The following is a 72,089-nucleotide window of genomic DNA, read 5'->3' as shown; positions in this document are numbered from 1 at the left end:
GTTTATCTGGGCCATTTGGCAGGCCATTTGTAATCCAGGCAGGCGGTTTGGCACGCCGTTTGGCTTGCCTGGCTCCTTGGATCGTAACTTGATTTCTTGTCTTTCACCCATTTCGCTCTAGAATCTTCGTTTTAGCTCCGATTTTCTTGATTCTTCTTGCATCGTCTTCGTAATTACTTTATCTACAAATCTAATCGGAAAAGCGATTATTTTGCTGACAAAGTTTTGAAATTTATGCTTTTGAGACTCAATATGGGGGTAAAAACATGACTTTTCAGCCGATATCAAAGTACTAAGCGCAAGTATGGGGCTTAGGGTTAGTGCACAGTAAAGAAATATTTTTTGAGACTGAAAATAATTTGAAAAAAAAGGATAAGTAAGGGGTGCCTCCCAAGAGCGCTTTGTTTATCAAGTAGTTAGAGCTCGACTTTTCCTGGTGTGTTTTCAGAATGGATTAAAGGAGAAGAGGTGCTTGTCGTGGTCTTCTAGATAAGCTTTTAATCGGTGGCCATTAACTTTGAAGTTGCCAGTGGGTCCTTCTAATTCTACGGCTCCGTGCGGAAAAGCATGTATTACATTGTATGGCCCAGTCCATCTTGATCTGAATTTACCAGTAAACTTCTTGAATCGAGAATTAAAGAGTAGAACTTTATCTCCAGGAGCGAACTTTGTAGGTATCAGTTTTGCTTCGTGTGTCAGCTTCATTCGTTCCTTGTAGATATATGACGTCTCGTAAGCTTGGTCTCTTAATTCAACGAGTACATTCATCTACATCTTCCGATGCCTAGCGGTTACTGAAGGATCAAGGTTACAGGTTATCAGTGCCCAGAGAGCCTTATATTCTAGTTCTAATGGAAGGTGACAGGCTTTTCCATAGATCATGCGATAGGTGTAGTTCCTAGAGGATTTTTTTAAGCAGTCCGGAATGCCCACGGAGCATCGTCTAGTTTCTCGGCCCATTTATTCCCATGTTGGCCGACGGTGCGTTCTAGAATTCTCTTAAGTGCTCTGTTAGTGACTTCTGCATGTCCGTTAGTTTGAGAATGATAGGCAGTGGACATTTTGTGGGTAACTCCGTATTGTTGCATCACCTTCGTAAATTAGGTATTACAGAAGTGTGTGCCTCTATCACTTATTATAGCACGGGGAGTTCCAAATCAGCAGAAGAGTCTCTTCAAGAAGTTGGTGACGACCTTGGCATCATTGGTTGGAAATGCTTGGGCTTCGACCCATCTGGAGATGTAATCTACTGCTACGAGGAAATATTCTTTCCCATTAGACTTCGAGAATGGCCCCATAAAGTCTAATCCCTATATATCAAAGATCTCGCAAGCTTGGATATTAGTCTGAGGCGTCTCATTCTTCATAGAGATAATACCTTGTCTTTGGCATGCGTTGCAACGCTTTACAAGCTCTTGCGCATCTTGAAATACAGACGACCAATAAAATCCTGATTCGTAGACTTTTTAGCGGTTAAGTTTTCTCCATGATGACCTCCAGTTGGTCCGTGGTGACACTGGAGAAGAATCCCTGCTGCTTGTTTCTCGTCTATGCACCTCTTGATTATCTGATCAGGGCAAATTCTGAACAGGTATGGATCTTCCCAGTAGTAGTATTTAGCGTCCCTGAAGAACTTCCTTCTTCGGGATGTGCTCATTCCTTTTTGTACTACTCCAGCAACTAGGTAGTTGGCTATGTCAGCGTACCAAGGAGTATCAGTAAATTATGATTCTATGTTAGCTTGTCCTAAGCGCATAAGCTGTTCTTTCGGAAATTTGTCTCTGATATCTTGTTCAGCAAGTTGTTCCATCGCTGGGTTCTCCAAATGACTAAGAAGATCTGCTGCAACATTCTCTGCTCCTTTCTTATCTCTGATCTCATTATCGAATTCTTGAAGGAGTAAGATCCATCGTAGGAGTCTCGGTTTAGCATCTTGCTTAGTGAATAAATATTTTAGAACTGAATGATCTGTGTAAACCATAGTTTTGGATAGGATGAGATAGGAACGGAATTTGTCAAAGGCGAAAACTGCTGCTAGTAGCTCCTTTTCCGTAGTTGTGTAATTCTCCTGAGCTCCGGTCAACGTTTTGCTGGCGTAATAGATTGGATGAAAGTGTCTATCTTTCTGTTGTCCGAGTACAGCTCCAACTGCGAAGTCACTCACATCACACATGATTTCGAATGGTAAACTTCAATCAGGAGCTATCATGATGGGTGCATGTGTGAGCTATTTCTTCAGATAGTTGAATGCTTGCACACATTCTTCATTAAAGACAAACGGAACTTCCTTTCTGAGGAGATGAGTAATAGGTCGTGACCTTTGAAAAATCTTTGATAAAACATCGATAGAAACCGGCGTGTCCAAGGAAACTCCTTACCGCTTTTACTGTGGTAGTTTCTGGAATTTTAGCTATGGATTAACATTATTTGTGAACAAGTTTAGAATTAACTAAACTATGTTCTAGTAATTACAAGTTATAATCTTCGAATAAGATAGTTATATATATAGGAATCGAACAAGGTTATGAACACGGTGTTCATAACCTTGTTCGATTCCTATATATATATAACTATCTTATTCGAAGATTATAACTTGTAATCACTAGAACATAGTTTAGTTAATTCTAAACTTATTCACAAACAAAGTTAGTCCTTCTAACTTAACTTTTAAAATCAACCAAACACATGTTTTTAAAGTAAACAAGGTGCGTTCTAGAATTCTAACAAAAGTGTTAAGCAATCGTTTTTAAAGTAAACACGGTCGAAATCCAGACCCACTAATGCATCCTAACAAACTCGGTTAGACACACTAATGCAAATTTCTGGTTCTCTAAGACCAACGCTCGGATATCAACTGAAATGTCCCGTTCATATCGATTATAAACGTTTCAAATTAATTGGTTTCGTTGTGAGGTTTTGACCTCTATATGAGACATTTTTCAAAGACTGCATTCGATTTTTAAAACAACCATAACCTTTATTTAATCGATAAAGGTTTAAAAACATACATAGATTATCAAGTAATGATAATCTAAAATATAACGTTTACACACGACCATTACATAATGGTTTACAATAATATTATACAACGATATAAGTTTTCGAATGCAGTTTTTAAACAATATCATACAAACATAGACTCCAAATCTTGTCCTTAATTTAGTATGCAACAGCGGAAGCTCTTAAAAATCACCTGAGAATAAACATGCTTAAAACGTCAACAAAAATGTTGGTGAGTTATAAGTTTAACCTATATATTAAATTATAATAATAGACCACAAGATTTCATTTTTCATAAATATCGATCTGTATAAAAATCATTCATATGAATTGAACACCTGGTAACCGACATTAACAAAAATGCATCTAGCATATCCACATACAGGCACCTCATCTGTATATAATATAAACCTCAAAGTACTAAAGCAGTTCAAATTCTTTGACTGGGGCTTGTCAAGGCCCATAGATCTATCTTTAGGATTCGCGTCAATTAGTGGCGTTTACTAATTCTTAGGTTACCAGACTAAATAAAAAGGGATACGCGGTATAATAATTCAATCATAGAATGTAGTTCAAGTACTTGTGTCTATTTTGTAAAATACTTTCAAAACTGCATGTATTCTCATCCCAAAATATTAGATAGTAAAAATGGGACTATAACTCACTTTCACAGATTCTTAATTCGTCGAGAATTAGACTTGGCCACGGGTTGATTCACAAACCTATAATACATATATACATACATATCAAAGTATGATCGAAATATATTCACAACATTTTTAATACGTGTTGACGATTTAAGTTGTTAAGTTAGCAGTCCTACGTTAGTAGTCCACAATTAGTAGTCCACAGTTAGTAGTACATAAATAAATCAATATATGCATATTATCTCGAATCAATCCACGACCCAGTGTATACATGTCTCAGACTCGATCACAACTCAAGGTATATATATTATTTTAGAATCAACCTCGACCCATTATATGCTAACTCGAGCATTACCGCATATAATGTCTTACGGTTATCCCAAAATAATATATATATATGATGTCAATATGATATGTCAAAACATTGTATACGTGTCTATGGTCTATCAAGGTATATTATATATATATATATATATATATATATATATATATATATATATATATATATATATATATATATATATATATATATATATATATATATATATATAATATAGGATAAGTTAGTTAGGATATGGTTAGTATAGATTTGTTATAAAATTTTCGTAGTTAATCTAGTAATTCTATCCAATTTTGTTTTACCCATAATTTCTTCGTTTCAAATCCGTTTTGAGTGAATCAAAAGTATATGGTTTCGTATCGAACCATAATTTATTAATCTAAACAAAAAAAGTATAGGTTTATAGTCGGAAATATAGGTTACAAGTCGTTTTTGAAAGAGATAGTCATTTTCATCGAAAGAACGACATCTTGATGACCATTTTGAAAAACATACTTCCACTTTGAGTTTAACCATGATTTTTGGATATAGTTTCATGTTCCTAAGAAATATCATTTTCCCAGAAGAACAACTTTTAAATCAAAGGTTATCATAGTTTTTAATTATCCAACCCAAAACAGCCCCCGGTTTAACTATGACGGCGTATGTCCGGTTTTATGGTGTTCTTCGTGTTTCCAAGTTTTAAATCATTAGGTTAGCATATCATATAGAAATATAACATATGTTTAGTTTATTTTAAAAGTTAAGTTAGAAGGATTAACTTTATTTGCGAACAATTTTAGAATTAACTAAACTATGTTCTAGTGATTACAAGTTATAATCTTCGAATAAGATAGTTATATATATATATATATATATATATATATATATATATATATATATATATATATATATATATATATATATATATATATATATATATATATATATATATATATATATATATATATATATATATATATATAGGAATTGAACAAGATTATGAACACCATTACTACCTCAAGTATAGTAGGTAAACCTACTGGAAATGATGAAAAAATAACTTGAGCTTCAAAGGATCTTTGATGGCTTGGAAGTTCTTGAAGTAGAATCATGACACGAAAACAAGTTCAAGTAAGATTACTACTTGAATTAAGATATTTATAGTTATAGAAATCGAATCAAAGTTTAAATATAAATATTACCTTATATTAGAAAGATAACCTACTGTAAATAACAAAGGTAATTTCTTGTTCTTATATGATTGCTTGGAATGGATTAGAAAGCTTGGAAGTAGACTTGCAAACTTGAAAGTATTCTTGATTTTATGAAACTAGAACTTATAGAATTTATGAAGAACACTTAGAACTTGAAGATAGAACTTAAGAGAGATCAATTAGATGAAGAAAATTGAAGAATGAATGTGTTTGTGAATGTGTTTGTATGTGTTTTGGGTCATGGTATATGGATTAGATATAAAGGATGTGTAAGTTTGTTTTCTTGTAACTAATTCATGAATGATTTATAATATTTTTGTAATCTTGCTAAATAATTCATACTAGATTACAAAGACTGGTTCCTACATATTTGATGACTTATTAAGGCTGCTAAGGAGCTGATCATTGAGTGTATATATGTGATGACCCGTCTAAATCCATTTGGACGAATACATCATTCATTGATTTCATAGTGAGGTTTTGACCTCTATATGATACGTTTTGTAAACATTGCATTCTTTTAAAAAGGCACAACATAAATGAATATATAAATCCAAGGTCATCGACATCTGATGATTTCTACGTATAGACAATCACCGTATATAATAGTTTTTAACAATACATCTGTTGACAATACAGTCAAATAAGATACATGGTGATGATTTTGTGAATGCAAAGTTTTCTTGAATAAAGCATGTATGACTCCATGCACATAGCTTGTATAACGTATAAGCAAACAGCGGAAGACTTCTAGGAACCTGAGAATAAACACGCTTACAAGTGTCAACACAAAGGTTGGTGAGTTCATAGTTTTAATGTTGCGCATAATCTGTATATAAAGGTGGATCACAAGATTTCAGTTATTTCATCCAGAAACGTTTATTAAAATATTCTAGAAGATTGAGCACCCTGGTAACAAAACTTTAACGTATATATAATAAGTACCCCTGTTTTAACATACATGCAACCAACATTTACAATACACGCCAACCAACGTGTACTAAACTCAAATAGCATACGTCTGTTTTATAGTTCAGGCTAGGGTTTCTATACCTTGAACAGACGGGGATGACAAGCCCTATGGATCCATATATAACTACTCGCGCCCACCAGTTCTTATAACCGGCAGTTACTAGTTACTAAAGATAAGGGATTTTCGGTTCAAACTCAGTGTAGAATTAAGTATGTACTTGTGTCCATTGTTTTTAAAATAAAGTGCATGTATTCTCAGCCAAAAATATAGATTGCAAAAGCAATTAAAAAGGGAGTAAATGACACTCACCTTAGCAGCACATAAGGTCATTCACCGAAATGTGATCGAAACTCGGAATGCAAAATAACCGTAGATCTCAACCTAGAGAACATATGTTGGTCAATACATGTCTAACAAACTAGGTCGGGTCATAGTATATCACAATCCTAATGCTCGAGACCGACATACAAAAGTTAACAAAAGTCATCTCAAAAGTTAACCTGACCCAATATGATCATTAAATCTATACATGTTTATTATATTAACATAGTATAAGTCTTGATAATTGAACGAATTTATAGTTTATCAAACTCAAAATATTATTTATTTCAGGAGCTATATTATATTTGAATTATCATGGCAATCGAAAATATTTTATTATTTCACATAGTTTTCCAATACTTATAAAATCAGATTATAGTGTTTACAAAGCTTTAAAACATGATAAGACGGTCAACTTTGACAATTGTTCAACAAAACAAGACATGCCTTATAAAGAAATTCATTTATTCGATTAGTAATATCTAAAAATCAAATTTATCAATCTCATAGACAAGTTGTTTAAATATTAAGTTACGGTTTCAAACACAATTTTGATTAACGTCAAACATAATTCAGTGGACCATATCTTTTAATCCGTTTCTCGAAAACACACGATTTCTAAATGAAAAGTTATTAATTTTTCGACAGTTTTTCAACGACATGCATATCATATACCTTATATCAATAACATATGTATCAAATTCTTGATTCATCATAAACTATCTAACGACAAAATTTAAGCATACAAGTATGCATAAACATATATACTCGAGCACTAGTCATGGAATACACTATTAAATCTATAAAAGATAAAATATGAATGCTCACGTATCAATATTGTGATTCAATATTGCAGGAAAGTATGTAGACGCAACGGAGATGATAAACACTAGGTTTGACTTGCGAACAATACCCACGAACATTACCCATAACCTCCATAGCTATAACCCATAGTTTCCTTAACTCTATCCCGCTCGAAAAGCTTGTTTTGATATCGTTTGGACATAACCTCATCGTAGTATTTTATGTATAATACTAATAATAATACAAATACTACTAATAATAATAAGATTAATACTAATATTAATCTTTAATAATAATAATAATAATAATATAAATAATTATATATATACAGAGGGAGATAGATAGATGAGATATGTGTGAGACAAAACCAAAAATGATCGAGCTTTTATAGATGTGGCCTATCCCTTGTGGCCATACAATCGCATGGCTTTCCAGGCCATTTCCCATGCGATCGCATGGGATGGTCTGCCAGCTCACACATGTTTTGTTATTTACCTCGTCGACATATTATTATAATTATATTAATATTATATATAATTTATTTTAATTATATATATATATATATATATATATATATATATATATATATAATTTTATATTCTCGTGTATAGGTGAATTGTAATTTTTGTTCCGATGACTCGTACGTTGTCACTCAACTTATGTCCTGGTTCCGATTTTTCGAACGTTACTTCGTACGCTTTAATAACTTGTACTTTACGTTTCGCGACGTGTACCTTTGTCAACATATAGACTTACATTACCAATAACTATATTACCCGAAGTGTATCTTGTACGTTCGAGTGTTTTGGTCATTTGCGTCTATAAATTAACGTCTTAATATATAATAATATTATTTTAAATCAAAACGTTTTATATCTAAGTTAATATTATATTTTATAACATTTGTAAAATATACAAACATTTTCATTTTGAAATAGTGTTTTACTGTAGCAAAATGATTTTTACTGTAGAAAATAGTGGTTTTCGAAAATACTGTAGCTTTTCGGGTACTGTAACAATTCGAAAATACTGTAGCAAATTAGTGTTTTACTTGTTCATCTTAAACGTTTTGGTTAACTTATCTAAATATCAATCGAATCAATAAACGAATGTTACTATCGTTTACTAAATAACTTGAAATTACATATATGTATATATCTTTATTTAATATACATAAATCAGTTATTAAATACACATTGCAAGTTATTTATAATTAATTTTAATAATTAATTTTCCAACTTATTGTGTATATATATATATATATATATATATATATATATATATATATAGATATATATATATATATATATATATATATATATATATATCTATAAATAGATGTTCGTGAATCGTCGGTCAACAGTCAAAGGTTAACTGACTATATATCATTAGTTCAAAAATTTTGAGAATCCATATTACAGACTTTGCTTATCTTGTCGAAATCATATAAAGATTAAGTTTAAATTTGGTCAAAAATTTCCGGGTCGTCACAATATACCAATAGTATATACAACTAGGATCTGGGTATTGTACGAGTACGAGTACCGAACGAATACGAGTATAATTCTTGATGAAAATGTATGAGAATGCAATTGTAACCAATTTTGTTAAGTACAAGTATTTTGATATGTGTCTTGAAGTCTTCCAAAAGTGTATTAATACATCTTAATACACTACATGTATATACATTTTAACTGAGTCGTTAAGTCATCGTTAGTCGTTACATGTAAGTGTTGTTTCGAAACCTTTAAGTTAACGATCTTGTTAAATGTAATTAATCCATTGTTATTATACTTAATGAGAAATGAGATGTTAAATTGTTATGTTAACATGATAACATAGTGTATTAATATATCTTAATATCATATATATATATATATATATATATATATATATATATATATATATATATATATATATATATATATATATATATATATATATATATATATATATATATATATATATATGTGTGTGTGTGTGTGTGTGTGTTTGTGTGTGTGTGTGTGTGTTAAAACGTCATTACAACGATAATCGTTACATATATAACTCGTTTCGAAATATTTAAGTTAGTAGTATTGTTTTACATATGTAGTTCATTGTTTACACACTTAATGATATATTTAATTATCATTTTATCATGTTAAACATAGTGTATTAATATCTTAATACGATACATATGTATTTATTTTAATTCAGACGTTGTTATGACGATAATCGTCATATATATCGTTTCGAGTTCTTTAATTCAGTAGTTTTATTTTATGCATATAACTCTTTGTTAATATACTTTGTGAGATACTTACTTATCATATATATATATATATATATATATATATATATATATATATATATATATATATATATATGTATATATATATATATATATGTATATATATATATATATATGTATATATATATATATGTATATATATATGTATATATATATATATGTATATATATATGTATATATATATATATATGTATATATATATATATATATATGTATATATATATCATGTCATTTTTACAAGTTTTAACATTCGTAAATCGCCGAAAAAACTGGGGGTTCAATTGTCTACATAAAACTCATTTCAATTAATTAAGTCTTAACAAGTTTGATTGCTTAACATGTTGAAAACATTTAATCATGTAAATATATACCTCATATAATATATAATCATGGAAAAGTTCGGGTCACTATAGTTCGGTCGACATTGTTCGACTACAGTACGTTTTGCTAATATATTTCTGGTGCTTTTACTAAGGTGAGTCTACAGTCCCTTTTTCAGCAACATTTTTGGGATGAGATACATGCTGCTTTTGAAATATTTCTTAAACTGTTTTTACAACTATTTTACATATTAGGCACGAGTAACTTACCAAGAATATACATATGAGTTCAGATCAAAAATCTTAGCTTGATTATATTAGTTACTTTGTAAGCTCGACTTATAGGGACAGTACCGTTAGGTTTGACAAACCTCACTGATGTTAAAGCAGAGGGGTATGAAATAGTTATATTTTTATTGCGAAATACTATTAAATACGATACAATTTTACACAAGTTATTTATTTATTTATAGAGTGGATATACCTAAACCTTGCTACAACACTTATAGGCACTATACCTAATCGTACAGTAGTGTAGTTTTTAGTAAGTTCAGTTCGTTTCGCAGGGAGCTAGCCAAGTTTAACGCTATATTTTTAAAACTATATATGTATAAAAATATATATATATATATATATATATATATATATATATATATATATATATATATATATATATATATATATATAAGTAGTATTATTATTATTATTATAAAAGGGGGGTTTTTTACCGTTTAATGACCGGTTTGTCGATTTTATGTCTTTAGTCACAATTAAAACCTAATGTAAAATATTAAATATACAAATAACTTAATTTAAAGCGTAAATTAAATGACGATAAATAAAATTGCGATAATTAAAAGTGCGATAAATAAAATGACGATAAATAAAATTGAGATAATTAAAAAGTACGATAATTAAAAGTGCGATAAGATATAAAATAAAGGAATTATGCTTATTTAAACTTCCGTAATCATGATGTTTGACGTGTTGATTTTAGTTTATTACCATGGGTTAATTGTCCTTTGTCCTGGATTATTCAATATCTCCATACGGTTTTGTCCATAATAGTCCATCAGTCATAAATATAAAGTGCGAGAGTCTTCGTCAAATTATCCTTATACTCAAAGTCAAATATTCCAACTAATTGGGGATTCGAACTGTAACAAGGTCTTAATACTTTGTTTAATGAATACACCAGGTTATCGACTGCGTGTAATCTAATGTTTTACTACTTTGCTAACAATTACACCAATTACCCTTGAATGTAATCCACCCCTATTTTAATGAGTCCATTAACTATTAATCCATTCCCGTGTCCGGTAAAATGAACAATAATTCTAATTTATAGATATCCCGCCCACTGTACCCGATAAAGCGTATGTGGTTATATATAGATACATCAAATTGTAACCTTTATATTAAATTAACGAGGTATCGTTTAGTTAATATAAAGCCCATTAATAGCCCATAGTCTAATTTCCACAAGTGTCGTTCTTTTGTCCAAACCCCAATTATGGTCCAAAGCCCAATTACCCCGTCTTAAATATTTAGCCCAACATCACGATTACTTCGGCTTAAATAAGCAAAATAATAACTTAGCTACGAGACTTTAATTTAAAAAGGTTGAACATAACTTACAATGATTAATAATAGCGTAGCGTTACACGGACAGAATTTCGACTTACAAACTTAAAACATTCGCCACTATAACCTTATTATTATTAACTTAAAATTAAAATTATAATTAAAAAATAAATATAAATTGAAAATAAGAAGTAGAAAAAGGATGTGTTAAATTCGGCCAGAAACTGCGAAATTTATAGGACTTGAGCTGCTACAGTAAGCCATGCAATCGCATGGCTTTTGTGCTTCCTGGCATGCGATCGCATGGCCACCTTTTCCTGGTCACAAAGATTCCAAAAACGTGGGCTGCTGCGTATTAATATATTATATAATATAATATATATAATTTTATGTAATTATATATATATTATATTATATTCTTGTGCATCGTTGACTTGTAATTTTAGGTTCGTTGCGTCGCGCGTTGATAGTTGGTTCATGTCTCGGTTCCGGATTTTCGAACGTCCTTTCGTATGATTTCATATTTTGTACTTTGCGTTCTGCGGCTCGTACTCTTATAACTTTTAGATGTTTCTCATCAATAATTTCAACCACTTTGATTGTACTTTGTACTTTTTAGCTTTTTGGTCGTTTGCGTCTTCAAATCGTCGAATATGTTTTTTGTCTTCACCCATTAATATTTAAACGAATATCACTTGTAAATAGAACAATTGCAACTAAAAGCTTGTCTTTCTTGAGGGATAATGCTATGAAATATATGTTTGTTTTTAGCATTATCAAATATTCCCACACTTGAGCGTTGCTTGTCCTCAAGCAATATAGAACTTGAATATAACTTTACTAGAATCACTTCTTTATTCTTCACACTTTGTACAACGGTGATTTTAATACGGCGGTATGAACAATGGTTGTAACGATGTGGTTTACAGTCCCACATGACTATAAAAATTTTGATCCTGTAGGAAATTGGATCTTTATAAAAACATTTGATCTTTTGAAAATTTAATCTAGCTTTTACTCTAGATTAGTTTTCCAGAATAACCCTTTACTGGTGTTTGAAAAATGTTTTTGTGGGTTTGGTGGGTTTCAGATTTGAAAATTTTAGCTCAGAACTTGCGGTTTTGTGTCACCCACTTGCTAACCTTGTATTAGGAAAGCAACACGTCCAGTATACTTGCTCCGTATATTACCTTTCGATAAACTACCATCCGGTTGTAAAGGAAAGCATTGAACAAGCAACTGTTAAGGCAATGTCCTGTGACATGCTTATGATTATGGTCTATATCGTGTCGGATGCAATTACTATCCTTTGTAGGAGCAATAGTAAAGATCACCCTATAGTTTTTTGGTCTGGCACAAGGTCCTGTCTTCGACCATGCTATCCAACCACCGTTCTTAAGGTTGACACCCGATTTGGTTTAGGTGACCTAATGAATTCCGGTGAATTCTTAGGATTTTACGTTCAATGGTAATGAACGCATTGAAAATGGGTTTTCAGAAAACAAATCAGTTTTAGTTTGATTAAAATATTTTCTCGTTCAAGCTCGAGTTTAGATATCATTGAATTCCATGAGTTTGAATTCTCAATCTTTAAGGTCAATCTCAAGGATTGAGTAATATCAGTCTTAAAAGCTGATTTTTGATCTTTAAAGAGATTATCCTTTCTGGGGATCTGATTCATTAGTCTTATAAGCTAATTTGCACGGTGCCCCCCATTGTACAAGACAGATCCTCTCATGGTTAGGATAAGTCTGACCACTTGGCGACCCTGTTTGACGCTGAGGTCCGTGGATTTCCAACTGATTTTCGAGAAAACTTTTCAAGGTTTTTCGTAGACTCTACAACTGGTCTGGACGACAACTTCCTGACCTAAATCAAGAAGCGCGTGTCTTTTTCTCGGAAGACTTTACTTCCTTTTAAATTTCATTTATATTACAATAAACTGGGTAAAACTGATTAATATTGTCCAAAACAAAAGTATCTTTAATTATTTGTACAAAAATATGTGATATATGTTCTAAATAACTTGGTAAATTTTTCCCACACTTGACTTTTATTTTCCTTTTTTTGCCTTTTTATTTTCCTCTATTCCATTTTAAATGAATTCTAACATTTTGGGTTGTTTCTCAATTTATGTCCTTTCCGAGGTAACAATAATTTCGGTGTTAACACCTAGTTTTATCGTTCATAAATATGTATAAACATGAATTTTGAATTCATTTATTTGAAAATTTTGAAAAATTTTACTAGAATTGGGTAGTCAGTATATAAGACTAGGGCCGTTCTTTATTATCAGAGAGCAATAGATTCTAATACAACTACTGCATTACTAGTATTTTTAATAGTAACCAAGTGTTTAAATTAAAATTTAAAAAATCAGAAAGAATTTAACCCCTTCCCATACTTAAGATCTTGCAATGCCCTCATTTGCAAGAAATCAGTAACAATTTAAATTATTGAGGGTGATTATCGTAGAAAAATGATTAAATTTTACCATAGTTTCCAAACATATTGTTGTTTATGTTTGTTGAATGATAAATGGTGCACATCATTTGTTCATTCCGTCTTGTTGTTACATCACATTTGTTTTTCGTTTTGTCGTCAAAATTAGTAGCTTTTGCTGAACTTAATGACAGTCTTTGAAAGTTCGCTGTTTTGCCCTGTTGTGTACAATTGACAATATACATACAAATAATAACATGCATGGTAATTTGAAATGGGACTTAACATCCCACTTTCAAATTATAAATACGAAATATTAGTAACAAAATAAAAAAAATGTTAAAAATTACATAAAAGTATCACAATATTATATGTTTTAAACATAAGTAAATGAAAATAATAAAAGATAAAAATCACCAACGGGAACTGTATCAATCTGGATAGGGGTTCCAGTTCATGTCGTCGGTTGGGTTCCACGGTTGGTTATAGGTGTACTGATAGGCTTGGTTGGGGTCGTAGAGAGTAAATGGTGGTCGCATATTGGGCTGGTGTGGCGGATAGTAAGCAGGTCGGGTCGGTACGTAGTTATTTGGTACCTGAGATGATAGCTGGCTTATGATCTGATGCTGATGATAGTGCCATCTATCATGCTGTCGTTGCCTGGAATGCTCGTACACATTCTCGGCGTGCCACTGCTCGTACTGACTATGTCTAGCCTTGTTTGTAATTTCTACCTCATCTATACGCTGGTAAACGTCAGTAATAGCCTCCCTAATGTCATCCGCTTCCTCCATTTCCTCACCTGAACCTCTCTCTACCTGTGGATGAGAGCCCTGATATGGTACTGCCTGATTGCGTCTACTCTTTAATACCTTTGTACCTTGATAGACTTGCAATTCTAAAGTCTCATCCTGTTCCCTACACACCATCAGTGGACCCCCTTGATCCCTATCTACACCAAAATACTCTCCAATGAGAGTAACAAAAATACCTCCTCCTATTATTCTCCCGTCCTGTATTCCTTCCACCATTTTAGACAGATAAAAACCAACATAGTAGGGGATATTAACAAAGCTTCTAGTGTTTCGAATACACTTAAGGTAAAATAAATCGTGTAGAGTCATTTTCTCCTTGTTGTTACCTCTTTGTGTAATCAAATTAGCTAAAAATCTATGTATAATACGAAGCTCTGCTTTGTTAATATCTAAATAGGAGTGTCTTCCTCCCCGCGAAAAAACATTATAATTTGACATACGCCTCCAGACGGCGTGCGCATCAAAATTCCTATCTACCCTCTCACCATGATAAATCAAATTTGTATAATTAGGTAATAGTAATTCAGCGGGAGTGTAAATCTGTAAAGCCCTGGCCATGTCCAGCATGGACATTCTGTACATCCTACGGCCAAGTAAAAATCTAAGAAAACTCTTATCATCTAACCTTTCTATATCCTTATTAAAGGCGATAGTACTCATAAGCTCAACACACCACTCTTTATATACAGGCCTACGAGTGGTAAATAAACGTTCCCAATCGGGAAAAGAAGAGCTGCCATACCTTTGGATTAGATGCTGCCTAACTGGGTTAGCTAGGTGGACCCTTTCCAAAGGCTTCCAATCGATTACCCTCGGTACTTCTACATTTTTTGTTACCAGTTTAAATTTGTTACTTTGGTACGTCGGGTAATCTCTCCAACTTCTATCAATCCTTAAATTGGGATGCAACTGTTCTTCAAGAATTGTTGGGTGTTCTACTATATGGTGAGCGGGAAATACAACGTAGGCAATAAATAATTGTGAGTCCGGTTCATAGTATGGTACGTGTTGATTAGGTTGTTGTTGTTGTTCCTGTTGTTGCTCCGGTTCGTGATATTGCATCTCTGGATGTGATTCCGAAGCAGGTTGCCTAGATGATGATGATGCACCATCAGTATCGGTATTTCTCTGCAAAACACATTAAACACAAAATTTGTGCATTCAAATATGCATTAGTGTTAGCAAAATAACAAATTAAAACAATTACAATAATATGTTTAATCCATATTAAACTCATACTCATTTTCATATTTTTATCAATTCTACACTTTTTCAAATAAGCATATATGAAAATATTTACAAAGTTCATAAGCATTCAACTCAAATAACATGTTAAAATAACCATTACTAGCAATTAAACAAGTTTCAAATAGCATTTACATTAATTTAATCAAGTTCATGAATTTTAGACTTAAAAAGTCCACTTTAATTCTCAAAAATCATGTTTAGGATCAAAGTTTGGATCATTTAGCTACCTAAACATGTTACACTACTTAATTTAGCAATAATTCATGACAAAAATCGGCCATAACCTGTTTATATCAAAAAGCCCCAAATTGCTCAAGAACACAAACCCTAGATTTCTAAAATTTTTGAAGTTTTTGACTTCAAATCATGTTAAATAGCATCAATCTAGGTTATACATGCATAATATATTAACAATTTAACTCTAATTACACTAGAAATTAACAAAATTAAATTAGGTAAAATTTAGCTCAAGAATACTAAAATTCTTAGGGGTGAAATCTTTACCTTCTTTGAAAAACTTCTGAACAATTTCATGATTAAAGCGGATTATAGCAAGAAAATTGGTGAATTTTGGTGAAAAATTGGTGAAAATTGAGGGTGTTTTGGAGTGTGTTCGTGTATGTGTATGTGTGTGAAGTGAGAAGGCAGAACAGGCGAGCTGCTCTTTTGATTCTGACCAGTATTTGGTCCCCATGCGACCGCATGGTTTTGAAGCACAAACCCCATGCGATCGCATGGGGTGTATTTTTTTTTTTTAAATAAAAACCTTTTACTTGTTAAACATAATAATAGATGAATTTTAAAAATTTGTTTTTTAAGAATGAGGGCGTTTCGGATCATTGTCCTAGTCCGTCTCTCGACAAAATTTTAAAATTTGTCACTTTTTAAGCGTCGTTTTAAAAGCAAAGATTTTTGGGTTTTTTAATGTTTTTGGCATACTTTAATTCAATAAGATTAAAAATAATGATAATAAAATTTCTCGTCCCGCCCTCGGGTAAAGCAATTTCGGTTCAACGACCTAGTCTTCAACTCACGACGAATTTTTAAATATCAAATTTTTAACTTAATGAAATAAAGTAAAATTTTTGTTTTTAAATTCACACCAAACTTAAATTTAAAATGCATAAAATTAAAAATTCATATAAATATCATTAATATTTTTATGCATTAATTTTAAAAACTTATATTAAAAATATTAATTTTTAAAATATTTAAAAACTTAAATATATTGATTTTAAAAATTTACATTAAAAATTTAATATTTATATATTAATTTTAAAAACAAGGTAAAAAATTAAAATTAAAAATCTTTTTGGTCTTTTATCCCACTTTAATCAATAAAATATTATCAAAAATATACGCCCCTCTTTTGGGTAAAGTAATTTCGGCTATATTACCTAGTTTTACTCCTGACGAATTTCTGAAATATTTTTGAGTTGATTGATTAAAGATATTTATACCTTAAGAATAAACGGTAAATTTCGCAGTGATGTAATAAATTTTTGTATGATATCAATAATTTCGGTTTCGCATACCTAATTTTATTGAATATCAATTTAATAGTTTATAGCGAACGATTCAGCGTTTATTATCAAAAGGTCAAAAGCAATAAATAAAAGCAAATAAAAACTGTACATGCTTACCTGTGAGATAGAATTCTCAGAGACCTGCTTTAGTCGACTCATAGGAGAGTCGTGTGATTTGGTTTTCCATAGCTACGTAAGCGTAACCTCGATTCTTCAATAACTTTTCTTCTAAACATATGAACGGTCCTTCTCTACATAGAGTAACAAATTCGGTATTTGAATATGTTTGATTGTTTGAACATTTACCTTCGTGTGACCATTTTCCGCATTTATGACATCTTTCAAGGTGTCGTGCTCTTCTTTTTGTTGCGGATTTTGATTTTCCTTTACCAAAATGTGTCTTATGATGATCTTTCCTGAGTTCTTTCCTTACTTCGTCCATTTTTCCTCTTATGAATGATACCAGTTCACTCGGGATGATGTTATTATTACGTTTAGTAATCATAGCGTGTAGTAGTAGACCATGGTTCAGATCAAAGAAATTCTTCATCTCGTAAAACCTAAAAGAAATAAAAATTCAGAATGGAGGGAGAAGACTAGTTCTTTAGGGTCTGCTAGGGAAAGACCATTCGGATTCCATTCTCGGAAACTACATAAGAATAGAATATCTAACTCTAACAGAAATACATATTACCCTTAAAAGATTCGAATCTTCCCACACTTAGTTAGTTGTGGTGTCGAAATTGTGATTAACTTCGTTTTCAATTGGACTATCAACAACTTGTATATCTCTGACTTTTTCTTCAAGCCAATTGTTGATTTCCTCTGTAACTTTCACAAATTCAACTAACATTGCCTTTTCTTTAGGCGACAAATTGGATACTAATCGGTTACATAACTTAAAGTTCCCCTTAATTCTAGCATCTTGAATCCGTTTATAAAGTTTCTTCGTTGAACAGTTAAAAATGGGTTCATCTAATTTCGTATCAACAACGGGGTTCTTTATTATCGGTTCATCATTAGGTGTTTCTTCATCTTCCCCACACTTAGGCGTTTTTATTGGTTCAACAGTTTTGGTTGGTGGAGATCTAAACTTTCGGTTCACAAAGGTGACTGATTTGTCACCATCCCTTAGTGTCATTCTACCTTCTCTTACATCAATGAACGCCTCAGTGGTTGCTAAAAATGGGTGACCTAAAATTAGAGGAATATCAAGGTCTTCCTCCATATTAATAACTATGAAGTTTGCAACAAAGGTCAAACTTCCCACTTTAACAAGTAAATTATTGGTTATTACAACCGGGTGTTTAATGGTTTGATCAAATAATTGAACACCTATTCTGGTTGGTCTTAATTTACCCACACCTAATCTTTTGTATAAGGAAAGAGGCATAACGTTTGCACTTATTCCTAAATCTGCGAGTCCATTATACATAGCACCATCGTTAAGCAAGCAAGAAATGATAAATTCACCTGGGTCTCCTACTTTAGTAAGTAGAGTTGGTTTGTTAACCTTTTCCAAGTGATCTTTTCTTGGTTCTTTCACTTCTACTTGAACTTTTTGTTCACATTTTTCTTCGTTTCTTGGAATGGGAGGTTTGTATAGGAATTCTTCTTCATCACTCCAATTTGAAGCTTCCCCGTCTTCCAATTTTGGTTTTTCATATGTTGTTGATAACATATTTATGTTTTCATTCTGAGGGTTTTCTTGGGTGGTGAAATTATGATTGACTTCATTGTCAACTTCCATCGGACCATGTATGTAATGTTTAACTCTGTGACCATTAACTTTAAATTCAATCCCATTTGTATTTATTAACTATACTGTTCCATATGGGAAAACTCTTTTGACTATGAATGGTCCAGACCATCTTGATTTCAATTTTCCAGGAAATAGCTTGAATCTTGAATTGAAAAGAAGAACTCTGTCTCCTTCTTTAAATTCTTTTGAACTTCTGATTCTTTTATCATTCCATTTCTTCGTTCTTTCTTTATAGATTAACGAATTTTTGTATGCTTCATGTCTTAATTCTTCTAATTCGTTTAATTGACTTAACCGTAGACGTCCGGCTTCATGCAAATCAAGATTACATGTCTTAAAAGCCCAAAATGCTTTGTGCTCAATTTCTACTGGAAGATGACATGCTTATCCGTAAACGACTTTAAAAGGTGTGGTACCAATTGGAGTTTTGTAGGCTGTTCTAAAAGCCCAGAGTGCATCCTCCAATTTCATGGACCATTCCTTTGGATTTGATCCTACGGTTTTCTCTAGAATATGTTTTAATGCTCGGTTAGTATTTTCAACTTGTCCACTTGTTTGTGGATGATAAGTAGTTGAGATTTTATGAGTTACTCCATATCTTTTGAGAACTTTCTCAAGTTGATTATTACAAAAATGAGTACCCCGATCACTTATTAAAGCTTTCGGTGTTCCGAACCTAGCAAAAAGACGTTTTTAAAAGTTGACTACAACTCGTGCATCGTTTGTTGGGAGAGCTTGTGCTTCCGCCCATTTAGATACATAATCAATAGCAACGAGAATGTAGAGATTATTATGAGATTTTGGAAATGGACCCATAAAGTCAATACACCAAACGTCAAATACTTCACATACTTGAATGACATTTTGTGGCATTTCATCACGTTGACTTATTTTTCCGGCCCTTTGACAAGCATCACAGGATTTATAAAGAAGGTGTGCGTCTTTGAAAATTGTAGGCCAATAGAATCCATCGTCGTAAACTTTTCTTGCTGTGAGTTGAGGCCCATAATGCCCTCCTGTTGGTCCTGTGTGACAGTGGTTTAATATTTGACTGGCTTCATCTCCGAATACACATCGGCGTATTATTCCATCGGGACAACTTTTAAACAAATGTGGATCTTCCCAGAAATAGTGTTTTATATTACTAAAGAATTTCTTTCGTTTTTGGTACGATAATCTTTTTTCAAGGAATCCACATACTAAGTAGTTTGCATAGTCTGCAAACCATGGAATTTCATTATAATCTATCTTCAATAGATATTCATCAGGAAAGTTTTCTTGTATGGCCGATTCATTTAGAACTTCTAATTCAGGATTTTCAAGACGAGAAAGATGATCAGCGGCGAGATTTTCTGCTCCCTTTTTATCTCGGATTTCAATATCAAACTCTTGTAAGAGTAAGATCCAACGGATTCATCTTGGTTTGGCATCTTGTTTCGAAAATAGGTATCTAAGAGCAGAATGGTCGGTATAGACCACCGTTTTAACTAGAACGAGATATGAACGAAATTTGTCAAAAGCAAAGACAATAGCAAGGAGTTCTTTTTCAGTAGTTGTGTAATTTGTTTGTGCTCCTTGTAACGTCTTACTAGCGTAATAAATAGGTTGAAATCGTTTTTCAATCCTTTGTCCTAAAACGGCTCCCATTGCAAAATCACTTGCATCGCACATGAGTTCAAACGGTAGATTCCAATTTGGAGTTATCATGATCGGCGCATTAGTGAGTTTTTCTTTAAGAATATTAAAAGATTTGATGCATTCATCCGAAAAGATGAATGGAGCATCCTTTTCTAGGAGTTTATTCATAGGAGTGACAATTTTAGAAAAATCTTTTATGAAACGTCGGTAAAAACTGGCATACCCTAGAAAACTCCTGACTCCTCTAACATTGATGGGATGTGGAAGTTTAGCAATTACATCTACTTTAGCTCTATCCACTTCAATTCCTTCCTTTGAAATTTTATGACCAAGAACGATGCCTTCTCTAACCATGAAATGGCATTTCTCCCAATTAAGAACTAGATTTGATTGCTCGCATTTAATAAGCATTCGTTCAAGATTAACTAGACATAATTCAAATTTATCACCGAAGACTGAGAAGTCATCCATGAAAACTTCCATGCATTCTTCTATCATGTCGTGAAAAATTGCCATCATGCACCTTTGAAAGGTTGCAGGGGCATTGCAAAGTCCAAATGGCACGCGTTTGTAAGCAAAAGTACCATAAGGGCACGTGAATGTGGTTTTCTCTTGGTCCTCGGGTGCGATTAGAATTTGAAAATATTCGAAAAAACCATCAAGAAAACAATAGTAACTGTTCCCGGCCAACCTTTCCAACATTTGATCAATGAAAGGTAAGGGAAAGTGATCTTTTCTGGTGGCGTCATTTAATTTTCTATAATCAATACAAACACGTCATCGTGTTACAGTCCTAGTAGGAATAAGTTCATTTTTTTCATTTGTGATGACAGTCATGCCACCCTTCTTAAGTACGCATTGAACTGGGCTTACCCATGGACTATCAGAAATTGGATAAATTAAACCTGCATCTAGCAGTTTAATAATTTCTTTCTTAACAACATCTTGCATATTAGGATTTAGTCTTCGTTGGCGTTGCACATACGTTTTATGGCCTACTTCCATAAGGATTTTGTGTGCAATACGAAGGATTTATGCCTTTAATGTCATGAATTTTTCATGCAATAGCTGGTTTATGAGCTTTTAGCACAGAAATGAGTTGAGATTTTTCATTTTCTGTAAGAGAAGATGATATTATTACAGGTAATTCAGATTCACCATGTAAATAAGCATATTCCAAATGGTTTTGAAGTGGCTTTAACTCTAATGTCGGTGGTTCTTCTATCGATGATTTGTATCGATATCTGTCTTTCTCTTTTAACATTTGAAGTTCTTCTGTTGTTGGTTCGTATCCATTAGCCATGAGTGTAGCTAACATTTCAGCTTCATCAATTGGTTCAGTTCCTTCTCCTAAAGAACATTCTCATGTTCCTTGTAATTCTGGAAATTCTTCTAACAATTCTGCATGTGAATCTATAGTTTGAATGTAATAACATGTATCATCTGCAGATTGCGGTTGTTGCATGGCTCTATCAACAGAAAAGGTAACACTCTCGTCCTCTATACTTAGGGTCATTTTCTTACCGAACACGTCTATTATTGCTTTAGCCGTGTTTAAAAATGGTCTTCCTAAGATAAGAAGAACTCGAGAATCTTCTTCCATGTCCAGAATAACAAAATCTACTGGAAATACTAAAGTACCAACTTTAACTAGCATGTTTTCCATTATCCCTCTAGGATATTTTACTGATCGATCGGCTAGTTGTATGCTTATTCGTGTTGGTTTCAATTCTCCAAGGTCTAGTTTAGCGTATAGTGAATATGGCATTAAATTTATACTAGCACCTAAGTCTGCCAATGCTTCTATTGAACTAAGACTACCCAGAAAACATGGAATTGTGAAACTTCCTGGATCTGATAATTTTTCTGGTATCTTATTCAACAGCACTGCAGAACAATTAGCATTCATTGTAACAGCCAAGAGTTCTTCCATTTTCTTTCTATTTGTGATTAGATCTTTCAGAAATTTAGCATATTTAGGCATTCCTGAAATCACATCAATGAAAGGAAGATTGACATTTATTTGTTTAAACATATCCAAGAATTTGGATTGCTCGGCTTCAAGTCTTTTTTTTCTCATTTTACTCGGGTAAGGAAGTGGTGGTTGGTATGGTTTAACATAAGGCTTAGCCTTAACTGTGTTATCTTCATTAACCTTATCAACTACCGATTCTGTTTCCTTCTCTTGCCCAGGCTGTGGTGCCTATGTAGTGGGAATAGAGTCATCAGAAATTACAGGTATTTCAGGTGGTTTAAGTGTAATACCACTTCTTGTGGTAATGGCTTTAGCTGTTTCATTCTGGGGGTTAGCATTTGTATCGCTAGGTAGACTTCCCAGTTTTCTTTCACCTTTTAACCTTGCTAGGTTACTCACTTCTTGTTCCAGATTTTGAATAGAAGCTTGTTGATTTTTAAATGCTTGAGCATTTTGTTCATTGGTTTATTTCTGGGATGTGAAAAATTGCGTTTGAGATTCAACTAGCTTTGACATCATGTCTTCTAAATTTGTCTTTTTATCATCGGTTTGTGGTGGTTTATTTGGAAAAATAGGTCTTTGCTGATTGTAAGTATTATTGGATACTTGTTGATTGCTAGGACCTTGTTGATTGTTGTATAGAACATTTCGGTTATAATTCTGATTTTGATTGTAGATTGGTCTTGGCGGTTGATAATTATTCTGATAATTATTTACAGGCCTTTGGTTCATGTATGAAACATTCTCTCTTTGTTCCATTGTTTGTTCAATACTGAGACAATCTTTTGTCAAATGTGGTCCTCCACACTGCTCACAACTAATTCGTATTGCATGAATATCTTTAGTCATCTTTTCCATTCGTCTCTCGAAAGCATCTATCTTTGCGGACATGGAATCAAAGTCATGGCTAGAATCGGCTCTAGCTGCTTTAGATGATCTAACGATATCTTTTTCTTGGTGCCACTCATGTGAGTGGGAAGCAGTGTTATCAATAATTTTGTAAGCTTCAGTTGCGGTTTTCTTCATAATGGAACCACCAGCTGCTATATTGATGTCTTTTCTTGTAGTGATGTCGCATCCTTGATAGAATATTTGTACTATTTGATAAGTGTCTAAACCATGTTGCGGACATCCTCTTAACAACTTTCCAAATCTTGTCCACGCCTCATATAGAGTTTCATTTGGCTTTTGTGTGAAAGAAACTATTTCTCCTTGAAGTCTCAAGGCTTTAGACGCCGGAAAGAATTGTTTAAGAAAATTTTTAACTAAGACATCCCATGTATCAATCGCCCCTTCAGGTAACGATTCTAACCAATCTTTGGCTTCTCCCTTTAAAATCCAAGGAAATAACATGAGATAGATTTGTTCATCCTCAACTTCTCTGATTTTGAATAGAGTACAGATCCTATTAAAGGTACGAAGATGTTTGTTTGGATCTTCCTTCGGCGCACCACTAAATTGGCATTGATTAGTTACCATATGTAGGATTTGTCCTTTGATTTCATAATCTGGCGCATTAATGTCTGGTTGAGTAATTGCGTGACCTTGGCCAGTGCGTTTAGCTCTCATTCGGTCTTCCATACTTAGAGGTTCCAGATTTTTCATGATTGAATTTGTTGATTTCGAATCACTAGAGGATTCTGACTTAATGGTTTCTTCGTCGACAATTTCTGGATGAGTGATTTGTGGTTCAGGAGGAATGATTAGTGGTTCAGGATCTCTGAATTGTCCCTGAATATCCTCCGGATTTTCAATTGTGAGGTCGGGTTCAAAAAATGGATTATCGGAAATTTGAATTGGAGTACTTGGTCGACTAGATGACGATTCTAAAGAAAAATCAACAGCGACAATGTTGGCTAAATGTCTTGATCGAGTTACAGGTGGTGAACGTATGAAAGGTGGTGAACGTTTTGCTCGGTGCATTCACTGAATATCCTATTAGTTATAAAAATAAAAATTATATAAGTTATCAAATTAATAGACTTTTCTGATTTTGCCCACGCTTCGAATAGACAATAGATGCAGCAGGTAGCCAGGACCCTTTAAATTGGAAGCCCACAACTCGCCACTAACAAATCCAACTATTACTACGAACCAGAAAATTTTAGATGTCTATCAATTTAACCACTTAAAATAATTTTTTCGTTTAAATTTTAAAGAAAATAAAGAAAATTCTATGTCCTAAAAATTAGAGCGTCGAGAAATAAGAAATAAAAAGAGCGCGTCGGAAAACGTCGAAAAATAAAAGGTCGAATAATAATAATAATAAGAAAGTAAAGCGTCGAAACTTAAAAGTCTAAAAACTAAAATTTAAAACTTACGTCTAAAGGTATTAATGCTTAAAGGAATTCTAAATCCAAAACGGCAATAACTTAAAAAGTACTAAAATTTTAAAACAGCGTTGCAAAATTCTAAAGCACCTAAATCTTAGTCTAAAGAAAAAACACTTAAGGGATTTTACGGCAAAGCCTAAAAATCTAGAAATAAAAATAACTACGGTAAATACTAAATTTAAAACTAAGTACGAACGATAAATATACAAATTATAAATTAAACGATTAAAAAGATACGAAATATAAAAATAAAACTAAAGTTATAAAAATACATTTTTTTATAAAAATATTATTTTTATATTACTATTTTATAAAACTATTAATTTTTATACATTAATAAAACTAATTAACACTTAAATTACAAATTAATTAAAAACTAAAACTAACTATTATTATATTAAACCCTAATTAGGTTAATAATAATAATTAAATTTAAACCCTAATTAGCATTAATTACGTACTAGGTTTCAGCTGTCACAGCCTTTATGCGATCGCATGAATTTTTGCCTACCAGTTCATGCGGTCGCATGGCCCAGAGGTTCAGATCACTTATTGGGCTGCTACAGTACGGCCCGATTATTTTTACTTTTTTTTCTGTTTTATATTTTTGTAAAATATTTATATAAAACTTATAAATAAGAAAAATTCACTTAATAGTTTTTATAACTTTTCACAACAAATAGAAATATAAACTTTTTAAATTTAACTAAACTTAAAAATATAGATATATATTTTTCTTTTTCTTTTATATTTTTGATTGTATTATATAAAATGTATTTTTATAAAAATGAATTAAAGCTTAATAAAAATATTTTTTATAGTGTTTCGCTTCGGCGTTTAAGAGTTCCCCGGCAGCGGCGCCAAAAATACTTGATGTTAAAACAGAGGGGTACGAAATAGTTATATTTTTATTGCGAAATACTATTAAATACGATACAATTTTACACAAGTTATTTATTTATTTATAGAGTGGATATACCTAAACTTTGCTACAACACTTATAGGCAGTGTACCTAATCGTACAGTAGTGTAGTTTTTAGTAAGTCCGGTTCGTTCCGCAGGGAACTAGCCAAGTTTAACGCTATATTTTTAAAACTATATTTGTGTATATATATATATATATATATATATATATATATATATATATATATATATATATATATATATATATATATATATATATATATATATATATATATATATATATAAGTAGTATTATTATTATTATAAAAGGGGGGGTTTTTACTGTTTAATGACCGGTTTGTCGATTTTATGTCTTTAGTCACAATTAAAACCTAATGTAAAATATTAAATATACAAATAACTTAATTTAAAGCGTAAAGTAAATGACAATAAATAAAATTGCCATAATTAAAAGTGCGATAAATAAAATGACGATAAATAAAATTGCGATAATTAAAAAGTACGATAATTAAAAGTGCGATAAGATATAAAATAAAGGAATTATGCTTATTTAAACTTCCGTAATCATGATGTTCGACGTGTTGATTTTAGTTTATTACCATGGGTTAATTGTCCTTTGTCCTGGATTATTCGATATCTCCATACGGTTTTGTCCATAATAGTCCATCAGTCATAAATATAAAGTGCGAGAGTCTTCGTCAAATTATCCTTATACCCGAAGTCAAATATTCCAACTAATTGAGGATTCGAACTGTAACAAGGTCTTAATACTTTGTTTAATGAATACACCAGGTTATCGACTGCGTGTAATCCAATGTTTTACTACTTTGTTAACAATTACACCAATTACCCTTGAATGTAATCCACCCCTATTTTAATGAGTCCATTAACTATTAATCCATTCCCGTGTCCGGTAAAATGAACAATAATTCTAATTTATAGATATCCCGCCCACCGTACCTGATAAAGCATATGTGGTTATATATAGATACGTCAAATTGTAACCTTTATATTAAATTAACGAGGTATCGTTTAGTTAATATAAAGCCCATTAATAGGTCATAGTCTAATTTTCACAAGTGTCGTTCTTTTGTCCAAACCCCAATTATGGTCCAAAGCCCAATTACCCCGTCTTTAATATTTAGCCCAACATCACGATTACTTCGGCTTAAATAAGCATAATAATAACTTAGCTACGAGACATTAATTTAAAAAGGTTGAACATAACTTACAATGATTAATAATAGCGTAGCGTTACACGGACAGAATTTCGACTTACAAACTTAAAACATTCGCCACTATAACCTTATTATTATAAACTTAAAATTATAATTATAATTAAAATATAAATATAAATTGAAAATAAGAAGTAGAAAAAGGATGTGTTAAATTCGGCCAGAAACTGCGAAATTTATTGGACTTGAGTTGCTACAGTAAGCCATGCGATCGCATGGCTTTTGTGCTTCCTGGCCATGCGATCGAATGGCCACCTTTTCCTGGTCACAAAGATTCCAAAAATGTGGGCTGCGGCGTATTAATATATTATGTAATATAACATATATAATTTAATATAATTATATATATATTATATTATATTCTTGTGCATCGTTGACTTGTAATTTTAGGTCCGTTGCGTTGCACGTTGATAGTTGGTTCATGTCCTGATTCCGGATTTTCGAACGTCCTTTCGTATGATTTAATATTTTGTACTTTGCGTTCCGTGGCTCGTACTCTTGTAACTTTTAGACGTTTCTCATCAATAATTTGAACCACTTTGATTGTACTTTGTACTTTTTAGCTTTTTGCTCGTTTGTATCTTCAAATCGTCGAATCTGTCTTCTGTCTTCACCCATTAATATTTAAACGAATATCACTTGTAAATAGAATAATTGCAATTAAAAGCTTGTCTTTTTTGAGGGATAATGCTATGAAATATATGTTTGTTTTTAGCATTATCACTCACCTCAACATAACTGGTGCTTATTTTGTTGTTACTCGTACACTTGATCAGTGTAGCACCATGATAGGGTAAACTAAAGACATGGGCTCGGCCTACGCAAAGGTTAAAGCTTTATAATCAAGTGCTCTTGATAAGTGTATATTATTACGAAGCTTTTCAGAAATCTCGTGGCCTAACTTACGATGAATGTTACTTGAACTTGATGTTTACAAACTAGAACCTAGACATGTTAATGTCTACAAACAGATGAAACAAAAAGAACTTTTTGATGTCACTCACAGTTGAAATTTGACATCTTACAAACAGTTTATTACTTAGCATTTGCTATACGCAAACTTTTGAGATTAAACCTTAGTGGTTTATTCTGATAAACGATTTTGAGAAATGATTTTCGACAAACGATTTATGGAAACTATTTTATGAAACATACGAGAACTATTTACTCAAATCCGTAGATTCACTCAACTTTATGTTGATCCGTTTTGCATGTTTTATCTCATGTATTAGTTGCTTCCGCTGTAGAACATTGCTGTTATGTAGAAGTCAAGCCAAGCATTGGGACCAGAGTTAATACGCCGTTATAGGGAACTAGGGTACATTAGTGTGTCTAATCGTAGGGCGCATTAGTGGGTCTAGTCTATAGCCGTGTACTTAGAATGAATGTTATACGCCATGCTTGCACTGTTTGCTCTACTGTGCTACACGTAGGGCTATATATTATATATCACATGCATATACGCATCTATACCCATAATGATATGGACTTGGACTAGATATATGATTTCACGAAATCACATACGTATGCACGACGCGACACTTAAGAGAATTAAGTTGACTATGCAACCTTGAACTTATGGAGTAATGTCGAATGGGTATGTGAGATAGCGTAATGTAATGACCGGGATTACATTACGGTAACTCGTATAGACATTTTGACATCACAAAATAAGGAATTGGGAGCTAGTCAAGTAGGTTACTTGGATAGATAACATTTATAGCATAAGCCGTACAATCTCAACTATGAGTAGAAATTTACACTGTGCGAATTAATTGCTACTATAACCTATAAGAAGCATGTAATCACGTCACAACTCGTCACTACTCAACACTGTCTGCCACCACGGAACACTACTTGGAACTACGAAGACACTGCTAGAACTCATACCACTACTTATCATTGCTTACTACTACACAACGCTGCCTCTCACGGCTAGTCTCGACCGATCACCTACTTCTCACTGCTTGTAATCACTAGTTACTACTTTATGCCACCCATTGCTACTTACCACTACTAAATACTACTCATCGCTACTAGCACCTCCACGATTTACTACTAGCTACTATGCATCACGACTCATTTCTGATATATCTTTAGAGGATGAATTCCTTGTAACAGCCTGCACAATCCAAAGTAGATATTGTCTTCTTGACTTCCGACTTACCTATCATTTCGCCACCCGCAATTTCACAATTTTACTTTCCAATATGAGCCTACCGTAAGAGGTATTAACACCTTCCCTCATAAAGGGTATTTCGTTCTTCTCCCCCACCGATGTGGACAAGTCTGATAACTCACCCTGCTTTCAACATCAACTTCAATGAAGTTCATCAAGAATACATTCTTACTCAACAATCATAATTCTTATGTCCTACTGACATCGGTGCCGATAGAAACTTTATCGCTAGAGCATTCTGTCGCAACATTTAGAATCCAATATCTGCCTTAGACAATGTGAACCCTATGGAACTATTAACTGGGAATAAAACGCATAATGATTGATGTCATTATAGTTTAAGGAGGTTCAGTTTTAAGAAGGTTGATCGTACACTTTCATCGTAAACGTCTCTCACCCGAAACTCACCCCAAACTTTAATCAATGATTGCTCTTAAACCTTTGCAAATTATAGGCTAAGACCCATAGTGTTAAGCTCATAACAACCTTCCGTACCGAACAGTACTTTTTTTGACGATTGGCGAGCCATTACAATAATCTACTTGAGTGATGTTTGGAGTTAAATTATTTTACTTAGACTACCCTATTACTTTATTTGGCCTTGTGGTTGGAATGGACTGGTTATCTGACGACACAACCGAGGTTGTTGCGACCAGAAGGCCATTCGAATTCCTTTTTCTGAAGACGAATCAATGATGGTGTACGGTGAGAAGATCAGTACACCATTGTGTTACATTAATTGCTCGAAAGTCTAGAAGTACATGAGATAATGATGTCTCATAATTCTGGCACATGTGAGCAAAGTTGAATAAGCAGTTAAGAGACCCGAATATGTCCCAACCGTTAGAAATTTTCCTTAAGGTCCTTCCGAGAAAATTACCATTTCTTCCACCGCATAGAGACGTAGAATTTCAGATTGACTTAATGCCGGGAGTGGCGCCTGTAGCACGTGCACCGAATAGGCTTGCACCTTCAGAATTGAAAGAGATGTCTAGTCAGTTACGAGAGCTTTTAGACAAAGGATTCATTCGATCGAGTTCTTTACCATGGAGAGAACCTGTGCTCTTTGTTAGGAAGAAGGATGGATCTATTAAACCTTGTACCAAGAATCAATGATATGTTAGATCAGTTGCAAGGATCTGGATGTTACTCTAAGATGATCTGATGTCAGGTTACCATCGGGTGAGAGTAAAGGAGACAGATATACCAAAGACAGTGTTTAGAACATGCTACAGACATCATGAATTTATCGTAATGCCGTTTGAATTGACGAACGCACTGGCAGTGTTCATGGATTTCATGAACCGTGTGTGTAAGTCATATTTGGACAAGTTTGTTATTATGTTTATTGATGATATTCTGGTATAATCTAAGAACGAGGAATAACATGAACAACATCTCCGTTTAATACTAGAGATGCTCAGGAAGGAGCAGTTGTATGCGAAGTTTTCAAAGTGTGACTTTTGGTTACAAGAATTTCAATTTTTGGGTCATATCGTAGGTGTCAATGGTATTCACGTTGATACTGCGAAGATAGAAACGGTCAAGAAGGGGGAGACTCCTAAGTCGCCAACGCATGTTCGGCAATTCTTTGGTCTTGCCGGTTATTATAGAAGATTCATTAAGGAATTTTCTAATATTGCCCAGCCGTTGACAACAATGACTCACAAGGGTAAGAAGTATGTATGGACTGAGCTGCATGAGTCCGCATTTCAGTTGTTAAAAGAGAAATTAACTACTTCCCCAATTTTGTCTTTGCCCGAAGGAACCGAGGACTTCGTGATTTATTGTGATGCTTCACTGCAAGGTTTTGGTTGCGTGTTGATGCAACGGAATAAAGTGATTGCCTATGAATCACGACAACTAAAGTACATGAACAGAAGCATACAACGCACGATTTAGAACTTGGTGTCGTGGTCTGTATGGTACGAAGTTCACTGTTTTCACGGATCACAAGAGTTTGCAACATATCTTTGACCAGAAACAGCTTAATATGAGGCAAAGACGTTGGATAGAGCTAGTGAATGACTACGACGGTGACATTTGCTATCATCCTGGCAAAGCTAATGTAGTTACAGATGCCTTAAGTAGGAAGGATAAGGTTAAACCTATCTGAGATAGAGCATTGAACATGATTGTCCGAACGAATCTTACTTCTCAGATATGTGATGCTTAGCTAGAGGAATTAAAAGAAGAGAACGTTGCTATTGAGTCACTCAGAGGAATGGATAAGAAATTCGATGTTCGAGAAGATGGAACTCGGTATTTCATAGATAGAATTTGGGTACCGAAATTTGGCGGATTAAGGGAACTAGTGCTAGATGAAGCATACAAGACGAGGTATTCTATTTACCCTAGATTCGACAAGATGTACCAAGATCTTAAACCAATGTACTAGTGGCCTAACATGAAGGCAAATATAGCAACTTATGTTGGTAAGTGCTCAACGTGTGCTAAGGTAAAGAAGAACATTAGAAACCGTCAGGACTGCTGACACAGCCAGAGATTCCCCAGTGGAAATGGGAATGTATTACTATGGATTACATTACTAAGTTTCCCAAGACTGTGGGAGGTTATGATACAATTTAGGTTATCATTGATCGCCTCACGAAGTTGGCTCATTTTCTACCGATTAAGGGAACGGATAAAATGGAGAAGTTGGCACATATCTATATAAAGGAGGTGGTTTCTGTGACGACCCGAAAATTTCCGACCAAATTTAAACTTGATCTTTATATGAATTCGACACGATAAGCAAAACCTGTAATGTGGAGTCTCAAAATTTTTGAACTGTTTTAATAAATTTATTTGACATTTGACTGTTCCCGACGATTCACGAACGATTACTTATAAATAAGATATGCATATAATTAAATAATAACATGAAGTATTATATATCGTAATTATTAGAATTAATTAGAAAAAAATAAGATAAGTTATAATAAATTTTTTTTATGAAAATGAATTTATAGATAAATATGTGATTTCTATTTCATAATTATTATTATTGTAGTGTAATGTATAAATATTAATTCATTAAATGTTATCATATAATATATGATATAATTACTATTAAACTAAATACTACATAATTAATAAATTGTAATATTAACATATAAAATGTAATTACAAGTTAATTCTAATTGTTACATCATTATTATATACATTATTATTTAATATCAGTACTATTAATATTATTAAAGATTATAATTGATACATCTGATTTGTTATGTTATTATTATTATTAATATTATAATTATAATTATCAATGTTAATATCATTATTATTATTATTATAACTAATAATAAAATTATAATTTTTATTATTATGATTAATATTAGTAGTATCATTAGATAATATTATCATTATCATTAATAATTAGTATTATTATTTTAAAATTATTATTAATAACATTTTTAGTATTATTTGATAATATTATTATTATTATTATTGTTATTATTAATTCTTTTATTAATATTATTAGAATTTTAATTATTATTAATATAATTATAATTTTTAATTTTTAATATCGAACGTACCAATTAGGAATCAAAAATCAGTTTCAAGTACCTTTCATACTATGCTTAATTTGTTCTCCAGACTCTGAATTATTACAAATCATGAACCAAAATTATATTACAATCCAAAATTTGTTTTTTCAAAAATATTAGTCTGACAGAATATTTTTGTGTCGACACCAATTTGATTACAAAACAAACGAGTGCTACATGTTATTCACACAATCATTTAACTTCCTAATCTCCATATCTTGGTAATAAAACTTCAATACCTTTATCACCATAGACAACCATCACAAATGCAGCTGCTATATGTTCCAAACCGTTCACTGCTATATACTTCTTTTACTCTCTCTCTCTAGAATCTTGTTTCATCGAAAACCAACACTTAAACTCAATAAACCGGCACCTATTATCTGCTTCCTGATCAGCCGAGAAACCTCACACCAAAGCCCTCTTCGACAACCACCCAAGCCATCAAGAACCACCTTCAATCTATTTAGATGTTACCACCACCATCACCCAGAACAACCGTCGGTCACCACCACCTACATAATCTCTCTCTCTCTCATCCTTTCTTCTTAGCAAAACATAAAGAATGCCATAAACCATATAACCCCATTATTGCTGCTACTGTACCTCCAGCTTTGTCAGAATTAAACACCATCAGCAACATAATAACCGTCACCTGCAACCATGATTTGGTGTCATCGTTACGCTGCTAGTCCCTTCGGTTTCCTTCTTACTTCAAACACCAAGTGATCACCAACACACCCACCATTATTGCAGTTTCTTCTTACTGCACGTCTTTTCTATTTTGAACCGCAAACCAAGCCTCGATAAAACCCATAACACGCTACTGTGTTACTGCTGCAAGACCTTTTCGGTTCTTGTGAAAATAAAGAATGAAGAATGATAGATTTGCTATAACTGGTACGTCATATAAATGGTTATAATCTCACTCAAGTAACACTTTTAAGCTTTCCTATGATCACAAATTTGTGATGTACGAATTATTATTATAAATAAAGTAAGGAAACGAGATTAAAGATAATTAGATTGATTGATGGTAGGATATCATACTTGAATAAAAAGAAATGGAGGGACCGACTCCTTGGATTCTAAATTCCTTACACACCATCGAAAACATTATTATCCTTTTGTCCATGTAGCTTTAGTGCTGTGAGGATGCATAATCTAGCGAACCTTTTATTCAACAAAGTAGTGGGATGATGTAAGTATAGTAAGGTCTGTATAGAATGAATTCAAGTTTCTTGGCCGACCAAAGTGAGTCACCAAAAGTGACGTCTTGTTTATTTTTTTATACGATCATGGGTAATGAAGATGAGAACACGATGAGATGATGATAATCGATGAAGTATGGTTGTGACAGCTATTTTACGAATATGCAACTTGTGTTTCTGTTTTAAATTACAACTTGTGCAACTTGCGGTTTTATATTCGATAGCTATAAATTTTGTTTTAAAGCAAACCCACTTGGACGTAAGTTATTGCTGCTACATGTTTTTCCTTTCAGTTGACAAGAAACCATATAATATAAGGAATTGGGCTGTCGATTTATTAAGGTTAATGGATTGTTAATTGGGCTGTCAAGGGACTGTTGGGCTGCCATGTTCTTGTTAGGTTGCGTTACTATTTCGATTGGGCCAAGAACCGATAGTAGATGGCTGTGGAATGTCGATAAGGATAGTTGTGATGTTACAGTCACAATGAACTTAGAAATACGATAGTAATGATGATATGGTATATGTTTATGGTGATAAATTAAAAATATGATCATATAGATGATTAATATGATGATATTATAAGAATAATAATGATCGATGGTATGATGATGATGATTTAGATGACATGATCACGATGATGTTCGTTAATAATAATGGTGTCGTTGATGACCGAAAATTATAAGATGAATGTTGGATGATGATGAAGATGAAAGCCGAAATAAGGTTAAATAGAATTAAGATACGGATTAAAATAGAAAAATGATTTAGAGCAGATGGTTTGGTGTTGTTATCGGGTTAGCGGGACGTCGCGGGTTCAAACCGCGACTTGAGCATCTTCTTTAAAGGGCTACTTCTTTGGGGTAGTTTACTTATCACTCTTATTATTATTATTATTATTATTATTATTATTATTATTATTATTATTATTATTATTATTATTATTATTATTATTATTATTATTATTATTATTATTATTTATTTTTTTTTTCATATTAACAATAGTATTATTACAAATAAATATTTTCTATATAAGAGTATATTTATTACAACTACCCTAATATTACATATAATTATATATATTAAGATTATTTATATAAATATTTACATATTACAAATTATTGATTATTAATATAATATTAAACTATATAAATATTAACTATTTTAAATATATACAAATTAAATATATAAGATATATAATTTAAGGTATAATATATAAATTTATTTGATTACAAATATATGTATTAATATAAATACCTAATATAGGTTCGTGAATTTGAAGCCAACCTTATACTTGTTCAATGTCGTCATATGTATTTTTACTACAAAATACAGTATGGTGAGTTTCATTTGCTCCATTTTACTCTTTACATTTTTGGGACTGAGAATACATGCGCTGTTTTTACAACTGCTTTATTAAATGCTTTTGAAATATATTTGTGAACTGCGAATACATGAAATGCTTTTATAAATGTTTGACGAGATAGACACAAGCAAAACATTCCTCGAATGAATTATTATGCAGACAGAAGTTCTGCGGATTATTATTAAATTATGTGGACATGATAATTGCCACCATTGAATTATGTGGACATGATAATTTCCACCATTGAATTATGTGGACATGATAATTACCACCATTGAATTATGTGGACATGATAATTGCCACCAATTGAAATGAATGTTATGTATCGAGAGAATGATTTTATACACAGGTTATGTGTATGTTATTTTTTTGTGCACGACATATGTGTACGGTTACTAAGATTTATGAAAGATGATTTCGTACACGAGAAAAGTGTACTGTATTTAAAAGATATCGCATGTACATTACATGTGGGTATAGGATTCGGGCCCATTTGTACCATGCAGGATTTAAATCTTGTGGTCTATCAAAATGATGAATTTTATTGTTTTATGATAAACTTATGAACTCACCAACTTTTTGGTTGACACTTTAAAGCATGTTTATTCTCAGGTACGAAAGAAATCTTCCGCTGTGCATTTGCTCATATTACATGGAGTCGTTCATGACATATAGAGGTTAGAACCTCGCAATGGGACCAACTGTTGAAGACTTCGACCAGATGGATTAGGACGGGTCATTTCAGTTGGTATCAGAGCGGTGGTCTTAGCGAACCAGGTCTTGCATTAGTGTGTCTAACTGGTAGTTGTTTAGATGCATTAGAGAGTCTGGACTTCGACCGTGTCTGCATGTCAAAAGTTTGGCTTATCATTTTGTGTCAAAAATTACCTGCTTATCATTCTTAGGGAATCACTTGCTTATCATTCTTAGTCTAGACACTTCTTACTGCCTCTATTTCATAGACTGTGTATAGATAAATTCATATCTTAGCGTATCTGTTATTGTTACCTTTACCTGACAGCTTCCGTAGATTTCTCTGTAACTTATGGGATTTTAGTATTATATATGCATATGTAAATTATGTATTGCAGGATACTAATCTACATTCTATAATCTATTTCTTATCGAAAATCCTTCATCTGATCGTATGAGATGAATCCTCAACCAGTTAGAGTCCCTCAGATTTCGATAGCTATTCCGATAGTTATTCCGACAGCTATTCCGACATGGATATTCACATAAACTCCGAAAGCGGTGTCACCAGAATGAATCAATCAATCAGCCATCCCCAATTCATCTGATGGGTTCGTAGTCGACTTAATCAATGAAGACGCGAAGAAGACGATCCTTTCCACCAACCAAATTGCCCTCTTGGCAAAGAACCTGAAGCACATACCGACGAATCTATCCGAAACACCATTTTCAGCCTCATTTCCAGAGTAGTTCGACACGATTATATTCTATCCACAATTTTAAACCGTATTCATCCGCTCGTTCCGATCGACAATCATCCCGGAATAATAGAAGAAGCAAGCGAACTTCGCGCACGAGTAATCAATTTGGAGAATATGGTGCCAAATTTACCAGCTTCAGCAACATCACCGGCACCAATAGTACCATCATTAATAGCACCAGCACCATCAACAATCCATGCCTCAATATCACCATCTGTACTTCGAGTATGATCTTCGTTCTACGTATCATTCTACCTCATTTATCTTCGTTCGACATGGCGAATATGTAATCTCTAAAGTTTTAGAGATTATTTATTCTTGTTCCAACCAAAAACTAAATGAGTTTAATATCATGTTAACTCATTAAATCCATGATTACATCTGAAGAAAATATATATGTATATATGTTTTCATAAAGATTGTAATTAAAAATTCTTTTATACAAACTGTTAATGGTGAAAATATTTTAACGGGTAGGTAATACCCGAGGAATATTTAGATTTAACATTAATAAATTACATTGTACGTTCTTCGAATCTGTTTCAATAGTCATTTATTATCTTACTTACATCCACAGATATACGAATCCGTTCACCACAGAATAACCATTTTTATTCAATTTCATATTTGGATTTTGACCTATCTCCAACAAGTGGCATAGTGAAGAAAACATTTGACAAAATAAAATTTGTTAGAAACAAACAAATTAACTATGAGAAATTTTGTTAAGAATCCACGCTAACTGTTCCTAGCTAATTGTTCCTAGATAACTGATTACATTTTATTTATCGCAATTTAATTATCGCAATTTACATTCTTGCAATTTTATTTATCGTCATTTAATTTCTGTTATTTATTTTTACGCACTTTAAATATCGGGACACGTATACAAGGTTTTGACATATCATATCGACGCACATATATATATTATTTGGAATAACCATAGACACTCTATATGCAGTAATGATCGAGTTCTCTATACAGGGTTGAGGTTGATTCTACAATAATATATATACTTTGAGTTGTGATCGAGTCTGAGACATGTACACGGGTCACGATATGTATTAATTAATTCGAATATTATATATTAATCTATATATAAATTATTGGACTGTTAACTGTGGACTATCGACTGTGGACTAATAATATTTGGACAATTAAAATGAATTAAAATATTAATTATAACATATGAAACTAAACATCTCTTCAAGTTTGTCACTTGATTTCATTTTAAACCTCATTCGTATCTTGACAATTACAATCTGCGTTCAAACCTTTCATGATTCTTGAAAACATCTCAATCGAGAGGATGAACCAACCACACTTCATCTACGGAAAGTAAAATTTATGCATATATTTATGCACCTGTAAAAAAAAAACTCTCGAAAACTGAGTAAACGTTTAACACGTAGTTGTGCTAATTCTTTTAGTGTTATTATTACCCAAAATAACTTTGCAATTCCTTTTCAAAATAGCAAATTTTGTCACAGCTCCAGAACTTCGACTTTTCATTCAAAACAACCTTATTATAACCTTGATATATATGCGTACTAGAGAACCTTTTATATTCCACTATACTACCATCAGCGTTTAATCATCTAATAACACAATTCTCCTTAAAACACCTCGGATTGATAACTGACGATTCAGATATGGCTGCATTAAATACAGACAAAACAGTAAAATTGTAGATGGCCTAAATGGCCAAGAGGTTGATGATAAAGAATGGAGTGTTGGGAACGCTCGATAAAAAAAATGGTACTGAAAAACAGATTGAGCTAACCATGAAAGGAGACCAAGGACAAATACAAGGACCAAACCCTATATTCAAAGAATCCAGGATCCGATGAAATCTTTAGAGAATATCTTGCTCCGAAGTCATGTTAAAATCTTGCTGAAAATTTTTCTTCATCAACTTTCAAACTTAGAAATTCCAAAATATCATCATAAATATCTTCGATATTTCTGAGGATATTTTCATAAATATTCTTGTCCGAAATTATCTACCTCTTCGTGTTTTCTGTATTCCATTATATTGGAAACTTCGGTAAAATCTAAGTATAAATTATGAATGAATTGTGAAGAAGTGTTGGGAATTGAAGCATGGGTTAGTATAATATAATGACGCTTGGTCAACGTGATTATATTACAGTAAGTCATGCTGAGTTTCTAATGAAACATGTTGATGGTTCACAGTAGATCATACCATCATCATGTGCCATGTTACATAACTCTTTCATTCTAATTAACCTCTGAACATAACAAGAAAATATATTCTTGATAATTCTATTCTCAGTGATTCTGGTAATTTGACAAATCAAATCGTGCTATTACGTTCTTTCTTGATTAGAACATTAAGTTCATCTGAAACTCCATACTTACAAATTCTGGACCGTTACTCGCTTTACTAGAGGTCGAGAAGAGAATAAAAATCCAAAGAGCTCTGAAACATAAGGGACGATATAAAACCCGACAACAATACAGAAATCACAAACCGTGTACATTAATACGAATAGCAAAATAAAGACACGAGAGTATGATAAACACAATAACCTCAAGAGTAAAGTAGAAGGGAGCAGATTCCTTCCGTGGTAGTTGAAAAAGAAGAATGATTGATACGATAATCAGAAAAATATCAAGGATTAGAACTGGATTGAGCATTTCCCTGATCTTGGAAAGTATGAATTAAGGAAGAAAGTATAGGAGTAGTGAGAATAATGGAGCGGAAGGAGTTCATTTATAGTGGAAATATCAGACCGAGTAATCAAGGCAGATCACCGTATTTAATTATAGAGATCTTAATTTCCTTACTCGCCGAAGAATCAAATCTTTTATATTTCGACGATTTTCTTTAAATCCCTTAAATTCCGGAATTCCACCAAGACAAGTCAAAAGCTAAGACACACCTTATTTTCTAAATTCAAACGTGACTACGTCAAAAGTTAAGTCAAATCTTTGCTTTTCTCATTCACTATTTAGTGATAGCTTCACTTGTACGCTTCGAGCAATCGAATAATTCTATCCATATTATTCAATGGTAATAAAACTCTATTTATCAGCTCATATGAGTCATGAAAACATTTTTTATGGTTAGCCATGACCACCTCACTCAAATTTCGGGACGAAATTTCTTTAACGGGTAGGTACTGTGACGACCCAGAAATTTCCGACCAAATTTAAACTTGATCTTTATATGAATTCGACACGATAAGCAAAACCTGTAATGTGGAGTCTCAAAATTTTTGAACTGTTTTAATAAATTTATTTGACCTTTGACTGTTGCCGACGATTCATGAACGATTACTTATAAATAAGATATGCATATAATTAAATAATAACATGAAGTATTATATATCGTAATTATTAGAATTAATTAGAAAAAAAATAAGATAAGTTATAATAATTTTTTTTATGAAAATGAATTTATAGATAAATATGTGATTTCTATTTCATAATTATTATTATTGTAGTGTAATGTATAAATATTAATTCATTAAATGTTATCATATAATATATGATATAATTACTATTAAACTAAATACTACATAATTAAGAAATTGTAATATTAACATATAAAATGTAATTACAAGTTAATTCTAATTGTTACATCATTATTATATACATTATTATTTAATATCAGTACTATTAATATTATTAAAGATTATAATTGATACATCTGATTTGTTATGTTATTATTATTATAAATATTATAATTATAATTATCAATGTTAATATCATTATTATTATTATTATAACTAATAACAAAATTATAATTTTTGTTATTATGATTAATATTAGTAGTATCATTAGATAATATTATCATTATCATTAATAATTAGTATTATTATTTTAAAATTATTATTAATACCATTTTTAGTATTATTTGATAATATTAATATTATTATTATTGTTGTTATTAATTCTTTTATTAATATTATTAGAATTTTAATTATTATTAATATAATTATAATTATTAATTTTTAATATCGAACGTACCAATTAGGAATCAAAAATTAGTTTCAAGTACCTTTCATACCATGCTTAATTTGTTCTCCAGACTCTGAATTAGTACAAATCATGAACCAAAATTATATTACAATCCAAAATTTGTTGAGTCAATCAACCTTTTTCAAAAATATTAGTCTGACAGAATATTTTTGTGTCGACACCAATTTGATTACAAAACAAACGAGTGCTACATGTTATTCACACAATCATTTAACTTCCTAATCTCCATATCTTGGTAATAAAACTTCAATACCTTTATCACCATAGACAACCATCACAAATGCAGCTGCTATATGTTCCAAACCGTTCACTGCTATATACTTCTTTTACTCTCTCTCTCTCTAGAATCTTGTTTCATCGAAAACCAATACTTAAACTCAATAAACCGGCACCTATTATCTGCTTCCTGATCAGCCGAGAAACCTCACACCAAAGCCCTCTTCGACAACCACCCAAGCCATCAAGAACCACCTTCAATCTATTTAGATGTAACCACCACCATCACCCTGAACAACCGTCGGTCACCACCACCTACATAATCTCTCTCTCTCTCTCTCATCCTTTCTTCTTAGCAAAACATAAAGAATGCCACAAACCATATAACCCGTTATTGCTGCTACTGTACCTCCAGCTTTGTCAGAATTAAACACCATCAGCAACATAATAACCGTCACCTGCAACCATGATTTGGTGTCATTTGTTATGCTGCTAGTCCCTTCGGTTTCCTGCTTACTTTAAACACCAAGTGATCACCAACACACCCACCATTATTGCGGTTTCTTCTTACTGCACGTCCTTTCTATTTTGAACCGCAAACCAAGCCTCGATAAAACCCATAACACGCTACTGTGTTACTGCTGCAAGACCTTTTCGGTTCTTGTGAAAATAAAGAATGAAGAATGATAGATTTGCTATAACTGGTACGTCATATAAATGGTTATAATCTCACTCAAGTAACACTTTTAAGCTTTCCTATGATCACAAATTTGTGATGTACGAATTATTATTATAAATAAAGTAAGGAAAAATGATTAAAGATAATTTGATTGATTGATGGTAGGACATCATACTTGAATAAAAAGAAATGGAGGGACTGACTCCTTGGATTCTAAATTCCTTACACACCATCGAAAACATTATTATCCTTTTGTCCATGTAGCTTTAGTGCTGTGAGGATGCATACTCTAGCGAACCTTTTATTCAACAAAGTAGTGGGATGATGTAAGTATAGTAGGGTCTGTATAGAATGAATTCAAGTTTCTTGGCCGACCAAAGTGAGTCACCAAAAGTGACGTCTTGTTTATTTTTTTATACGATCATGGTTAATGAAGATGAGAACATGATGAGATGATGATAATCGATGAAGTATGGTTGTGACAGCTATTTTATGAATATGCAACTTGTGTTTCTGTTTTAAATTACAACTTGTGCAACTTGCGGTTTTATATTCGACAACTATAAATTCTGTTTTAGAGCAAACCCACTTGGACGTAATTTATTACTGCTTCATGTTTTTCCTTTCAGTCGACAAGAAACCATATAATATAAGGAATTGGGCTGTCTATTTAATAAGGTTAATGGATTGTTAATTGGGCTGTCAAGGGACTGTTGGGCTGCCATGTTCTTGTTGGGTTGCGTTACTATTTCGATTGGGCCAAGAACCGATAGTAGATGGCTGTGGAATGTCGATAAGTATAGTTGTGATGTTACAGTCACAATGAACTTAGAAATACGATAGTAATGATGATATGGTATATGTTTATGGTGATAAATTAAAAAGATGATCATATAGATGATTAAGATGATGATATTATAAGAATAATAATGATCGATGGTATGATGATGACGATTTAGATGACATGATCACGATGATGTTCGTTAATAATAATGGTGTCGTTGATGACCGAAAATTATAAGATGAATGTTGGATGATGATGAAGATGAAAGTCGAAATAAGGTTAAATAGAATTAAGATACGAATTAAAATAGAAAAATGATTTAGAGCAGATGGTTTGGTGTTGTTATCGGGTTAGCGGGACGTCGCGGGTTCAAACCTCGACTTGAGCATCTTCTTTAAAGGGCTACTTCTTTGGGGTAGTTTACTTATCACTCTTATTATTATTATTATTATTATTATTATTATTATTATTATTATTATTATTATTATTATTATTATTATTATTATTATTATTATTATTATTATTATTATTATTATTATTATTTTCATATTAATAATAGTATTATTACAAATAAATATTTTCTATATAAGAGTATATTTATTACAACTACCCTAATATTACATATAATTATATATATTAAGATTATTTATATAAATATTTACATATTACAAATTATTGATTATTAATATAATATTAAACTATATAAATATTAACTATTTTAAATATATACAAATTAAATATATAAGATATATAATTTAAGGTATAATATATAAATTTATTTGATTACAAATATATGTATTAATATAAATACCTGATATAGGTTCGTGAATTCGAAGCCAACCTTTTACTTGTTCAATGTCGTCATATGTATTTTTACTACAAAATACAGTATGGTGAGTTTCATTTGCTCCATTTTACTCTTTACATTTTTGGGACTGAGAATACATGCGCTGTTTTTACAACTGCTTTATTAAATGCTTTTGAAATATATTTGTGAACTGCGAATACATGAAATGCTTTTATAAATGTTTGACGAGATAGACACAAGCAAAACATTCCTCGAATGAATTATTATGCAGACAGAAGTTCTGCGGATTATTATTAAATTATGTGGACATGATAATTGCCACCATTGAATTATGTGGACATGATAATTGCCACCATTGAATTATGTGAACATGATAATTACCACCATTGAATTACGTGGACATGATAATTGCCACCAATTGAAATGAATGTTATGTATCGAGAGAATGATTTTATACACAGGTTATGTGTATGTTATTTTTTTGTGCACGAGATATGTGTACGGTTACTAAGATTTATGAAAGATGATTTCGAACACGAGAAAAGTGTACTGTATTTAAAAGATATCGCATGTACATTACATGTGGGTATAGGATTCGGGCCCATTTGTACCGTGCATGATTTAAATCTTGTGGTCTATCAAAATGATGAATTTTATTGTTTTATGATAAACTTATGAACTCACCAACCTTTTGGTTGACACTTTAAAGCATGTTTATTCTCAGTTACGAAAGAAATCTTCTGCTGTGCATTTGCTCATATTACATGGAGTCGTTCATGACATATAGAGGTCAGAACCTCACAATGGGACCAACTGTTGAAGACTTCGTCCAGATGGATTAGGACGGGTCATTTCAGTTTCCCGACATGGAGTGCCGATATCCATTATTTCTGAAAAAGACAGCAGATTTACATCTAGATTCTGGCAAGCATTGCAAGAGGCAACGAGAACTCGTTTAGATATGAGTACAGCATAGCACCCTCAAATAGATGGTCAAAGTGAGAGAACCATCCAAACACTAGAAGACGTGCTAAGAGCATGTGTTATCGATTTTGGAATCGGATGGGATAAACATCTACCATTGGCACAGTTTTCCTATAACAATAGTTATCACGCAAGTATAAAGGCAGCGCCTTTCGAAGCACTGTATGGCAGAAAGTGCAGATCACCTGTATGTTGAACTAAGTTAGGAGATAGTCAATTGACTAGTCCTGAGATCATACATGAAACAACTGAGAAGATTGTGCAGATACAAGAGAGATTGAAAACGGCGCGAAGTCGTCAAAAGAGTTACGCCGATGTTAGAAGGAGAGATCTAGAATTTCAGGTTGGAGACAAAAGTTATGCTCAAAATATCACCCTGGAAGGGTGTAGTGCGTTTTGGTAAAAGAGGCAAGTTAAGTCCGAGATATATTGGACCGTTTGAGATTACCGAGAGAATTGGACTGGTAGCATATAGATTGAAACTAACGCAGGAACTCAGCGAAATTCATGACACTTTCCATGCTTCTAACTTGAAGAAATGCTTATCAAACGAAAGTTTAGTAATTCCTTTAGAAGAGATACAAGTTGATCTCAAGCTTCATTTTGTTAAAAGAACCTATTGAGATTATGGACCGTGAGGTCAAACAACTAGAGCAAAGCAGAATTCCGATCGTCAAAGTTAAATGGAACGCCCGTAGAGGACCAGAATTCACAAGAGATCGTGAAGACCAGATGAGACTAAAGTATCCGCAACTGTTTCCCGAGGAGACGACTACGACGGACGTGCACTAAAATTTCGGGACGAAATTTTTCATAACAGGTGGGTAATGTAACAACCCGACTTTTTTCGTTTACTATCGTTACTTGTTCGTTAAATATTTAACGGTGATTACATAGACTTAGTGTATTTAACAGTATTAAATGCATACTTGATCCTAGTGGATTACATGAATTAATATAATTATACTAATTGATGAACTTGTTTCGGATAACGAAATACCTAGAAAACGACACGATTAAGATAATAGCTTAGAAAGCTATTCAGTTTACGAAACTCAGTTAAACGATAAAATAATTATTTCTAATAATTATTAACTTTAAGAAAAAACATATTTAATTTATTATATATTTAATGAATTAAACCCGATGATTTCGTTTCAATGACTAGTTAACGTTCCGGAGACCCGGTACGGTTAACGACACACGAAACGGACCACGCGCGTACCAGGAAATAATTAAAACGAGCCCAGGAACACCCTTGTAGGGCCATTCGGCCGACCCCATCCATGAACCCCCTTGTTGGACTTAAATTTGAGCTAAAAGGTCACTAGTTGCAAGTTTAAGCCCTAACCTAATTAAGGAAAGAAGTATAGAAAGCCTTTTAATCACAATTCCTTCCACCCTAACCCCCATCCATGAATTTTGAAGCCCCCAAACCCCTCTCCATCTTCGATCATCATCACACACATAATCCCCATCAATTTTGCTCGATTGCTCTTGCAATCAACACGAACGTTGTTGCTTTTATCATCCTCTACGCATTGATAGAAACATTTGATCTCTAGAGGTATAAAATCACTAACCCTAATTTTCTAGATCTGATTTTGTTCAATTACATGGTGTACAAGAGTCTAGTGCTCAATTGATTGCAATTATAGTCGTTGTTAGTCGTTAATTTGCGCGATAGTTGTATGTTGTGTGAACCACGAATTGATTGGTCATGAATCTGATTAAATAAGTTTATGTACTGATCATATAATGTATCTAGATGGATAGATCTCGAAAAATTAAAAATTTTAGACTTTGATTTCGCATGATTTCGTTACCGGATGCTTAAGTTATGGTTAATCGAAGTTTTCGTTAGGGTTTACATGATATACGAATTTTCTGAGTTGCATTCTTTGTGTTTTAGTTTATAAAAAGTGTGCTACTGTATTCCTTATGAAAATTTATGCAATTTGGACTTAAGATTTGCGTTAAAAGGTTTTGTAATGTTTTCGTTATGTCAAAACGAAGATTTGGTTCTTAAAGTGAGCTGAATCAGTTTTCAAAGTTACATAAAAAATGATAGAGTGAACTAGGAGTTGATTGAGACTTTGATCTTCTGGAATATGTTATTTTATATGTTACTTGACATATTTCATTTGTATGAGAACTTGCGAAAACATGATTTTCCAAGATATATATACTCGTCTAATTTATATGTCTGTTTGATGAACCAAAACTAGAAGGTCTGTAAAGATTGATTAAACTGTACGAATTGGATAAAGAGATGTCTTTGATTATTTTACCACTAAAATTATGGAATTTTTTGAGATGACTACAATTGGCCGTTTGACAAAATATATTTTCTATATTTTCTGATAAATATTTCAAAACTGATGCGCGTGCTGAAACTGATTTATTAAACCATAAATAGACCCCTTCTGACTTCTGACTTTTAATTATCGTATGAGGTTTTGGATGGACTTTTTGGAATCGATTTTAAGTATATATGTGATCTGGAGTTGGTCATAATTTTATGATTTATGTTCTATGAGTTATAGTTGAATCTTTCTACGATGTACGTATTTCGAAGGCATGCTTTAAACTGCGAATGTGCAATTTGCTTAACTATAAGTTGTAAAGTGTTACTTGACCTAGATTTGACATGTTGAACATGATAGCATGACCTAATGAGATGTTTGACTTTAGTTGACCACTTTGACCGAGTTGACTTTTGGTTTGACTTTGGATGACTTTTGTTGACTTGCTTGGATTAGTTGACTTTTACTTGTTTGTTAAGTCAGTCTGAGCACTAGGACTTTGCGTACACTATGGGTTGACATAGTATGGCCTATATGTTTATACTTAAGGTGACTTACATGATTAGGTTGCGTTGTTCCTGAAATGTCCCGTTCATATCGATTATAAACGTTTCATATTAATTGATTTCGCGTTGCGAGGTTTTGACCTCTATATGAGACGTTTTTCAAAGACTGTATTCGATTTTTAAAACAACCATAACCTTTATTTTATCGATAAAGGTTTAAAAACATACATAGATTATCAAGTAATGATAATCTAAAATATAACGTTTACACACGACCATTACATAATGGTTTACAATAATATTATACAACAATATAAGTTTCCGAATGCAGTTTTTAAACAATATCATACAAACATGGACTCCAAATCTTGTCCTTAATTTAGTATGCAAAAGCAGAAGCTCTTAACAATCACCTGAGAATAAACATGCTTAAAACGTCAACAAAAATATTGGTGAGTTATAGGTTTAACCGATATATTAAATTATAATAATAGACCACAAGATTTTATTTTTCATAAATATCGATCTGCATAAAAATTATTCATATGAGTTGAACACCTGGTAACCGACATTAACAAAAATGCATCTAGCATATCCCCATACAGGCACCTCATCTGTATATAATATAAATGTCATACCCCCAAATAGGGGCCGGGGGTAAATATGACTTTTTCAATATCATCACACAGTTATATAACGAGAACGACTCTAAATGAGACGTTTAATAAATTCAATAATTCAATTGCAGCGGAAAGCGAAATGTTTTACATGGTAAACCCAAAAGTAATCAATGTTTAACAAATGATAAAATGTAAATAATGTGGACTCCAATGCAACAGCAAGCAAGCAACATAGGGCAGCACATAAGCTATTCTTCACCTGAGACAAACATGCTTAAAATGTCAACACAATGGTTGAGTGAACATCATAGGTTTAATAATTATTAAGTTTTAGACCACAAGATTTATTTCAAAACATCAAAATATTCAATATGCCATGAGTTATAATATCGAGCTAAACATTAACCCCTGACACTGTACGGGTGTCGGTAATCATTATTATGTACCCCATTGACGATCGGTCAATGGGTAGAGACGTCACTCTCAATAGGCCTACTCACAATAATTTAGCTTGCTACATTTCAATTCCAGCAATTAACGATATTATGGCGGGGATTTTGCATGTAAGAATAGAAGTTAACAAAAGTCTCACGAAGTTGCATATCAAAAAGTTTAGGCACTTGTGTCTAAATAGTAAATCATTTAAAGCAAGCATGTGTCTCACCCCAAGATTTATAAAATACATTAAAATATGTAAAAAGCGGGGCTATGGGTTCACTTTAGTAGTACAGAAGAGTTATTCCACAAGATAAATGAATTGAAAGGAAAAACGTGATCGAAATCTCAACCTAGAGATAGAATGTACGATCAGATATTTCCTAAAAGTCTTAAGTATAATAATTATACTAATAATGATGGTTTTCTAAAAGAATTTCTATTTTCGGAAAGTTACCATTTATGGAAAGTTTCCACTTATAGTAACTTTCTAATTATAGAAAGTTCGGGTTATAATCTATAACAAGACGTTGTACACCTTTACCCAAATTTTGTTGGTATCATACAAGTCACTTGAATGATCAGTTGTTACCGGGCACCCAGGATTCTTGACCAGAATCTATGTCATGGCATTCGAAATCCACAAGCGGTTCCCATTAGGCAACAAGGACCACCCTAGGCCATATGTAGCGGTGAGGTTCGTATTTAGTGCACGTTATCTTGATTATAACCTTCACATTTTATAGGTGTATAATCTTTTATTATATAGCTAAGTTAATTATTTAGTTACTATTTGTATTATATAACTAATTATAGTTTAATGATTATATATGTATTATTATTCGAGCTATAATTTCTATATTAACTTAGATTCATTAATATCTACAATATACTAATCATTATGTCATACTATATATATAACATAAATGTATTATATTATTTGTTACTTAATTTACAAGATACTTAATAATATAGTACATTATTAACCCAATATTATCCATAAATACCTAAATAATTAATTAAATACCTAATAATCATATACATAATTTTTTGTAGTCTTAGTTAATTATAAAATCAGTAGAAAAATTTAAGAAAGTATTTTTATTAAAATTTTGTATTTATATTTGTTTCCATTCTTAAATTAATCACAAAACAAGTTTAATTTGACATAAAATACCAAATAAACATAAATAATTATTTTAAAATTTTTATACATTTCTTACAGTTAATTAACCTGTAGAAAAATATTAAATAAAAGATTTCTTTATTTTTATAATTATTTCCTTATTTACCCTCTATTTACATAATAAAAGAGTTTAATTATACAATAATTATTAAATCGACCCATAAATTAATTTTTATATTTTTCTCAGACCTAAACAAAGTTTATGAACTCAGAAAAAATATTTTTGTTTTTTATTTGCTATATATATTTTTATTACAAATTTCACCTTGTTTTTATCATTAAATGATACAAAATTCGAATTTAATTTTTATAAAATATCCACTGACCTAATTATTTAAATTAAATATTATACATTACTGGAAAAATATTTTTATAGCTTAATTAGCCTTTTTCCTATTTTTTATAAATATATATGTATACCGTATATATATATATATATATATATATATATATATATATATATATATATATATATATATATATATATATTAATAAATTATTTTTATAAAATAAAATATAAAAACGTATGAAATATCAGGAAAATTATTTTTCCTAGATCTCATATTATTTATTAATAATTAACATGCATAATACATAATTTAATAAACTCAATACATAATTATTATATATATGTTTATGTTCGGCCGAGAATAAACACAAACAAAAATAAAAATAATACAAAACCAATTTAATTTTCTGTAAATCAAATTTTTATAAAACTTACTAATCATACAGCTAATTATCATGTATTTAGAAAAAATTTATGAAGTGCAAAAATATTTTATTTGTTTTTGTTTGGGGTTCGGCCCAAAAAAAACAAGAAAAAGAAAAAGAAATCGAAAAAAATAAAAAGAGAAAGAAAGAGAGCTTACAAAATATTTTTAGGGTTTGATAGGACTCCTAGGATTTTGTGAAAAAAAATGTAAGCTTATGCCTCTATTTATAGGGAAATTTTAACTTGGAAAAGAAGAAATAGACTTATATTTGGAAATAATGTAGATTTAATTTATTATTATTATGTTTTTTACAAATTTCGGCCAATATACCCCATATATTTTTATTATTATTATTTTATTATTAAAGGAACATTCTAGAACCATTTTTATATTTTTTATTATTATTTTATATTACATATAAATATTAATTACATTATTATTAATTATATGTATATATTCGGCACTTTTATAAAATAAATATTTAAATTATTTATTCTTACATTTATTTAACTTAATAACACAAATCAATTACATTTTACAAATATACATATTTTATATACACATATATTATTTTATCATATTAATACATCACATATACATATATTTATATTAATTTAATATAATAATAATAACATTAATTATTAAGGTTAGGGTTTTATATTATTATTTAATATTTAGGGTTAGGGTTTAGTTAATAAATACGATCATTTATTACAAGTATTAATTATGGTTCATTAATCGTAAACGGATAACAACCCTAAATCGAATACACAGAAGGACAAATGAAAACCCTAAGGGTATTTAAGTTATTACATAACAGAAAAATGAGGGTTGTTATAAAAAACCACGAAGTAATAAAGCAGTTCAAATTCTCTGACTGGGGCTTATCAAGGCTTATAGATCTATCTTTAGGATTCGCGTCAATTAGTGGCGTTCACTAATTCTTAGGTTACCAGACTAAACATAAAGGGATACGCGGTATAATAATTCAATCATAGAATGTAGTTCAAGTACTTGTGTCTATTTTAAAAAATACTTTCAAAACTGCATGTATTCTCATCCTAAAATATTAGATAGTAGTCTACAGTAGTAGTACATAAATAAATCAATATATGCATATTATCTCAAATCAATCCACGACCCAGTGTATACATATCTCATACTCGATCACAACTCAAGGTATATATATTATTTTAGAATCAACCTCGACCCATTATATGCTAACTCGAGCATTACCGCATATAGTTTCTTACGGTTATCCCAAAATAATATACATAGATGATGTTAATATGATATGTCAAAATATTGTATACGTGTCTATGGTCTATCAAGGTATATTATTTATATACATATATATATATATATATATATATATATATATATATGTATATATATATATATATATATATGTATATATATATATATATGTATATATATATATATATATATGTATATATATATATGTATATATATATATATATATATGTATATATATATATATGTATATATATATATGTATATATATATGTATATATATATATATATGTATATATATATATATATATATATATATATATATATAATATAGGATAAGTTAGTGAGGATATGGTTAGTATAGATTTGTTATAAAATTTTCATAGCTAATCTAGTAATTCTATCCAATTTTGTTTTACGTATAATTTCTTCGTTTCAAATCCGTTTTGAGTGAATCAAAAGGCTATGGTTTTGTATCGAACCAAAATTTATTAATCTAAATAGAAAAAGTATAGGTTTATAGTCGGAAATACAGGTTACAAGTCGTTTTTGAAAGAGATAGTCATTTCCGTCGAAAGAACGACATCTTGATGACCATTTTGAAAAACATACTTCCACTTTGAGTTTAATCATGATTTTTGGATATAGTTTCATGTTCATAAGAAATATCATTGTCCCAGAAGAACAAATTTTTATATCAAATTTTATCATAGTTTTTAATTATCCAACCCAAAATAGCCCCCGGTTTAACTATGACGGCGTATGTCCGGTTTTAGGGTGTTCTTTGTGTTTCCAAGTTTTAAATCATTAAGTTAGCATATCATATAGATATAGAACATGTGTTTATTTGATTTTAAAAGTTAAGTTATAAGGATTAACTTTATTTGCGAACAAGTTTAGAATAAACCAAACTATGTTCTAGCGATTACAAGTTATAATCTTCTAATAAGATAGTTATATATATAGGAATCGAACAAGGTTATGAATACCATTACTACCTCAAGTATAGTAGATAAACCTACTGGAAATGATGAAAAAATAACTTGAGCTTCAAAGGATATTTGATGGCTTGGAAGTTCTTGAAGTAGAATCATAACACGAAAACAAGTTCAAGTAATATTACTACTTAAATTAAGATATTTATAGTTTTAGAAATCGAATCAAAGTCTGAATATGAATATTACATTGTATTAGAAATATAACCTACTATAAATAACAAAGGTTTCTTGATCTTAGATGATTGCTTGGAATGGATTAGAAAGCTTGGAAGTAGACTTGCAAACTTGAAAGTATTCTTGATTTTATGAAACTAGAACTTATAGAATTTATGAAGAACACTTAGATCTTGAAGATAGAACTTGAGAGAGATCAATTAGATGAAGAAAATTGAAGAATTAAGGTGTTTGAATGTGTTTTGGGTCGTGGTATATGGATTAGATATAAAGAATGTGTAAGTTTGTTTTCTTGTAAATAATTCATGAATGATTTATAATATTTTTGTAATCTTGCAAAATAATTCATACTAGGTTACAAAGAATGGTTCCCACATGTTTGATGACTCATTAATGAAATGATAAGCAAAACTTTTGACATGCAGACACGGTCGAAGTCCAGACTCACTAATGCATCTAAACAACTATCAGTTAGACACACTAATGCAAGACATGGTTCGCTAAGACCACCACTCTGATACCAACTGAAATGCCTCGTCCTAATCCATCTGGACGAATACATTACATTTGGTTACATCGCGAGGTACTTGACCTCTATATGATACATTTTACAAACATTGCATTCTTTTTTAAAAGACAAACTTTCATTACATCGAAAGTTGACGGCATGCATACCATTTCATAATATATCCAACTATAATTGACTTAATAATAATCTTGATGAACTCAACGACTCGAATGCAACGTCTTTTGAAATATGTCATGAATGACTCCAAGTAATATCTCTAAAATGAGCAAATGCACAGCGGAAGATTTCTTTCATACCTGAGAATAAACATGCTTTAAAGTGTAAACCAAAAGGTTGGTGAGTTCATAAGTTTATCGTAAACAATAAAATTCATCATTTTGATAGACCACAAGATTTAAATATTTCCATTTCCCATAAACATCCTGCATAAAATTCATTCATATGGATTGAACACCCGGTAATCGACCTTAACAAGTTGCATATAGAATATCCTCATCATTCTGGGACAACTTCGGACATGATAAATTTGCCATCATTCCGGGAAAACTTCGGACATGATAAATTCAACATCATTCCGGGAAAACTTCGGACATGATAAATTCAACATCATTCCGGGAAAACTTCGGACATGATAAATTCGCCATCATTCTGGGAAAACATCGGACATGATAAATTCACCATCATTCCGGGAAAACTTCGGACATGATAAATAGGGCATATTCGATTTCGATAATTCAACCATAGAATGTAGTTTCGATTACTTGTGTCTATTTCGTAAAACAGTTATAAAAGCAGTGCATGTATTCTCAGTCCCAAAAATATATATATTGCAAAAGCATTTAAAAAGGGAGCAAATGAAACTCACCATATTGTATTTTGTAGTAAAAATACATATGACGTCATTGAATAAATATAGGGTTGGCCTTGGATTCACGAACCTATATCATTCATATATATATATATATATATATATATATATATATATATATATATATATATATATATATATATATATATATATATATATTAAAACATATACTTGTAGTCAAATAAATATATATATTATTATTAGTGATTCGACTGTTATTTTAATGAGTTATGAGTTCCATTAGTACTTAAATATACTTATTTTATATATCTTGAATAATTAATTAATATAATAATAGTGTTAGGTTATAGGTATTAGATATGGTTTTATATAACTACTTTTTATTGTAATAATAATAATAATATTCCTAGTAGTATTGATAATAATAATATAATTAAGTTATGTGTATTTTTATATAAATCATCTTCACTCATCATAAACTTCATCATCATTTCATTACATAATTTCATAAGCATAACCTAATTGGACGCCATCATCATAATACCTCATGGTTAATCTTGTGTATCCCATTTATTCGACCCATATCAAAAGCAAACGAGTTCCATAGTAAAATGATTTAATTAATTGGAAGTGTTGGGTCATGTGGCCAATCTCTTTTACCTATATACGTATCGGTTTACCACAGAATAACCATTTTCATACAATTTCATATTTGGATTTTGACCTATCAGAATTCAACAAGTGGCATAATGAAGAAAACATTGGACAAAAATAAAATTTGTTAGAAACAAACAATTTAACTATGAGAAGAATTTTGATAAGAATTCACGTTAACTGTTCCTAGCAAACTGATTAATTCCGTATTACATTTTATTTATCGCAATTTAATTATCGCAATTTATTTATCGCAATTTTATTTATCGTCATTTAATTTCTGTTATTTATTTTACGCACTTTAAATATCGGGACACGTATACAAGGTTTTGACATATCATGTCGACGCATCTATATATATTATTTGGAATAACCATAGACACTCTATATGCAGTAATGATCGAGTTCTCTATACAGGGTTGAGGTTGATTCTATAATAATATATATACTTTGAGTTGTGATCGAGTCTGAGACATGTATACAATGGGTCACGATACGTATTAATTAATTCGAATATTATATATTAAACTATATATGAATTATTGGACTGTAAATTGTGGACCATCAACTGTGGACTAATAACATTGGACAATTAAAATGATTTAAAATATTGATTATAACATATGAAACTAAACATTTCTTCAAGTTTGTCACTTGATTTCATCTTAAACCTCATTTGTATCTTGACGATTGCAATCTGCATACAAATCTTTCATGATTCTTGAAAACACCTCAATCGAGAGGATGAACCAACCGCACTTCATCTACGGAAGAAGAGATTGACACATATAGTTATGCACCTGAAACCACTTGGAACTTGAGTAAACATTTAACACGTAGCTGTGCTAATTCCTTTAGTGTTATTATTATCCAAAATAACTTTACAATCCCTTTTCAAGGTCGCGAATTTTGTCACAGCTCCAGTAAATCAACTTCAACTTTCATTCGAATAAACCTATTTATAAAGGTTACCCCTTCATCATCGTTATCGGAGAACCATTTATATTTAACCACATTAGCAGTAAACTTACCAGCAACTTCATTACTCATTGGCTTAAGTCGCTCCGAAGAACCATATTACTTGTTCATTAAGACCTTATCATATCATCCGTATCTTATAACGAGAATTGTCATACCAATTACCGGAAATCAGCAATCAGTATTTTGAATCTCGCAACAATTCTACATCAACAGTTATATGTATACATATAACATTTAGCTCTTAGAATTATAATCTTCCACTCTGAAATTCTGAAAAGCACCCAGTCTACGAACTAATACTCTGAATTCTGGAAAAGCTGAATGAAGCAGCAAAAACTGTAGATGACTTTAACAGTCAAAAGTTTGATGATAAAGAAAGATATGTTGGAAAAGCTCAAAAGAAAATTTGGTACTGAAAAACGGATTGAGCAAACCATGAAGGAGATTCTGAACAAATCACAAGAACTAAACTTGTACATAAAGAATCCTGGAAATCTTTAGCGAACACCTTGCTTCTGAATCTAAACCCTTACGGACAAGTCTTATTCATCATCCTTCGATATTAGAAATTCTAAGATATCTTAGTATCTTTCATTATAAATATCCTTAATATTTCTGAAGATATCTTCATAAATATTCTTGTCCGATATTAATTATCTCTCTGCTCTATCTGTATTATATCATAAAAGAAACTGTTTTAGTTTCTAAAATTCTGAAGAAAAAAAATAAAAAAATTCGAATTTGAATTATGAATGATTTTGAAGTAGTGTTGGAAATTGATGCATGAGTTAGTATCATATAATGACACTTGATCAACGTGATTATATTACAGTAAGTCATGCTGAGTTTCTAATGGAATGTGATGATTCACAGACCATAATGTTATCATGTGCCATGTTACACGACTCTTACATTCTATCTAATATATAAACATATCAAGAACATAATTTCTTGATAGTTCTATCTTATCTCTTAAATTCTGGTAATTTAATCAATCAAGATCGTGCTATTACAATTTCTATCTTAGAACATTAACTCTATTCATTCCAAATTTCATATCTTCAAATTCTGGACCATTATTCGCTTTACTTAAGGTCGGGAAGAGAAAACAAAAGTATGAAACTCCGAAATATAAGGGAGAATAAAAAGCCCGATAACAACACATAAATTACAAACCATGTATATCAATGTTAATTGCAATATAAAGACACGGGAGAATTAAAAACATTATAACCCCAAGGGCGAAGTAGAAGTAAACAGATTCCTCTGGTGGAAGTTGGAAAAGGAGAATGATTGTTACGATAGCTAGGATAAGGACAAGGATCAGAAATAGATTAAGCATTTCCACAATCTTTTGAACTTGGAAATTGAGTATAAGAATGGTAAAAGTAATGGAATAGAAGAAGTTAATTTATAGTGAAAAATCTGATAAAGAAATCAAGGCAGATCTCCGCATTTAATTAGAGAGATCCTAATTTCCTGAATCACCAAAAAATCAAATCTTTTATAGATTCCGAAGATTATCTCTAAATTCCTTGAATTCCGAAAATCCACCGTGACTACGTCAAAAGTTATGACAAAACTTATTTTCCTCATTCCATTATTTTATGATAGTTTCACTCGTACTCTTCACATAAACGATTTGTTTTATTCATATCACTCACTGATGATAAAACTCTAAATTCCAGCTCATAGGAGTCATGAAAACATACTTATTGTCAACCATGACCATCCCAATCAAATTTCGGGACGAAAATATATATATTTACATATACACATATCAAGTTATAATTAATTGTTCGTGAATCGTTGGAACTGGTCGAAGGTCAAATGAATCCATGAAAATAGTTCACAGCTTTTGAGACTTCAATATTACAGACTTTGCTTATCGTGTCGGAATCATTCAAAGATTAAGTTTAAATTTGATCGGAAATTTCCGGGTCGTCACAATTAAGGCTGCTAAGGAGCTGATCATTGAGTGTATATACCGATAGTATATACAACTAGAAGTTGGGTATTGTACGAGTACGAGTACCGAACGAATATGAGTAGAATTCTTGATGAAAATGTATTAGAATGCAATTGTAACCAATTTTGTTAAGTAAAAGTATTTTGATATGTGTCTTGAAGTCTTCCAAAAGTGTATTAATACATCTTAATACACTACATGTATATACATTTTAACTGAGTCGTTAAGTCATCGTTAGTCGTTACATGTAAGTGTTGTTTCGAAACCTTTAAGTTAACGATCTTGTTAAATGTAATTAATCCATTGTTATTTTACTTAATGAGATGTTAAATTGTTATGTTAACATGATAACATAGTCTATTAATATATCTTAATATCATATATATATATATATATATATATATATATATATATATATATATATATATATATATATATACATATATGTTAAAACGTCATTACAACGATAATCGTTACATATATAACTCGTTTCGAAATATTTAAGTTAGTAGTCTTGTTTTACATATGTAGTTCATTGTTAACGCACTTAATGATATATTTAATTATCATTTTATCATGTTAAACATAGTGTATTAATATTTTAATACGATACATATGTATTTATTTTAATTCAGACGTTGTTATAACGATAATCGTTATATATATCGTTTCGAGTTCTTTAATTCAGTAGTTTTATTTTATGCATATAACTCTTTGTTAATATACTTTGTGAGATACTTATTTATCATAATATCATGTTAAATATATATATATATATATATATATATATATATATATATATATATATATATATATATATATATATATATCATGTCGTTTTTACAAGTATTAACATTCGTGAATCGTCGGACAAACTGGGTGGTCAATTGTCTACATAAAACTCATTTCAATTAATAAAGTCTTAACAAGTTTGATTGCTTAACATGTTGGAAACATTTAATCATGTAAATATAGATCTCATAAAATATATAATCATGGAAAAGTTCGGGTCACTACAGTACCTACCCGTTAAATAAATTCCGTCCCGAAATTTTAAGCACTTGGAGGTGTTGACGCATCATCTGGAAATAAGTACGGGTATTTCTGTTTCATCTGATCTTCACGCTCCCAGGTGAACTTGGGTCCTCTACGGGCATTCCACCAAACCTTAACGATTGGTATTTTATTTTGCTTAAGTCCTTTAACCTCACGATTCATTATTTCGACGGGTTCTTCAATGAATTGTAGTTTTTAATTGATCTTGATTTCGTCTAAAGGAATAGTGAGATCTTCTTTGGCTACGTGGAAGGTATTATGTACACTGGCGAGTTGTTGCGGTAATTTAAGTCGATAAGCCACCGGTCCAACACGATCAATAATTTTGAATGGACCAATGTATCTCGGGTTTAGTTCTCCCGTTTTCCAAAATGAACAACACCTTTCCAAGGTGATACTTTAAGCATGACCATGTCACTGATTTCAAATTCTAAGTCTTTTCTTCTAATGTCCGCGTAGCTCTTTTTCCGATTCTGAGCGGTTTTCAACCGTTGTTGAATTTGAATGATTTTCTCGGTAGTTTTTTGGATAATTTCTGGACCCGTAATCTGTCTATCCCCCACCTTATTCCAACAAATCGGAGACCTGCACTTTCTACTGTAAAGTGCCTCGAACGGTGCCGCCTCAATACTCGAGTGGTAACTGTTGTTGTAGAAAAATTCTGCTAACGGTAGATGTCGATCCCAACCATTTCCAAAATCAATGACACATGCTCGTAGCATGTCTTCAAGATTCTATATCACCCTTTCACTCTGCCTATCGGTTTGTGGATGATAGGCAGTACTCATGTCTAGACGAGTCCCTAATGCTTGTTGTAACGTCTGCCAGAATCTTGAAACAAATCTACCATCCCTATCAGAGATAATAGAGACTGGTATTCCATGTCTGGAGATGATTTCCTTCAAGTATAGTCGTGCCAACTTCTCCAATTTGTCATCTTCTCTCATTGGTAGGAAGTGTGCTGATTTGGTAAGACGATCGACTATTACCCAAATTGTATCATAACCACTTGCAGTCCTTGGAAATTTAGTAATGAAATCCATGGTAATGTTTTCCCATTTCCATTCTGGGATTTCAGGTTGTTGAAGTAGACCTGATGGTTTCTGATGTTCAGCTTTGACTTTAGAACAAGTCAAACATTCTCCTACGTATGTAGCAATATCGGCTTTCATACCCGGCCACCAAAAGTGTTTCTTGAGATCTTGGTACATCTTTCCTGCTCTGGGATGTATTGAGTATCTAGTTTTATGTGCTTCCCTAAGTATCATTTCTCTCGCATCTCCAAACTTTGGTACCCAAATTCTTTCCACCCTATACCGGGTCCCGTCTTCCCGAATATTAAGATGTTTCTCCGATCCTTTGGGTATTTCATTCTTCAAATTTCCTTCTTTTACAACCCCCTGTTGTGCCTCTTTTATTCGAGTAGTAAGGTTAGTATGAATGATTATATTCATAGCTTTTACTCGAATAGGTTCTCTGTCCTTTCTACTCAAAGCGTCAGCTACCACATTTGCCTTTCCCAGGTGGTAACGAATCTCAAAATCGTAATCATTTAACAGCTCAATCCACCTACGTTGTCTCATGTTCAGTTGTTTTTGATCAAATATGTGTTGGAGACTGTTGTGGTCGGTATATATGGTACATTTGACCCCATATAAATAGTGCCTCCATATCTTTAATGCAAAAACAACAGCGCCCAATTCTAAATCATGAGTCGTATAATTTTGCTCGTGAATCTTCAATTGTCTAGACGCATAAGCAATTACCTTCTTTCGTTGCATTAATACACAATCGAGACCTTGCTTTGAAGCATCACAATAAATCACAAAATCATCATTCCCTTCAGGTAATGAAAATATAGGTGTTGTAGTTAACTTTTTCTTCTACAATTGAAATGCTTTCTCTTGCTCATTCTTCCATTCAGATTTCTTCCCTTTATGTGTTAATGCAGTCAAGGGTTTTGCTATTTTGGAAAAATCTCGGATGAATCTTCTGTAATAACCAGCCAATCCTAAAAATTGGCGTATATGCTTCGGAGTTTTCGGGGTTTCCCATTTTTCAACGGTTTCAATCTTTGACGGATCAACCTGAATACCTTCTTTGTTCAGTACGTGACTGAGGAATTGAACTTCTTTCAACCAAAATGCACACTTTGAAAACTTAGCGTACAATTTTTCCTTCCTCAATAATTCTAGCACCTTTCTCAAATGTTCTCTATGCTCTTGATCATTCTTTGAGTAAATAAGTATATCATCAATAAAAACAATGACAAACTTATCAAGGTATGGACCACACACTCGGTTCATGAGGTCCATAAACATAGCTGGTGCGTTAGTCAATCCAAACGGCATAACCATAAACTCATAATGACCGTAATGAGTTCTAAAAGCAGTCTTCAAAATATCATCCTCCTTCACCCGCATTTGATGATACCCGGAACGTAAATCAATCTTCGAATAAACTGACGAACCTTGTAGTTGATCAAATAAGTCATCGATTCTCGGTAGTGGATAACGGTTCTTGATGGTAAGTTTGTTCAACTCTCGGTAGTCGATACATAACCTGAATGTACAATCCTTCTTTTTGACAAACAACACTGGAGCTCCCCACGGTGTTGTACTTGGTTGAATGAAACCACGTTCTAAAAGTTCTTGTAATTGGCTTTGTAATTTCTTCATTTCGCTGGGTGCAAAGCACGAGCTATCGGCAGCTCCTGGTACAAGATCTATTTGAAATTCAACAGATCGGTGTGGAGGTAGTCCCGGTAATTCTTTCAGAAATACATCGGGAAATTCTTTTGCGACGGGAACATCATTGATGTTCTTTTCTTCGGAATTTATTTTCTCGACGTGTGCTATAACGGCATAGCAACCTTTTCTTATTAGCTTTTGCGCCTTCAAGTTACTAATAAGATTTAACTTCGCATTGCTCTTCTCTCCGTACATCATTAAGGGTTTTCCCTTTTCGCGCATAATGCAAATCGTATTTTTTGTTATAAACAACCTCTGCTCTCTCCTTCTTCAACCAGTCTATGCCAATTATCACGTCAAAACTCCCTAACTCTACTGGTATCAAGTTAATCTTAAATGTTTTGTCAACCAGCTTAATTTTTCGGTTCCGGCATATTTTATCCGCTGTAATTATTTACCGTTTGCTAATTCGAGTAAAAACTTATTATCCAACGGCGTTAATGGGCAACTTAATTTAGCACAAAGTTCTCTACTCATATAGCTTCTATTCGTACCCAAATCAAATAAAACATAAGCAGGTTTATCGTCAATAAGAAACGTACCCGTAACAAGCTCCGGGTCTTCCTGCGCTTCTATTGCATTGATATTAAAGGCTCTTCCACGGACTTGCCCACTATTGTTCCCTTAATTTGGGCAGGTGCTTTGGAAATGGCTCGTCTTTCCGCAACCGTAACAAGTAATAATATTATTCGCTCTGTTCTTCCTATTGGCCATTGGTCCATAGACTTCGCACTTCGCTGCACTATGCCCACTTCTAGTACACTTGGTACATACTACCGTACAGAACCTATCCGGATGGTACCCTTCACACCTTAGACATTGATTGTTCTGGTTTTTGTTGCCATTGTTGTTATTGAATTGGTTATTGTTGCGATTGTTATTGTTGTTAGGATAGTTGTTGTAGTTGTTGTTGTTGGGATGGTTGTTGTTGCGTTTGTTTTTGCGAAAAATGGTGCGATTGTAGTTGTGATTGTTGTGTTGATTGTTGAAGCGATAGTAACTATTTTTGTGTTGGTAACTCTTGTCACTGTTTTCTTCCCACTTCCTCTTGACTTGCTTCATTTTGGTCTCTTCGGCCGCCTGCTCTTTAATTCTTCCCTCAATCTGATTTATGGGTTTGTGAGCCATTCGACTTGCCTTTTGTATGGAAGTGGGCTCGTTTGAACTCATGTCCTCCTGAATCCTTTCTGGTAACCCTTTTACAAAAACGTCGATCTGCTCTTCTTCATCTTCGAACACTCTTGGACACTGATAATGCTAAAAACAAACATCTATTTCATAGCATTATCCCTCAAGAAAGATAAGCTTTTAGTTGTAATTGTTCTATTTACAAGTGATATTCGTTTAAATAATAAAATGTGAAGACAAAAGACAGATTCGACGAATTGAAGACGCAAATGACCAAAAAGCTCAAAAGTACAAAGTACAATCAAAGAGGTTCCAATTATTGATGAGAAACGTCTCAAAATTACAAGAGTACAAGACGCGAAACGCAAAGTACAAGATATTAAATTGCACGCAAGGACGTTCGAAAATCCGGAATCGGGACCAGAGGCAACTCTCAACGCTCGACGCAACGGACTAAAAATTACAAGTCAACTATGCACATAAATATAATATAATATTTAAATAATTCTTAAAATTATTTATATATTATATATATTTATATAAATCGTCGGCAGAATGCAAACAAAGACATGTGACCTGGAAAAGCTGGCCATGCGATCGCATGGCCTGGAAGGCAAAAATCCATGCGATCGCATGGTGAACAGGGACAGGTCTAGTCCTATAAAGTTCGCGAGTTTTGGACGAATTTTTACACCTATATCCATCCATCTCTCTATCTCACTCACGTATATATATATATATATATATATATATATATATATATATATATATATATATATATATATATATATATATATATATATATATATATATATATATATATTATAATTTTAATTTTAAATTCTAATAATATGGGTATGTTAGTGAATGTTGTTAGGGTGTAAGTCGAAATTCTGTCCGTGTAACGCTACGCTATTTTTAATCACTGTAAGTTATGGTTAATGTTATTTTTAAATTAATGTCTCGTAGCTAAGTTATTATTATGCTTATTTAAGACGAAGTAATCATGATGTTCGACTAAATATTAAAATTGGGTAATTGGGCTTTGTACCATAATTGGGGTTTGGATAAAAGAACGACACTTGTGGAAATTAGACTATGGGCTATTAATGGGTTTTATATTAACTAAATGATACCTCGTTGGTTTAATATATAGACTTATAGTTTGACGTATTTATATATAACCACATACGCTTGACTGGGCACGGTGGGCGGGATATCTATAAATACCAATAATTGTTCATTTTACCGGACACGGAACTGGATTAATAGTTAATAGACTTGTTGAAACAGGGGTGGATTACATTCAAGGGTAATTGGTGTAATTGTTAACAAAGTAGTAAAACCTTGGTCTACACGCAGTCGATAACCTGGTGTATTCATTAAACAAAGTAATAAGACCTTGTTACAATTCGAACCCCCAATTAGTTGGAATATTTGACTTCGGGAATAAGAATAATTTGACGAAGACTTTCGTACTTTATGATTATGACTGATGGACTATTATGGACAAATCCGTATGGACATATCGAATAATCCAGGACAAAGGACAATTAACCCATGGTAATAAAACTAAAATCAACACATCAAACATCATGATTACGGAAGTTTAAATAAGCATAATTCTTTTATTTCATATTTAATTGCACTTTTAATTATCGCACTTTTATTTATTGTCATTGTATTTAATTGCACTTTTAATTATCGTACTCTTTAATTATCGCAATTTTAATTTATCGCATTTTTATTTATCGCAATTTCATTATCGTTATTTACTTTACGCTTTAAATTAAGTTATATTTATTTTTAATATTTTACATTAGGTTTTAACTGCGACTAAAGTTTTAAAATTGACAAACCGGTCATTAAACGGTAAAAACCCCCTTTTATAATAATAATACTACTTATATATATTTTTGCATTTTTACAATTATAAGTTAAAAAAATATAGCGTTAAACTTGGCTAAGTCTCCCTGTGGAACGAACCGGACTTACTAAAAACTACACTACTGTACGATTAGGTACACTGCCTATAAGTGTTGTAGCAAGGTTTAGGTATATCTACTCTATAAATAAATAAATCACTTGTATAAAATTGTATCGTATTTAATAGTATTTCCTTGTAAAAAATAATACTATTTCCTAGTACACCTCGCACACATCAAGTATTTTTGGCGCCGGTGAGATTCTTGCTTAAACGCCGGAAGCACAACATTATATATAAAAAAAAGATTTTTATTAATTTTTAGTTTACTTTTATAAAAATACGCTTTTGTAATAATACGTTTTAAGTATTCAAAAATATAAAAAGAAAAACAAAAAATATATATATATATATTTAAGAGTTTGTTAAATATATAAGTTTTATAAAGTTTCTTTATTTTTATTTTAGTTTGTAAAAATATAAGTTTTATATAAATATTTTTATTTAAATAGAAAAACAGAAAAAAATAATAATAATAAAATTATTCGGCCTAGTACTGTAGCAGCCCAACACTGAACCGGATCCAAGGCCCATGCGATCGCATGGCTCCATAACAGAAAACTCATACGATCGCATGAGTTGACTGGACAGGTCTGAAACCTCAGCCGACCAGTTTAGGGTTTTAATTAATTTATAATTATTATTATTATAACCCTAATTAGGGTTTAGTTATTTAATTATTTAGTTTAGTTTTTATTTAATTTGTTTTATTTAGTTTATTTTAGTTTTATAAATTATAAAATTAATAGTTTTATAAAATAAATAATATAAAAATAATATTTTTATAAAAATTGTACTTTTTACAACTTTAAGTTTTATTTTTATATTTTGTATCTTTTTATTTGTTTTTAGCGTAATATTTGTATTTTTCGTTCGTATTTAGTTTTAAGACATAGTATTTGCCATAGTTATTTTTATTTCTAGATTTTTAGGCTTTGCCGTAAAATTCCTTAAGTGCTTTTTCTTTAGACTAAGATTTAGGTGCTTTAGAATTTTGCGACGCCGTTTTTTATATTTTTGTACCTTTTTAAGTTATTGCCATTTGAGATATAGTTTTTCTTTTAAGCTTTAATATTTTTAGACGCAACTTTTAATTCTTAGTTTTTAGTTCCTTTTTAAGTTTCAACGCACTACGTCCTTTTTATTAATTTTTCGACCTTTTATTTTTCAACGTTTTCCGACGCGCTCTTTTTCTTTCTTATTTTTCGCCACTCTAGTTTTTAGGACTTAGATTTTTTCTATTTCTTCTCTAAAATTTCTTTAAATTTCGACGAAAAATTATTTTAAGTGGTTGAATTGATAGACATCCAAATTTTCTATTTCGTAGTAATAGTTGGATTTGTTAGTGGCTGAGTTGTGAGCTTCGGATTTAAAGGGTTCTGGCTCCCTGCTGCATCTATTGGCTATTCGAAACGTGAGCAAAAGCAGAAAAGTCTATAAATTTGATAACTTATACAATTTTTCTTATTTTTATAACTAATAGGATATTCAGTGAATGCACCGAGCAAAACGTTCACCACTTGTAACTCGATCAAGACATCTAGCAAATATTGTCGCCGTTGATTTTTCTTTAGAATCGTCATCAAGTCGACCAAGTACTCCAATTCAAATTTCCGATAATCCATTTTTTGAACCCGACCTCACAATTGAGAATCCGGAGAATATTCAGGGACGATTCCGAGATCCTGAACCATTAATCTTTCCTCCGGAACCACCAATCATTCAAACAGAGATTGTTGAGGAACCAACCATTAAATCAGAATCCTCTAGTGATTCAGATTCAACAAATTCGATAATGGAGAATCTGGAACCTCTAAGTATGGAAGACCGAATGCTAGCTAAACGCACTGGCCAAGGTCACACAATTACTCAACCTGACATTAATGCGCCAGATTATGAAATCAAAGGACAAATCCTACATATGGTAACAAATCAATGCCAATTTAGTGGTGCACCGAAGGAAGATCCAAACGAACAACTTCGTACATTTAATAGGATCTGCACTCTATTTAAAATTCGAGAAGTGGAGGATGAACAGATATATCTCATGTTATTTTCCTGGACTTTAAAGGGAGAAGCCAAAGATTGGTTGGAATCGTTACCTGAAGGAGCGATTGATACATGGGACGCTTTAGTTGAAAATTTTCTTAAACAATTCTTTCCGGCATCTAAAGCCGTAAGACTTCAAGCAGAAATTGTTACATTTACACAGAAGCCAAATGAAACTCTATATGAAGCATGGACAAGATTTGGAAAATTATTGAGAGGATGTCCGCAACATGGTTTAGACACTTGTCAAATAGTACAAATATTCTACCAAGGATGCGACATCACTACAAGGAAAGACATCGATATAGCAGCTGGTGGTTCCATTATGAAGAAAACAGTAACTGATGCTTACAAAATTATTGATAACACTGCTTCCCACTCACATGAGTAGCACCAAGAAAAAGATATCGTTAGATCATCTAAAGCAGCTAGAGCCGATTCTAGCCATGACTTAGATTCCATTTCTGCAAAGATAGATGCTGTCGAGAGACGAATGGAAAAGATGACTAAAGATATCCACTCAATATGAATTAGTTGTGAGCAGTGTGGAGGACCACATTTGACAAAAGATTGTCTCAGTATTGAACTAACAATGAAACAAAGAGAGAATGTTTCATACATAAACCAAAGGCCTGGAAATAATTATCAGAATAATTATCAACTGCCAAGACCCATCTACAATCAAAACCAGAATTATAACCGAAATGTTCCATACAACTACCAACAAGGTCCTAGCAATCAACAAGTATCCAACAATACTTACAATCAGCAAAGACCTAATTTTCAAAATAAACCACCACAAACCGATGATAAAAAGCCAAATTTAGAAGACATGATGTCAAAGCTAGTTGAATCTCAAACTCAGTTTTTCACATCTCAGAAACAAACCAATGAACAAAATGCTCAAGCATTTAGAAATCAACAAGCTTCTATTCAAAATTTGGAACAAGAAGTGAGCAACCTAGCAAGGTTAATCGGTGAAAGAAAACCGGGAAGTTTACCAAGTAATACAAATGCTAACCCCCTGAATGAAACAGCTAAAGCCATTACCACAAGAAGTGGTATTACACTTAAACCACCTGAAATACCTATAATTTCTGATGAAGCTATTCCTACTCCACAAGAACCACAATCTGATCAAGATAAGGAAAAAGAACCGGTAGTTGAAAAGGTTAATGAAGATAACATAGTTAAGGCTAAACCTTATGTTAAACCATACCAACCACCACTTCCTTACCCGAGTAAAATGAGAAAAGAGAGACTTGAAGCCGAGCAATCCAAATTCTTGGATATGTTTAAACAAATAAATGTCAATCTTCCTTTCATTGATGTGATTTCAGGAATGCCTAGATATGCTAAATTTCTGAAAGATCTAATCATAAATAGAAATAAAATGGAAGAACTCTCGGCCATTACTATGAATGCTAATTTTTCAGCAGTGCTGTTGAATAAGATAACAGAAAAACTCTCTGATCCAGGAAGTTTCACAATTCCATGTTTTCTGGGTAGTCTTAGTTCAATAGAAGCATTGGCAGATTTAGGTGCTAGTATAAATTTAATGCCGTATTCACTATACGCTAAACTAGACCTTGGAGAATTGAAATCAATGCGAATAAGCATACAACTAGCCGATCGATCAGTAAAATATCCTATAGGGATAATGGAAAACATGCTAGTTAAAGTTGGTACTTTAGTATTTCCAGTAGATTTTGTTATTCTGGACATGGAAGAAGATTCTCGAGTTCTTCTTATCTTAGGAAGACCATTTTTAAACACGGCTAAAGCAATAATAGAAGTGTTCGGTAAGAAACTGACCCTAAGTATAGAGGACGAGAGTGTTACTATTGTTTTATGAAACGTATGTGCAATGCCAACGAAGACTAAATCCAAATATGCAAGATGTTGTTAAGAAAGAAATTATTAAACTGTTTGATGCAGGTTTAATTTATCCAATTTCTGATAGTCCATGGGTAAGCCCAGTTCAATGCGTACCTAAGAAGGGTGGCATGACTGTCTTCACAAATGAGAAAATGAGGTTATTCCTACTAAGACTGTAACAGGATGGCGTATTTGTATTGATTATAGAAAATTAAATAACGCCACCAGAAAAGATCACTTTCCCTTACCTTTCATTGATCAAATGTTGGAAAGATTAGCCGGAAATAGTTACTATTGTTTTCTTGATGGTTTTTCCGGATACTTTCAAATTCCAATAGCACCCGAAGATCAAGAGAAAACCACGTTCACGTGCCCTTATGGTACTTTTGCTTACAAACGCATGCCATTTGGACTTTGCAACGCCCCTGCAACCTTTCAAAGGTGCATGATGGCGATTTTTCACGACATGATAGAAGAATGCATGGAAGTTTTCATGGATGACTTTTCAGTTTTCGGTGATACTTTTGAAACATGTCTAGTTAATCTTGAACGAATGCTTATTAGATGCGAACAATCAAATCTAGTATTTAATTGGGAGAAATGTCATTTCATGGTTAAAGAAGGCATTGTTCTTGGTCATAAAATTTCAAAGGAAGGAATTGAAGTTGATGATGTAGCGTGAGGGTACGAAATAGTATTATTTTTAATACAAAATACTACAAAATATGACACAAGTTTTATTAATTTACGGATGGGATATACCTAAACCTTGCTACAACACTATAGGCAGTGTACCTAATCGTAGAGTAGTGTAGTTTTTAGTAAGTCCGGTTCGTTCCACAGGGAGCTGGTGATACTTACTATATTTTTAACTATATTTATACAAAATATATATAATTATATAAGTAGTAATATTATTATAAAAGGGGGGTTTTACCGTTTAATGACCGGTTTGTCGATTCTATATTTTAAGCGAAAAGATAAATGACAATAATTAAAGTGCGTAAAATAATGACAATAAATAAAATGACAGTAAATAAAATTGCGAGTAATAAAATGACAGTAAATAAAGATACGATGAGAAATATAATAAAAGAATTATGCTTATTTAAACTTCCGTAATCATGATGTTTGACGTGTTGATTTTAATTTATTACCATGGGTTAATTGTCCTTTGTCCTGGTTTATTTGATACGTCTATCTGGTTTTTGTCCATAATAGTCCATCGGTCATAAATATAAAGTGCGAGTATCCTCGTCAAATTACCCTTATACCCGAAGTCAAATATTCCAACTGATTAAGGATTTAAACTGTGACGCAGTTATCACTTCTGTCAACAATTACATCAGTTATCACTGTATGTAATCCACCCCTGTTTTAATTAGTTTATGAATATTAATTCATCCACTTGATCAGAATGAATAATCAATTACCCAACCCAATTGATTAATTAAATGATTATAACAGATTCCATATGAACATCACTAAATAGGACAACCATAATCATTATTAATTATTAGGTTAATTAATTTGAAGATAGGTTCGACAGACTCCAATGAGTTGTCACTCAATTAGACAATACCCCCCATCTATTAATAGCCCATAGTTCAATTTCCACAAGTGTCGTTCTTTTGTTCAAACCCCAATTATGGTACAAAGCCCAATTACCCAATTTTAGTAATTAGCCCAACATCATGATTACTTCATTTTAAATAAGCATAATAACGACTTAGCTACGAGACATTAATGTAAAAAGGTTGAACATAACTTACAATGATTAAAAATAGCGTAGCGTTACACGGACAGAATTTCGACTTACACACTCAAACGATCTCTATCATAAATCTTATTATTATCATAATTTAAACTTAAAATTAAGATTATTGTTATATCTTATTACATTAACATTATGATAGAGATATAGAATATAGATATTGATAATTGATATTGATAATTGATCGAAGAAAAAAGATCGGAGAAAAATTCTCTCCCTAATTCATCGAACATATCGTTCCTTTTATAGGTAAATTAGAATTCAAATTTTCATTTACGACCCCTGAACTATGCTCAATTAACAACTTTTTATTATTTAATATTATTCTTATTATGAATTATTTAAATATTATATTTTATTCTTGTGCATAGTTGACTTGTAATTTTTACACCGTTGCGTCGAGCGTTGAGAGTTGGTTCATGTCCTGGTTTCGGATTTTCGAACGTCCTTTCGTATAATTTAATATCTTGTACTTTGCGTTTTGTAACTTGTACTCTTGTCATTTTTAGACGTTTCTCATCAATAAATTGAACCTTTTGAATTGTATCTTGTACATTTGAGCTTTTTGGATGTTTTGGTCTTTCAAATCTTCGTTTTTGTCTTTAAATCTTCATTTTCGAGCGATTTGCGTCTTTCGTCTTCGCACTTATTTATTTAACTATTACAACTAAAAATAAGGAAATTACATTTAAAAACTTTACATATTGGAACGATATTGCTACTAAATATATGTTCATTTGGAGCACTATCAAATATCCCCACACTTGAGCGTTGCTTGTCCTCAAGCAATACAGAACTTGAAATAAAAACATACATGAATCACTTTTTTATTCATCACATTTTGTACATCAGTGATTTTGATATAGCGGTATAAACAATGACAGTAATGATGGTTAAAGGTGGGTGTGTCATCCACAGTTGCCTCGGGTTTAGGTCAACGACACTTGCAATCAAATAGCCGATTTACTTTCGGTTTCCAAAGCAAAGTGCACATTTGAAAGGTGGTTTACAGTCCCACATGACTATGAAAATGTAGATCCTTAAGGAAATTGGATCTTTATGAAAACATTTGATCTTTTTAAAAATTTAATCTAGCTTTTACCCTAGACAAGTTTTCTGATTTGATCCATCATTGGTGTTGCAAAATATATTTGTGGATCATTATTTTGGCTAAAACTTTTAGGCTCGTGTATTCCACTGCTATCCCGGTATCGGAAAGCACACATCCAGTTTACTTGTTCCGTATATTACCTTTCGGTAAACTACCGTCCGGTTGTAAAGGAAAGCGATGAACAAGAAACTGTTAGGGCAATGTCCCGTGACATGCAGATGATTATGGTCTTATTAACGTGTCGGATGCTAGAACTATCCTTGGTAGGAGCGATAGTAAAGATCATCCTATGATTTTTCGGTCTGGCACAAGGTCCTGTCTCTGACCATGCTATGCAACCACCGTCCTTACGGTTGACACCCGATTTAGTTCAGGTGACCTAATGAATTCCAGGTGAATTTCTTAGGATTTTACGTTCAATGGTAATGAACGCATTGAAAATGGTTTTTCAGAAAACAAATCGGTTTGTATTTTTGATCAAAATATTTTCTCGTTCAAGCTCGAGTTTAGATATCATTGAATTCCATGAGTTTGAATTCTCAATCTTTAAGGTCAATCTCAAGGATTGAGAAATATCAGTCTTAAA

General features: G+C 32.0%; 1 non-coding gene across 1 annotated transcript; it reads right to left on the bottom strand.

The window, feature by feature from the left end:
- Positions 1–66,870: 66,870 nt before the first annotated feature.
- On the bottom strand, positions 66,871–66,977 carry LOC139873949 (small nucleolar RNA R71). The gene has a single exon (XR_011767658.1). It is a non-coding gene; the product is annotated as a small nucleolar RNA R71 (small nucleolar RNA).
- Between the last annotated feature and the right edge of the window lie 5,112 nt (positions 66,978–72,089).

Source organism: Rutidosis leptorrhynchoides, chromosome 10 (assembly GCF_046630445.1).
Source record: "Rutidosis leptorrhynchoides isolate AG116_Rl617_1_P2 chromosome 10, CSIRO_AGI_Rlap_v1, whole genome shotgun sequence".
NCBI classification, from domain to species: domain Eukaryota; kingdom Viridiplantae; phylum Streptophyta; class Magnoliopsida; order Asterales; family Asteraceae; genus Rutidosis; species Rutidosis leptorrhynchoides.
The sequence above is the reverse complement of the archived record's forward strand: the minus strand, read 5'-3'. Positions and strand labels throughout refer to the sequence as shown.